This window comes from Triticum aestivum, chromosome 5B, assembly GCF_018294505.1.
Source record: "Triticum aestivum cultivar Chinese Spring chromosome 5B, IWGSC CS RefSeq v2.1, whole genome shotgun sequence".
In the NCBI taxonomy this organism is placed as follows: Eukaryota; Viridiplantae; Streptophyta; class Magnoliopsida; order Poales; family Poaceae; genus Triticum; species Triticum aestivum.
The window spans coordinates 656,869,877-656,941,444 of NC_057807.1; the positions used below are offsets into that span (position 1 = coordinate 656,869,877).

The 71,568-nt window shown below is 45.6% G+C and overlaps 3 protein-coding genes and 1 pseudogene across 4 annotated transcripts; 2 read left to right on the plus strand and 2 right to left on the minus strand.

Annotated features, from left to right (window-relative positions):
* Window positions 1–26,694: 26,694 nt before the first annotated feature.
* Window positions 26,695–31,336, plus strand: LOC543278 (glucose-1-phosphate adenylyltransferase large subunit-like). 2 transcript variants are annotated; one of them, XM_044535287.1, is made up of 15 exons: window positions 26,695–27,001; window positions 27,084–27,197; window positions 27,287–27,460; window positions 27,595–27,687; window positions 27,989–28,072; window positions 28,152–28,207; window positions 28,450–28,543; window positions 28,734–28,813; window positions 29,121–29,193; window positions 29,561–29,641; window positions 30,009–30,095; window positions 30,338–30,442; window positions 30,536–30,642; window positions 30,742–30,802; window positions 31,019–31,298. In XM_044535287.1, exons 1-15 carry the CDS (start codon window positions 26,837–26,839, stop codon window positions 31,118–31,120), a joined length of 1,476 nt encoding a protein of 491 aa, XP_044391222.1. In that variant the 5' UTR covers window positions 26,695–26,836; the 3' UTR covers window positions 31,121–31,298. The 2 variants fall into 2 exon arrangements, with proteins under 2 accessions (XP_044391222.1, NP_001414905.1); NM_001427976.1 differs by having other exon boundaries at window positions 26,765–27,001; window positions 28,701–28,813; window positions 31,019–31,336.
* Window positions 31,337–32,342: 1,006 nt separating this feature from the next.
* LOC123115194 (wall-associated receptor kinase 5-like) lies at window positions 32,343–40,047 on the minus strand (annotated as a pseudogene).
* A 9,230-nt stretch (window positions 40,048–49,277) lies between these two features.
* LOC123113948 (SCAR-like protein 1) lies at window positions 49,278–59,144 on the plus strand. Its single transcript, XM_044535288.1, has 11 exons — window positions 49,278–49,616; window positions 50,857–51,020; window positions 51,115–51,238; window positions 51,321–51,447; window positions 51,997–52,055; window positions 52,197–53,269; window positions 53,372–53,773; window positions 53,878–58,151; window positions 58,243–58,407; window positions 58,492–58,611; window positions 58,698–59,144. Exons 1-11 carry the CDS (start codon window positions 49,468–49,470, stop codon window positions 58,743–58,745), a joined length of 6,705 nt encoding a protein of 2,234 aa, XP_044391223.1. The 5' UTR covers window positions 49,278–49,467; the 3' UTR covers window positions 58,746–59,144.
* A 23-nt stretch (window positions 59,145–59,167) lies between these two features.
* LOC123113949 (CASP-like protein 4B3) lies at window positions 59,168–60,347 on the minus strand. The gene is made up of 3 exons (XM_044535289.1): window positions 59,815–60,347; window positions 59,594–59,732; window positions 59,168–59,486 (listed from the first exon to the last, which is right to left on the minus strand). The coding sequence occupies exons 1-3, from the start codon at window positions 60,045–60,047 to the stop codon at window positions 59,295–59,297; spliced, it is 564 nt and encodes a 187-aa protein (XP_044391224.1). The 5' UTR covers window positions 60,048–60,347; the 3' UTR covers window positions 59,168–59,294.
* Window positions 60,348–71,568: the final 11,221 nt, after the last annotated feature.

Consider the following 71,568-nt stretch of genomic DNA (forward strand, 5'->3'; position numbering starts at 1 on the left):
TGAAATTACCTGTTGACTATCCCAAACAAGATGTTATAGTCAGTTTTTTCTTTGAGTAGTGAGTCCAGTATTTCAACTGTTCTGGCATCAACTTTAATGATACACAAGACCCAGTGATATCTACATGCACACACGTTTGCATGTCTTAATTAAGCGGGCATATGTAAGCAAAAACATGTAGCTAGCTAGTAGGCAAAAACAGAGAATTTGTAGTACAAGACAGTGTGACTCACTGGAAGTTGTAAGGAAGTAGTATATCTTCATTGTATTTGAGGCGCTTCAAGAACTCTAGCATGCTGTCCTCTACGGCCTTTTGATGACGTTCATCTAATTTCCATGTGTATTCATTAACGGTGTTTGGGTCAATGAACCCAATGCCATAGCGTCCACCTTTTCTCATTTCATACATCTTCATCCTGCATATAATACCACAGAAAAGAATATAGTGAGGATAATTACAGGTAATGATTGATCAAAGGATCACTACAGCTAGCTTGAGACTTAAATTACAGAAAGAAATCACTTACAGACAATAGCAACTGACGATAGATTTGTCGAGTGCATCTTGATTGTATAACTGAAACAGTTCAGAATACTCAACGGACACAGCTTTCTCATGGTAGTAATGATCATCCTTGACATTCACCATGAGGGACAATCGATCGGAAATCTTGGTAATGCTCATGTACCATTGATGCAATTCATACATTCTCGTTGGGAGGTTCTTGACCTTGTCTGGCTCGACCAAAGGTTGGCCCCGGACATATTTCCGTTTTATTTCATCCTCTCTAAGCACAGGCATGGGCTCGATCTCGAGGAGTTGTCCAACAGTGATTTTGAGAACTTCAGCCTGCATTATATGCTCCTCCGTTATTACCACATTGCCCACCTCAGGAACGTAAACTGTTTGCCCACAATAATATTGGGCGCGCGTACTGTCACGTGTTGTTGGCACAACAAGCAAGGGGATCGATTGCGCCGCCTGTACTCCCAGCTGGGGAATGGTTTTCCCGCATTTTTTGACAGCTGCTTCTTGTTTGCTCGATCCCGAGCTCGCCTCCTTACGTACACGTGCTCGATTTAACTTCCTGATGTGGCGCTCATAGTCTGTGTCAACAGGCTTGGGAGCTGGTGGTTGAGCCATACGAATGAAGTGGTCAATCGTTTCCTCAGGCACTTTCTCCCTTGGCGGCGGTGGCGGTTTCGGTGCAAAATGGGCTTCCACCTCGGACTTCGATATGGCTGCGATTTCCTCCTCGGACCTGTCATAAGCCCTCTGCGGAAGAGGCGTGAGGCTTGGACCATATTTATATCGCTTGCCTCCGCCTGTACTTCCTGTACTACCTCGACTCGTACCGCTACGCACCATAGCTGCGGGGTGTCTCTTCTGTGATTGCTGAGGCGGCGGAGACGGCTGACGGGGCTGAGTTGGACGAGGAGGAGTGGCCGCCTGAAGCTGTGCCGGACTTGGAGGAGGAGTGGCCTGAGGTTGTGCCGGACTTGGAGGAGGAGTGGATGTCTGACGCTGTGGCGGACTTGGAGGAGGAGGAGTGGCCTGACACTTTGCCGGACTTGGAGGAGGAGTGGCCTGACACTTTGCCGGACTTGGTGGACTTGCAGGAGCGGGAGACTGCTGACTCGGTGGCGGACTTCGACGAGGAGTCGGCTGACGCGGTGTCGGTGGCCTTCGAATGATGATGCAATCCTTTTTCCATAGGATGATACGATGTTTGGCGTCTCCGAGAAAGCGCTCGTCGTCACCTCCAGGATAGTCAAGCTCTAGCTCCGAATATGGGTCCACCACCTCATCAACCAAGACACGAGCATAGCCCGCTGGAATCGGGTTGCAATGGAAGGTTGCCTCGGGGGGATTTGTAAAAGCAACGGCGTCCGCCACCTTCATGGATATGTTCTTCATTTTGACGTGTAGCTCGCAGCTAGTGTTCTCCGTGATGTCATCCACGGGGTATCTACCCAGCATTGCGTCGTCCGGGGCGGAACCCACGCTGCTTCTCGGCATGGATGGGGCGGTGCTATCCAATGCTGGATCATTCGCTAGCTGCTGCAGCTGCTGAGACCCCCTTTGCTGGGTAAGTGAGTCGATCTGCTCCTGCTGCCGCTGGAATTTGACTACCAATTCCGCTTGACTTGCTTCTAGGCCTTGAAGGCGTTCATAGTCCCGCTTCCTCTGCTCCTCCTCCATCTTCCTCTTCTTCTCCTCCGCAATCTTCTTTCTCGCACGGGTTCTGTAGTCGGTGTTCCAGTCTGAGAACCCCTCATACCACGGAATAGCGCCCTTGCCTCGTGTTCTTCCCGGGTGTTCAGGATTTCCCAGGGCACGCGTAAGCTCGTCGTTCTCTCTGTTGGGCTGGAACACCCCCGATCGTGCCTCTTCTATTGCAACAAGTATCGCATCGTCGGCTCCCTTCAGACTTGCCCTCGTCGAAACATTGCCTGTCTTCGGGTCCAACTCCCCCCCATGCGCATAGAACCAAGTCCTGACCCTGGGGGGCCAGCTCTTAGTAACCGGAGTGGCACCTGCATCCTCCATCTCTTTCTCAGACTTATCCCACTTAGGCATTGCCACCGCATAGCCACCTGGCCCCAGCTTATGGAACTTATCCTTTTTTTCGGCATTCTTCTTGTTTATTCTCGACCGTTCCTTAGCTAATTCCGAATCCTTGAATTTCACGAAATCGTCCCAATGAGCACGTTGGTTCTCTAGTGTTCCCTCGAATACTGGAGTCTTCCTTCCTCCCTTGACGTACTTGTCCCATTCACGATTCTTGTGGTTCTTGAATGCAACCGCCATCTTCCTAAGAGCAGCGTCCTTGACTTTCTGCACATCTGCTTCTGTGAAATGATCTGGTAGGGTGAAATGTTCCATGAGAGTATCCCAAAGCAGATCTTTTTGATTCTTGTCGACAAAAGTAACATCTGGACGTGGAGCAGCGTCCTCTTTGTCTTTTTGTCTTTTGTCTTTTGCTGGCTCTCTCCATTCTTGAAGGGAGATCGGGAGTTGGTCCTTCACAAGAACTCCGCACTGACGAACGAACTTGTCCGCAATCTTCTTAGGCGCTAATGGTTCGCCACTAGGTCTGATTGCCTCGATATTGTACTTTACGCCCTCCTTCAACTTTTTGTTCGGGCCTCGTTTCGTCCTTTTGCCTGAAGATTTGCTCGATCCGGATGGCTGAAAGAACAAAGATCGATTCGTTAATATATCTTCAAGTCATTTAAAACATGTGATGATCACCAGATACCTGCTTATATAAATATATATACCTCGCCGGTCTTTGTTGTTTCAGGATCAACATGTTCTTCGTCATCGTCATAATCGTAGTTCATGACTTCATCAATTCGGTCGTCGCGATCGAATATCATATCACCCTCTCCGGTGTTGTTTAGAAATTCGGAGCCGTCATAATCTTCTTCATTCTGATCATCATTTGGCCCGCGTATCATATCGAACATGGTCTGTTCTCCCTCTCTGTCGGTATTGTCTGCCATAGCTTTTATTTAACTAATTCAAAAGAAATATAAAACAATTTAGTATTCAAATTACATCGTCTCGAATAATAGATATAATCTCGAATACTTCGTCTAGAATAATAGATATAATCTCGAATACATCGTCTCGAATAATATATAATATTGAATAGTACATCACTGGCTAGCTAATTAAAGATCGAATACTACAGAAGAATCTAGGACACTCGCGGTTCCTGCGGCGCGGGCGGTGGACACCCAAAGAGAAGGAACCCTCACAGGATCATAGCTGAAGTGAGATCCCCGAAGATACTGCCAGGTATTGGAGAACCTGCCGCCCTCTAACGCAACCATGTAGCGATGGACGTGCTCGTCCTCCTCCCTGACACGGCGACGTACCACCTCCGGCGGGGCCGGGTCCCTCCGCACCGAAACTGGCCCACGCGAACGCCACCAAACGAGATCAGGGTCGACGACGGGACCCGGGGCCGGGTTCCTCATCAAGCGGCGCGCCCCTCCAGGCAGCACCTCCCAGTGCCAGCCCGGCGGAGCCCAGTCCCGGACATGGGTCGGCTGGACGTCGTCGCGGACGGGTCGACGGCGAGGATGCGGGCCGGGCATCGTCGAGAACAAATACTAGCTATATGCCCGCAAAAAGTAACATTTTTTTAATGATTGGATTTTGATAACTAAAATTTCTAACATTTCTATATAACACTAATTATGCTAATCTAAATAATCTAAATAACACTAAAATTTCTAACATTTCTAACATTTCTATATAACACTAATTTCTAACATTTCTATATAACACTAATTTCTAACTGATTAAACACTAATTATATCCATCTAACATGCATTCATACATATATAATAGTGAAAAAATAATAATCTAAATAATCTAAACTAATTAAACATACAAAATACGTGTGTGTGTGTACTAATTAAACACTAATTATATAAACTAATTAAACATACAAAATAATAATCTAAATAATCTAAACTAATTAAAGACTAATTATATAAATTAATTAAACATGCTTGTGTGTGTGTGTACGGGCTCGGGGAGGGCTCACAGCGGGCGACGGCGACGGCGAGGCGACGGGGACGGCGAGGCGACAGCGAGGCGACGGCGAGGCGACGGCAGGGACGGCGCGACGGGGACGGGGACGGCGTGACGGGGACGGGCCCGGGGCGGCGACGGGGACGGGGGCGGCGACGGGGACGTGGGCGGCGACGGAGACGAGCGGCGACGGAGACGATCGAGGGCGGCGGCGACGGCGACGGAGACGGAAACAGAGGAACGAACAGAGAGGGAAACTGAAATTTTCGTAGCCGTTGTATATATAGAAGGCACCTTTAGTACCGGTTGGAACCACCAACCGGTACTAAAGGCCTGTTTTGGCCAGGCCAAGCGGCGGGAAGCGACCCCCTTTAGTACCGGGTGGTGGCACAAACCGGTACTAAAGGCCCCCCCTTTAGTACCGGTTTGTGCCACGACCCGGTACTAAAGGGGGTGCGCTGACGCAGGTGCGGTGCGACAAGTTTAGTCCCACCTCGCTAGCCGAGGGGCGACCGCACTGGTTTATAAACCCCCGTGCGGTCGCTCTCTTGAGCTCCTCTACAAAGCAGGCTTACTGGGCCTACATGTTCTTTGCAGCCCTGTGGGCCCACTTGGCCTTTGCGGGCCTGCATCCTGGCCCAATGACAGGTTGGGTTTCTAGTCGTATGCAGGCCGCTCTGGCCTAGTAGGCGGGCTTATTTTTATTTTATTTTTTGCTTTATTTATTTTTGTGTTTTTTTTGTGTATTTAGAGTTTCTTTGTGAACATTTTTGTTTTAGGTACAAAAAATTACAAACTTTCTGTTAGTGCCCGTAGTTTTCAAATTTGAATAGTTTAAATTTTGAATTATTTGAAATTAGTGTGAATCACTAGTTTGTGAATAACTTAACTTTAAAAATCAGTAAAGGCATGAAAGAATTTGTTTGCACATAGAATTTCTTCGCGTTTCAAATGCCAAAACACATAACTACCCTAACTATTACAGAGATTCCCCTCTCGGTGCGAAACACAGAAGAAAGTGATGATAGCTAGTGAAGTCGATCACATCCCAGATCTTTGGGTGTGAAACTTTTTCTTCGCGTGTGTCCCTTTGCGCCGTAACCATGGAAAATCTTCATCATTTAACGGGATGCTCGGGTCAATATTCACTGTGAATGGAGCAATTTCATCAAACTTTTCATAATCTTCTGACTTGTCTGTCTTGTCATCCACTCCCATGATGTTTCTCTTCCCAGAAAGAACTATGTGCCGCTTTAGCTCATCGTACGATGCATTCGCTTCCTTATCTTTTCTTTTTCTTGGCTTGGTAGACATGTCCTTCACATAGAAAACCTGTGCCACATCATTGGCTAGGACAAATGGTTCGTCTGCATACGCAAGATTGTTGAGATCCATTGTTGTCATTCTGTACTGTGGGTCTTCTGTTACCCTGCCTCGTGTCATATTGACCCATTTGCACCGAAACAAAGGGACCTTTAAACCACGTCGATAGTCAAGTTCCCATATGTCCTGTATATAACCATAATATGTTTCCTTTCCCGTCTTGGTTTCTGCATCAAAGCGGACACCACTGTTTTGGTTGGTGCTCTTCTTATCTTGGGCGATCGTGTAAAATGTATTACCATTTATCTCGTACCCTTTGAAAGTCATTATATTCGAAGATGGTAACTGGGACAGCAAGTACAGGTCATCTTCAATAGAGGTGTCATGCATGGTACGTGTCTGCAACCAGCTGGCGAAACTCCTGGTTTGTTCATGTGTAATCCAGTCATCAGACCGCTCTGGGTGTTTGGAGCGTAGCAAATTCTTGTGTTCTTGTGTAGTGTGCTTCAGTGAGAGAATGTCCGTCCATACATATTATTTGTTCCCCTCCTAGCGTGCCTTTTCCATCCAGTCTGCCCTTATGCCGCGATTCAGGAACACCAATCGGCTTAAGGTCAGGAATAAAGTCAATACAAAACTCAATGACCTCCTCATTTTGATGGCCCTTGGAGATGCTTCCTTCTGGCCTAGCACGGTTATGAACATATTTCTTTAAGACTCCCATGAACCTCTCAAAGGGGAACATATTGTGTAGAAATACAGGACCCAAAACGTTAATCTCTTGGCACAGGTGAACTAGGACGTGTGTCATGATGTTGAAGAAGGATGGTGGGAACACCAACTCGAAACTGACAAGACATTGCACCAAATCATTCTGTAACCTTGGTATGATTTCTGGATCGATTACCTTCTGAGAGATTGCATTGAGAAATGCACATAGCTTCACAATGGCTAATCGAACGTTTTCCGGTAGAAGCCCCCTCAATGCAACCGGAAGCAGTTGCATCATAATCACGTGGCAGTCATGAGACTTTAGGTTATGAAACTTTTTCTCTGCCATGTTTATTATTCCCTTTATATTCGACGAGAAGCCAGACGGTACCTTAATACTGAGCAGGCATTCAAAGAAGATTTCCTTCTCTTCTTTGGTAAGAGCGTAGCTTGCATGACCCTGATGTATGCCGTCTTCTCCGTGCATACGTTGCTGGTCCTCCCGTGCCTCAGGTGTATCTTTTGTCTTCCCATACACGCCCAAGAAGCCAAGCAGGGTCACGCAAAGATTCTTCGTCACGTGCATCACATCGATTGCGGAGCGGACCTCTAGGTCTTTCCAATATGGCAGGTCCCAAAATATAGATTTCTTCTTCCACATGGGTGCGCGTCCGTCAGCGTCCTTTGGAACAGGTTGTCCGCCAGGACCCTTTCCAAATATCACCTTCAAATCCTTGACCATATCATGTACATCAGCACCAGTACGGTGGCGAGGCTTCGTCCGGTGATCCGCCTCACCTTTGAAATGCTTGCCTTTCTTTCTTACGGGATGCCTGCTCGGAAGAAATCGACGATGTCCCAGGTACACATTCTTCTTACAACTATTCAAATATATACTGTCGGTATCATCCAAACAGTGCGTGCATCCGTGGTATCCCTTGTTTGTCTGTCCTGAAAGGTTACTGAGAGCAGGCCAATCATTGATGGTCACGAACAGCAATGCCTTTAGGTCAAATTCTTCCATGTTTGTGCTCATCCCACGCACGTACACCTGTTCCATTCCACAGTTGTAAGAGTTCTTCAACTAATGGCCTTAGGTACACATCAATGTCGTTGCCGGGTTGTTTAGGGCCTTGGATGAGCACTGGCATCATAATGAACTTCCGCTTCATGCACAACCAAGGAGGAAGGTTATACAAACATAGAGTCACAGGCCAGGTGCTATGGTTGCTGCTCTGCTCCCCAAAAGGATTAATGCCATCTGCGCTTAGACCAAACCATACGCTCCTTGCGTCATCTGCAAACTCCTTCCCGTACTTTCTTTTGATTTTTCTCCACTGCGACCCGTCAGCGGGTACTCTCAACTTTCCGTCTTTCTTACGGTCTTCTCTGTGCCATCGCATCGCCTTGGCATGCTCTTTGTTTTGGAACAAACGTTTCAACCGTGGTATTATAGGAGAATACCACATCACCTTGGCAGGAATCTTCTTCCTGGGGCGCTCGCCCTCGACATCACCATGCTCATCGCGGCTGATCTTATAGCGCAATGCACCACATACCGGGCAAGCGTTCAAATCCTCGTACTCACCGCGGTAGAGGATGCAATCATTAGGGCATGCATGTATCTTCTGCACCTCTAACCCTAGAGGGCAGACAACCTTCTTTGCTTCGTACGTACTCTCGGGCAATTCGTTGTCCTTTGGAAGCATATCCTTTATCATTACCAGCAACTTTCCAAATCCCTTGTCAGATACACCATTCTCTGCCTTCCATTGCAGCAATTCCAGTGTGGTGCCCAGCTTTTTCTTGTCACCTACGCAATTCGGGTACAACAATTTTTTGTGATCCTCTAACATGCGCTGCAACTTCTTCTTCTCCAAATCACTTGCGCAGTTTCTCTTTGCATCGGCAATGGCCCGACCTAGATCATCAACGGGCTCATCTGATGCCTCTTCTTCAGCTTCTTCCCGCATTGCCGGCTCAGCTTCTTCCCGCATTACCGGCTCAGCTTCTTCCCCCATTGTTGTATCATCGTATTCAGGGAACCCATGGCCAGGATAGCTGTCGTCGTCCTCTTCTTCTTCATTGTCTTCCATCATAACCCCTCTTTCTCCGTGCTTGGTCCAAACATTATAGTGGGGCATGAAACCGGACTCAAACAGGTGGACGTGAATGGTTCTTGACGTAGAGTAATTGCGACCATTCTTACAGCCAGCACATGGACAAGGCATAAAACCATCCGCCCGCTTGTTTGCCTCAGCCGCAAGCAGAAAAGTATGCACGCCCTCAATGAACTGGGGAGAGCATCGGTCATCGTACATCCATTGCCGGCTCATCTTCATTACACAACACCGAATAGACCAAATTAATACAAGTTCATACATAAAGTTCATACAACACTTAAATGCAACAAACAAATAACTCTCTAGCTAAAGCATTTAAATGCAACAACAAATGCGATCAAGATCGCAACTAAGGTAACAATTGATCCAACAGCATAATGATACCAAGCCTCACTATCGATGGCATATTTTCTAATCTTTCTAATCTTCAAGCGCATTTTCTCCTTCTTGATCTTGTGATCATCGACGACATCGGCAACATGCAACTCCAATTCCATCTTCTCCCCCTCAATTCTTTTCAATTTTTCTTTCAAGTACTCGTTTTCTCTTTCAACTAAATTTAACCTCTCGACAATAGGGTCGGTTGGAATTTCCGGTTCACATACCTCCTAGATAAAAATATCTATGTCAACTTGATGGGCATAATTTGTCATAAACACGAAATGCAACAAATAGTTTTAAAAGAGAATATACCACATCCGAATCATAACAAGGACGAGGGCCGATGGGGACGGATATCAAAACCATGGCACTATGTATAACAAAGAACGTACGGGTAAGATAATTATTATACGAGTAACTATATATCCAAATCACACAAACATCAATTTTTTATATAAAATTTCATGAACAAGAGGCTCAACACAAGGTGGTGCCGGCGACGGGACGATGCGGGTGATCGACGGTGGTTACGACGGAGATTTAGAAGGCACTAAGTAAACCACACCTACATATGCAAACTAAGTGTTATTTTGACCTCAAATTGCATATAAATCAAATACTAGCACATATATATATTTCCTCCCAAATTACTAAACTCACAAATTAATAACTATATAAAGCATTGCAAGAGCTAATCTAGCAATGAGAGATGAAAGGACAAAGTTGCTAACCTTTGTGATCACTTGAATGGATGGGGGCCTTCAAATATTGACAAATTTTGGGCAAAATGTGTGATGAGCTCGAGGGAGAAGAGGAAGAACAGAGAGGAGAGGAGAGGGGAAAGGGGGAAGAACAGAGCGAGCTGGACGAAGGGTTTATATGCAGGAGGACCTATAGTACCGGTTCGTGGCACGAACCGGTACTAAAGGTGCTGGAGGGGGCCCAGACTGGCAACATCCTGCCACCACCCTCATTAGTACCGGTTCGTGGCACGAACCGGTGCTAAAGGTTAGCCACGAACCGGTACTAATGGGAGCGGCCCGGCTAGCCGTTGGAACCGGCACTAATGTATACATTTGTGCCGGCTGTAATACAAACCAGCACTAATGTGCTTCACGTTTGACCCTTTTTCTACTAGTGACTATAAAGGTGCACTACATGTATCTCCGAAAGTGTCTGTTGGGTTGACACGGATCGAGACTGGGATTTGTCACTCCGTATGACGGAGAGGTATCTCTGGGCCCACTCGGTAATGCATCATCATAATGAGCTCAAAGTGACCTAGTGTCTGGTCACGGGATCATGCATTACGGTACGAGTAAAGTGACTTGTCGGTAACGAGATTGAACGAGGTATTGGGATACCACTACTAGAAAAAGGGCTATAGATGGGATTGACACTAATGACGCACCAGAGAGTAGGTGTGCCATTAGTATATACTAATGGCGCACCATCTTATGATACGCCATTAGAGTTGAAACTACTAATGGCGCACCAGGCAAAGAGTGCGCCATTAGTATCAAAAAAAAATTTTGAACTAGCGCGCCTGTCCAAACATACTAATGGCGCATCCAGATAAAGTGCGCCATTAGTACTTGTAACTACTAATGGCGCACCGGGAAAAGGGTGCGCCATTAGTACCAATTTTTTTGAACTAGTGCGCCTGTCCAAACATACTAATGGCGCATCCGGACGTAGTGCGCCATTAGTAGTTGTAACTACTAATGGCGAACGGTGCAAAGGGTGCGCCATTCGTATTAAAAAAACTTAACTAGTGCGCCTGTCCAAACATACTAATGGCGCATCAGGATAAAGTGCGCCATTAGTAGTTTAATCTAGTAATGGCGCACTGCGGATCAGTGCGCCATTAGTATTTTTTTTTGCAAAACTACTAATGGCGCACCGCCAGAAGGTGCGCCATTAGTTACCTGGATTACTAATGGTGCATTTAGTGCTGGTGCGCCATTAGTAAGTGGGCAGCAACAAGATATTTTGGACAGCCCTCTCCTACCCACACTCACTTTCTCCCCACTTCATTCTCTCCACCTCCTCCTTGTCTCGGGTGCCTCCTCTTTTTCACCTCATTTCCACCATAGATTCATTCAAATTAAGTGGTTAAATTACCTTGTTTTAACAGGTAAGTAAGGGGGGAAGCTATATTTATGTTGTTCTCCCTACAACAATGTGCACATGCACTTTTTACGGCCTAGCTAGATCTATGTATGTTCGTGGTGTTGCATATGTTTGTGGTGTTGCAAATGTGTTTGTGTTTGGAGGTGTACCGGTATTTGAAATGCGATAGTTGCCAATATTTTGCCGGAATGTTGATTCATTTCCGTTTCGGCGAGAATTTTGGCATTAAGCATTCTTTTTGGTCCTATTTTTAGGGAAAGTCATGCCAAATTTTTGTTTGGTTCTAAAATATCGTTTTGCTCTACCCCGCAGGCGACCATGGTCCGCACGATGACCGAAGGCATCGTGAATAGGTTTTTGAGGTCCGCGAAGGCCGAGATGCTTCAAAAGAACGAGACGGAGATAAGATGTCCGTGTCGAAGATGCAAGCTGAAGAGCCTTATTGCGGACCCGGATTCCGGGCAGGTGCGGGACCACCTGCTCTTGCGTGGTTTCATGGATGGCTATCGGTGGCAAGGTGATGAAGATGACTACGAAGTCGTCCATGGGGGCCGGGCAAGAAATGAGGAAGGGCAGCAAGACAACCACCGCGGCTCGGGCGGGCGAGAAGACGAAGAATCCCCAGGAGATGATCACGACGGTGATGCTGTACACAGTCATCATGTAGAAGATGCAGGACATGATGATGAGGAAGATGCCGGAGCAGGCGACGGGCATGATCATGAAGATGATGATGCCGGCGGAGTAGACGACGCTGGACCATCGATGGGCTGGGTGCAGGACCCTCATATTCAAGAGCTGCTTCTCAAGCAGACGGATAACGCCAGAGCTGCCGCCCGAGAGAAAGCCAAGATGGATCAACTTGAGTTAGACGCGGTTACTCCATTGTATGAAGGATGCAGGCCCGAGGATACCCGCCTGAAAGTAACGCTCATGGCTCTGGAGATGAAGGTAAAACACAAAATGACCGACGCATGCTTCGACGAGAACATGTCATTCTGGCACGAACGTCTTCCCAAGGGGAACAAGTGCCCGACCAGTTTGGAGGAGGCGAAGAAAATCGTGTGTCCTCTCGATTTACCGCACGTGAAATACCATGTGTGCATGAACAATTGCATCATTTATCGGGACGAGCACGCGGAGTCTACCATATGTCCGGTGTGCGGCGTCACTCGATACAAGAAGAGGAAGAAAGCTCCTCGAAAAGTGGTGTGGTACTTTCCGATCACTCCTCGTCTGCAGCGCTATTTCGCGGACCCTAAGGTAGCAAAGCTCCTGCGTTGGCACGCGGATAGGGAGGAGAAGAAGCGAGAAGATGACGCAAATGATCTGGAGATAGATAAAAAGACAAGATGCTGAGTCACCCTAAGGATGCGAGCCAGTGGCAAGCGTTGAACTTCGAAGACTCGGAATTTGGGAACGATCCAAGGAACATCGTGCTGGGCGCGAGCACCGATGGAGTCAATCCGTTTGGCAGCCAGAGAAGCACACATAGCACCTGGCATGTGTTTGTGTGGATGTACAACCTTCCCCCCTGGTTGTGCATGAAGAGGAAGTACATTCACATGAGTATGCTAATTGAAGGGCCGAAACAACCAGGGAACGACATCAATCTGTATCTGGGGCTGCTGAAAGAGGAGCTTGACACGCTGTGGAAAACGCCAGCCAATACGTGGGACGCCGCAGAGAAAGAATATTTCCCTATGAGAGCCGCACTGCTCACGACGGTGCACGACTATCTCGGTTACGGATATCTCGCGGGGCAGGTAGTCCACGGATTTTCTGGATGCGTAAGGTGCATGGATGACACAATGTATCGCCAGCTAGATAGAGATCCCGGGTCTTCGAAAACCGTGTTCATGGGACATCGAAGGTGGCTTCGCGACGATGACCCGTGGAGGAAACGCAAGGATCTGTTCGATGGTGAAACCAAACCCCGAAAACGCCCGTGTACGAGGAGCGGCGAGGAAATAGATAAGCTGTTGAAAAATTGGAAAGACTGCCCACTGCCGGGAAAGAAGCGAAAGGCGCCAGAGCCGCTGCTGAAGGTATGGAAAACGAGGTCTGTTTTCTGGGACTTGCCGTACTGGAAGATCCACCGTGTGCCTCACAGCCTTGATGTCATGCATATCACGAAGAACGTGTGCGAGAATCTGCTTGGTACCCTGCTCAACATGCCAGAGAGGACCAAAGATGGGCCGAAAGCAAGGGCAGACTTGAAATCAATGGGCATCAGGCAGGAGCTTCACGCTAATGATGATGATGATGATGATGATGATGATGATGATGATGATGATGATGATGATGATGATGAGGCGAAGCAGGACACAGAAAGTCGTCGCAAAGGCAAAAAGGCCAAGAAGACCGGAAATGACTACCCTCCCGCGTGCTTCACTCTAAGTCAGGAGGAGATCGAGCAGTTTTTCACCTGCCTCCTAGGAGTAAAACTTCCTTACGGTTACGCGGGGAAGATAAGCAGATACCTAGACCCAGCGAAGCAGAAGTTCAGCGGGATGAAGTCTCACGACTGTCACGTGCTGATGACACAGATACTTCCAGTTGCAATCCGTGGGATCATGGACACGCACGTCCGTGAAACGCTATTTGGCCTATGCAACTTCTTCGACGTCATCTCTCGGAAGTCGATTGGCGTGAGGCAACTCAGAAGGCTACAGGAAGAGATCGTGGTGATACTATGCGAGCTTGAGATGTACTTCCCGCCCGCATTCTTCGACGTTATGGTGCATCTGCTGGTCCATATAGTGGAGGATATCATCCAACTCGGGCCGACGTTCCTGCACAGCATGATGCCGTTCGAAAGGATGAATGGTGTCATCAAAGGATACGTTCGCAACATGTCACGTCCAGAAGGAAGCATAGCCAGGGGCTTTCTGACCGAAGAGTGCATCTCCTACTGCACGAATTATCTAGGCATCGAGAACCCCGTTGGTCTGCCCGTCAACAGGCACCTCGGCAGGCTCGCTGGATGGGGTTACCGTGAGGGTCGCCGCGAAATGCATGTCGACTTCGATGGTCGACTCGCCGACTTTGAAAGAGCAAACCTAGTCGCGCTACAACACATAGACGTGGTCGATCCTTGGGTGGTACAGCACAAAACCTTTATTAAGAAGACGTACAATGACCGAGGCCAACAGAGGACGGACGGAGATATACTCAAAGAGCACAACTCATGTTTCACGCGTTGGTTCAAGCAGAAGCTTCTGTCGTACCCTTTACATGAGGATTCTTCCGCGGAAGAACAACTCATATTCGCCTTGTCACAGGGCGCCGAGCACAACCTGATGACCTATGAGGCGTACGATATCAACGGCTACACATTCTACACCGAGGCCAAGGACATGAAGAGCGATGGTTATCAGAACTCCGGGGTAACGATGGAATCCTACACCGGTAACGACAAGGACAGATACTACGGAAGGATCGAGGAGATCTGGGAGCTGAGCTACGCTGGAGAGAAGGTCCCGATGTTCCGTGTCAGATGGGCCAAGAACGTCATAAAAGAAGACCGGTATTTCACCACCATGGTTATACCCGAAGCCAAATCCAAGACCGCGGGCGCAAACGTCACCGCGAAAAATGAGCCATGGGTACTGGCTTCCCAAGTGGACCAATGCTTCTTCATTACCGACCCGCCAAAGCCCAGTCGTGTTGTCGTGAGGAGAGGCAAAAGGAAGATCATCGGAATGGATGGAGTAGCCAATGAGCAAGACTTCGACAAGTACGGCGACCCGAGGATCGAACATGACGACGATGATGAAGTAGCAGCATACACCACAAGAAGAAGCAGGACCACCCTACCTAAAGGACGTCCGTTCCATAGAAGAACTCCATTTGCGAAAAAGAAGGGCAAGAAGATTGTGAAGAGATAGCTAGCTAAGATCGATTGTATTTAAATCGTAGACTTCATTTCTCGATTGTATTTCATGGGCACTTTTTGAACTATCATGAATATTTTTTAATTTCATGGACACTATCCCACCTCGCCAGATCCGGTCCCACTCCATCTCGATCGCTATCCCACCTCGATCTCGATCGCCCTCCATCTCGATCGTTATCCCACCTCAATCCCCCTCCATCTCGATCGCTATCCCACCTCGCCAGATCCGGTCCACCGGCCGCCGCCGCCGACCGCCCGCACCCTCGATTCCCCTACTCAACCGCCGCCGCCGACCCCCCGCACCCCTCCCCTACTCAACCGCCGCCGCCGACCCCCCGCACCCCTCCCCTACTCAACCGCCGCCGCCGACCCCCCGCACCCCCCGCACCCTCCCCCGCTCCACCGGCATGCATTACTGTTTGATGATATTTTTTAAAAAATTATTACTGTCTTATAAAAAAATATTACTGTTATGATTTAAACAAGTTTGAACATATTTAAACACAAATAAGTATCAAACAACATTTTAAATGCATAAAAAAAATCATGGAGCCTGGGAATCGAACCCAGGACCTCCTGGTGTGAGAACTAGCTGCTGACCAGTCGAGCTAGTAGAGAAGACTTGATGTGTATCAGGTCAGGTGGTAGATAACCTGTTGGCTCGAGCAGAAGTAAAAAAAATACTAATGGCGCACCTGGGTGAGGTGCGCCATTAGCATGTATGTACTTATGGCGCACCGAGGGGTGGTGCGCCATTAGTATTGTGCCGCCCCTACTTCGTATCGATCCCCTCTCTCTCCCTCACCCTCGCCCGCGATCCCCTTTCCCTCTCCTCTCCCAACGCTGCCGCCCCGCCGCCCTCGATGCCGCCCCGACACCAGCGCCGCCCCGTCCACACCATCGTCGCCAGCGCCGCCCCGACACCACCGTCGCCCCGCCGCCCTCGACGCCGCCCCGACACCAGCGCCGCCCCATCCACACCACCGTCGCCAGCGCCGCCCCGACACCACCGTCGCCCCGCCGCCCTCGACGCCGCCCCGACACCAGCGCCGCCCCGTCCACACCACCGTCACCAGCGCCGCCCCGACACCACCGTCGCCCCGCCGCCCTCGACGCCGCCCCGACACCAGCGCCGCCCCGTCCACACCACCGTCGCCAGCGCCGCCCCGACACCACCGTCGCCCCGCCGCCCTCGACGCCGCCCTGACACCAGCGCCGCCCCGTCCACACCACCATCGCCAGCGCCGCCCCGACACCATTGTTGAGCGCACACAGGAGCCCAAATATCCACGGAGCGCACGGAGGAGATCGTCATCATCCATCCAGATCGGCTTCTTCTTCTTCAACTTCGCAGAATCGTCGGTGGTCGTCTCTTCCTCTAGGTATGCGCCTCCTTATTATCCATTCCATGCTCCTACAGTCCTGCGAATTCGCGGCCCCAAGTAGTAGATCGTGGTAAAATTCACTGGAGGGGATTTTTGTGCTCTGCTCTGTTCGACGAACTGGGTGGGGATTTTTTCTCCTTTTCTACGATCATGCGGTTAATTAGTCAGGGCTGTTGTGGAATTCGTAGTGGTGATGATGCGAAAGGCTAAAATCTAGCGCTACTTGCACTTGGTTTGGTTCAGAAAACCCGCAAAGTCTCTCGGATTGGTTAATAATCATATATGTATGCCCTTCCTTCATGTTTGATTAGCACATGCATGTTTCACCCGACTTGTATGAATAGGTTGCTGCTTGTTAGGCACGATGGACATGGTTTGGTCAAGTGCAAATTGAAATGGGAATTGGGTAGGCAGTTAGGCATGATGGCTGGTTGTTGCTGCCCTGTTTATTTTAGTTGTGAGGACGACTAGTTCTGTTGCTGTTGCCCTGTCAAATGTTCTGTTGTGAGGACGACTAGTTCTGCTCTAGCTGGCATAAACACATCAATGTGGTGCTACCAGCTCTCGAACCGACAAGAAAATTGGTTAACTGTACAAGAAAATGTGGTGCTACCAACCCTCCTCCTGCCCCCGTGAGCTCCCCCTCCTCCTCTCCTCCTCTCCCCCTCTCCCCCTCTCACAATTTTTCACATTTTTCTTCCTGGTTCATTAGTTTTAGATATTGTACATCTAGAAAAACCAAATGCAACCAAAACAGTCAGTTATAGCGTTGTTTGTCTTGGCTAGTCTTTGCTGATAATAATCATCAACTTGTTGTCTTTTCCTCTCAAGGTTCTTGAACAGAAACAAGAAAGGAACGCCCTGTGACTCTATATGTTTCCAAGAGTAGGTAGAATTTGCACGCAACCACCTGTTGTACGTGGAGGTCGGAACATAGGGAGTTGAGCAAGCTAGCGGTAGTTTGACTCCAAGTCTCCTCCCGGCTGTCATGAGACGTCCATGTTGTTCTTTCTGTAGTGTACTAGAAAGGTTACATCTTACAAGTTTAGAAGTGCATAGAGGAATGTATGGCATCGTGCAGCCCAACATAACAGAACAGTAGAAGTCCAGAATTCAAAAAATAAAAACAGTAGAAGTCGCTGAGACGTTAGTTGATGATGACAAATTTTTTTCTGAACTCTACTTCAGAATGCTTTTTCTTTCTGAATGGCATGTGCAATTTCTGCAAGGGAAGATCCTTGGTTAATATCTGAAACTTGGTTAATCTACTAGATAAAACTTGGTTCTATCTGAAACAAAGAAACTATACACTAGATAAAATGGTTAGTATCTGAAGGGTTAAGCTTATTTTTGGTTAATCTACTGCTTCAAGTTTGCTTCATCAAATGATGCCTTTTTTGGCCATTTTAATATTTATTGAAATGGTTAGTATCTGGTACTTTAATCTTCCACAGTTCACCAAGAATCACTAGGAGTACTGTGCTGCTGTATTATGCCTATAAAAACACTTGTTTGGTCAATTAAACAGGGCATTGAAAATTGACAGGGCATTTTTGTTTTCTGTTGAACCTAAGCAATTTCATACGCTTGACAAAGTTGATGCTTTGTTCTTTTGCTCTGCTCTGCTCTTGCTCTGCATGTGCTTCTCAGTTTGCTAGCTATATCTCTAGGTTCTTGATTGGCTTCACTAGTTGATTGGTTGTTTGCATTGTCTGTTTGTGCTACTTTCCCCCGAGCACCCATGATCTATAGTTCTTGTTACAGACAGAGAGTTGGTCCACTAGTTATGTAGTTTTTAGGAAAATGCTAGTAACTTGTGCTTTCATATCCTAGTTATGTAGTTTTTAGGCAAATGCTAGTAACTTGTGCTTTCATATCTCTGTATTGGTTCAGTAGGTGTTTCCTTTATTTTGTCAGTGTTAGATCATCTAACTGAATTTGTGTGTACAAGCCCTGCAGTGCAGATGTATTTTAGTGTAAGCTCAGCAATTTTCAGTGTAGCCCTGATGCTTCTTATATGTAATTACAGTATAAAACTTCCCCTAATAACAGTGTAAATTTTCCCATAATTTTTGTTACACTGAAAATAAGGCAATTAACTAGCTACTTACTTTTTTTGCCCATTGGCATTTGACTTTGTATGGAACCTGAAGCTGTATACCAACTTATCAGATTTATTGTGCTTCTTTGCCACATTTACAGCTACCATGTTGTTTTGATACAGAAACAGTTTGGTAGCTGTCCGTGAACAATGTGGTAGCTGGTACAGTTACCAGGTCTTTTTTTTAATTGAACCAAACTGGTACAGTTACCAGGTCAGATGATGCTTAGACTAGGAAGATTGCTGCTAGATGTTAATTTGCTGGTACTAGCTACAATTTGGCACTGAAAAGCAAAAGCAAAAGCCCTTGAGTTTGCTGATATATATTTTTCCATGTTGTGATGGAGGCCTTTTTTGCCTTGTCCACCCGAGAGGCCCTTGAGTTTGCTGGAATGTCGATTAACTTCCGTTCCGGCAAATTCGGGTACTCCATATGTCCTATTTTCAGCAAAGGTCATGCTGAAATTTTCCGTGAATTTTAGCATGACTTTGCTAAAAATAGGACATATGGGGTACTTGTGACTAATGCATGGGCCGGGGTATCTTAGTAGTTAATTAAGTAGGATCAAGTGCCCCTTTATTCTAGCTGCATTAAACCATAGGCGTGCCTCGGTGTCGAAAAACCCTCAATGATAAAAGCTTAGATTTTAGGATGCCTCGGTGTCGACAAACCCTAAATGATGAGACCATGATCTTGTTCGTTGACAATAACCAACTTTTTGACCAAACTTTGTTTCTATTTAGAGAGAAACATGGCCCAGAACGATGAGGCCGGGGGTTCGGGCGGCAAGGCATTCTGGGAGCTGTCCCGAGAGATGGAGGAACAACCTCACTTGTATGAGGACGCCGCCTTCCCCACCGATCCTGAGACCACTGATGGTACCGCCGAGGATGACCCCACTGATGCCACCACTGATGGTGCCGCCGAGGATGCCACCACTGATGATGGCGGCGCACGCACAGATGGCAGCCAACAGAAGAGGCAACGGAAGGACCGGCGCCCGACCGTGCTCCGCACCCTCAAGGAGGAAGTTACTGAAGTGGACTCCGACGGGAATCCAACGGCGCCCGAACGAATAGTCAAGGGGTACTCGCTTCAGCTCGGGTGCATTCTCCGGAGCACCGTCTCGATCAACACCGAGAACCTGAGGCATCCTGACCGAGGGAATTTGCGCAACCTCCTCTTCACGAAGCTGCACGAACGATACAAGTTCCCCGCTGCTTTTGAAAACACAAGCCTCAAAGGGAATAAAGTGAACAATGCTGCCCTCACGAAGATGAGCAAGGCCCTGTCTACTTGGAAAAGCAATGTGAAGAGAATGATCGAGAAAGGTGAGAGTTATGAGAAGATCAAGGAGAAAAATCCTTCGATCACCGAAGATGACTACAACGACTTCAAGATCAATTGCTCGAGCACCGCAAACTCCCAATCAAGTCAGTGGGGGAAAGAAATGCGGGAGCTGAACTTAGGGGAACACAAACTCGGTCCCGGCGGTTACAGAGTGGCGGAGCCTATATGGGACAAGGAGGACGCGGAGCGTGCCGAGCAAGGCCTACCGCCCCGCTTCGAGAAATACAGCGGTAACAAGCAGACTAGGAACTATGTCAGGGCCCGGTACAAGGAGGACCCGATAACAAAGGAGCTTACCACGGATCCGAAGACCAGGGCGCTTGAGCTTGTTCTGGTAAGGAATACACCCCCGCGTAATTAGCTCCATATGGTTGCATTCTAATTAATGAAGCCAAATTTCTAAATGGTTCACATTCCTTCCGCAGGCGACTGAAAGCAGTAGCGCGGGGTCGACTACGAGCAACCCTTGGGACACCACTCTAAATAGGGCGTTGAATGTAATGAAGAACAAGGATAAGCTCAGTAAGCCGACGTCAGCTGGTCGTGTGGCCGGCAAAGGCTTGTCCACAAAATGGGGGTCATACTATACCGCTGGTGTGCGGAAGGAGAAAAAGACCAGCTCGGAAAGCCAGGCGCGCGAGGTTCAAGAACTCAAGGCACAGGTGGCGCGGATTCCGGAGATTGTCCAAGAGCAAGTGGAACAACGACTCGGAGCGACGATCACCGCCATTGTGCCTACCTTGATCCAGGGGTTGAGTGCGTGGATTGCGGGCGGCCAACAGGGGCCGCCCCCGATTCCTAGCTTCACGGCCAGCAACTCGCAGAATGCGATGGCGGGGCCATTGGTGTCTCCGGTGGAGGCGGCATTGGTGTCTCCGACGCCGGCACGGGAGCTTAATGCACCCGGGTGTACGCCGGCCGGCACCTCTGCAGCAAGCGGCCCCTCCGTCAACTGCACGCCCGCCGTTGGCGGTGCCTCGACATTAGCCGAGCTCGACGCCATCATCACGGTAACTAATTAAGCCTCTCTCGGCCGAGGACTTCATCTCCTTGCCTTTGACTGGGCATCCCTGACGCCCTACATGTTTTCGCAGGGCGCCGCCGACGTTCCGTGCACTCTCCTGCACTTCGTGAACAACGAGTTGGTCGATGTCGCCAAGGGCAAAATCGTTCAACCGGGCAACCCCTTGTTCCACGGTACCCAGATGCCACCCAACTTGTTTAGGGTTCAACTGGTTCGGGTGCTGCCAGGCTGCGACGAGTTGTTACCTCCGATTCGACCCGTCGGGGCCGACGATGATGATGTGATGACCCTCAGCGCCTGCCTGAGCTGGCCCCTGCTTTGGCCGAAGAGCCAGATTCGTTTGGGGGCGGGGGACACCACCCCAAAGACAACACCGCCAGTCGTGCCGGCGCCAAGTCGGCCCCATGGCAAGACCGCCGCAACGGTGCCGGACATCCCTATGCCACTGGATCCAAACATGCATATGGCACAGGATCAGAACGACTACGACGACGATACATTTGGCAACGTCGATCAGTACTTTGCCGAACATGGGTACGATGGCGACTTCATGGGGGCTCCTTCTCAAGAACCCAACCCAACAAAAGACGTGCGCGATCTAGCTGGTACCGCGGAGAAGCCAAGTTGCAACAGGCGTCGTCTGCCGTTCAGCTCTCAGGAGACGCCTCCAGCTGCCGACTCCACCGAGCCTCAGATAGGCGAGGTGCGAAATATTATCAGCCCAAATACACTCAAGAAGGCGGTCTGTGAGCAGAACTCGGTCCCATTACAGGAGAAGAAGAAGGCACGCAAAAGAAAGACTAACAAGGGTGCGAGCCAGCCGGCACCGAGTACGATCCGTGCTCAGGACGGGCCACCTTCACCTGAGGATATCTCGAGGAGGGTGCATGTGGCGGGTAGGGCGATGCTACCGACAAATATGCTCAATGCTGCAACCGGTGCTATGCGGAGTCTGCATGACAGTGTTCTTTCTTTGGAGAAGCGGCGTCTCAGAGAGAAGGATGTGGCATACCCGGTTTTCGCGGCCAAGGTGCCAGAGGGCAAGGGCTTTGTGGATAACTCCATCGGGGGTACGATCGTCCTGCGGTTTGATGACATCCACGCTATGTTGAACCTTCATCCGCTGCACTACACCTTTGTTCGGCTATTTTCGCTGAGTATGGAGATGCGGATCATTCGCGACAAGACCCCGGACATCGTGATAGTCGACCCCTTCTACATGCGTGCCAAGATCTTGGGCAGCGCTGGGGACCGGCAAGTCGCGAGTTCTTACCTCGAAGGCGTCATTCTGGCAAACCAAGATAAGGATAACTTCCTCGTGCCTTACTTTCCCGAGTAAGTCCTCCCCTCAACCGCCCCGTAACATATGAATTCTTAGATTTCGATCGTTTTTCTTTTAACATTCCGTGTTTTCTGCAGTGACACACATTGCACGCTCATCCTCCTAAGCCCCAAATATTCCATGGCCACGTATTTCGACCCGGACCGTCAGTCGAACGTAGACTACACAAATGTCAAGAAGGTTCTTGATGATGTTCTCCCCGGCTACGTCAAATCTGGAGGCACCTTCACCAGGCCTATTCGTAAGTACGGCAAGCACGTGTTCTCCCACAATACGACGTTCTGCTGCGTCAAGCAGCCGCCTGGCGGTCAGAAGGGTGCCTACTACGCCATCCATCACATGCGGGCGATCGTACGGGACCATCATCAACTTCTGCTACCGAGTAGACTCAAAGATTGGGCCGCGAGCGTGTCGGCAATCCAGGACGCGGACATCAGACAAGAATTCTTTCGCATCCAGTCGGAGTTTGCGGAAATCATCCATCAAGATGTCCTTCGTACCTCGGGGCAGTTCTACCTCAGAAATCAACCGTCCAACAGTGACATCGACACAATGCTACAAATGCAGGCTGACAACGCCCGTTCTTTCATGACTCCCACGATAGACGGCGGCTTCATCCACGCTTCGGTCCCTTGAGTCGAGTCGAAAGCAGTGATGCTGTGTCTAGTTCTGAAACATCGATTGGCTCATGTTGTAATTAAACTTTAATGAACTTGTAGTATGTCTCTTTGGTTTCGAGAGTCGTTCAACTTAGATGTAATCGATGCTATTAATGTCTTGCTTTTCTCTTCCGATCGTTCTGTTGCATACTTATATATTGCTTATGTATTGTCTGTGAATTGGTACTAACGTTTCGTTTGGCTAGTGCATAGCGATGCCGACGTATGTCGTGTACAAGGGTAAGGTTCCCGGAGTCTACGACGACTGGGAGGAGTGTCGGAGACAGGTTCACCGATTCAGCGGTAACAGTTACAAAGGGTACACCACTAGGGCCGAGGCCGAATCTAGATACGCCCGCTATCTAGCGGGAGAGGGGAGGGAGCGTTGGAGGAACCGGATGAAGACGAGTTTCATCGTGATGATGCTCATCGTGATGACCGCAACTCTCTTTTATGTGATGGTAGTTTAGATGATCGATATCGACTTGTAATGTGAAGACAAACTCGCTACTCGCGGTCTCGAGACTTGTAATATAATGTTCTATCTTTGTTCGATCTTTTCAATTCGGAGACTAATATGATGAATTGTATTCGGAGACTAATATGATGAATTGTATTCAAAGACTAATCTTCTATTGTATTCGATGAATCTGTTGTTGATGTGTGCTGTCTATATTTTGTCAAATTATACATTTTGTAACCTGTGCAAAAAACAGAAAATAAAAAATAAAAAAAACCTAATATTCATACGAATGGCGCATCACATGATAGTGCGCCATTAGTATGACAAAGCATACTAATGGCGCATCACTGAAGAGTGCGCCATTAGTATGCCGAGGTTACTAATGGCGCATCTTGCTGCCGTGCGCCATTAGTATGCCAGAGCACCTGGGTATACATGGCCCCTGGGAGGCATACTAATGGCGCACTTCTGTATACACTAGTGGCGCATCAGTGGTGCGCCATTAGTATATCAGATACTAATGGCGCACCAGGGGGTGCGCCATTAGTAAAATATACTAATGGTGTGGTACTAATGGCGCACCGCTAATGCGCCATTAATGGCCAAATTAGGTGTGCCATTAGTAGGCCTTTTCCTAGTAGTGTACCGACGATCGAATCTCGGGCAAGTAACGTACCGATTGACAAAGGGAATTGTATGCGGGGTTGCTTCAATCCTCGACATCGTGGTTCATCCGATGAGATCATCATGGAACATGTGGGAGCCAACATGGGTATCCAGATCCCGCTGTTGGTTATTGACCGGAGAGCAGTCTCGGTCATGTCTGCATGTCTCCCGAACCCGTAGGGTCTACACACTTAAGGTTCGGTGACGCTAGGGTTGTAAAGATATTAGTATGCAGCAAACCGAAAGTTATTCGGAGTCCCGGATAAGATCCCGAACGTCACGAGGAGTTCCGGAATGGTCCGGAGATAAAGAATTATATATGGGAAGTCGAGTTTCGGCCATCGGGAAAGTTTCGGGGTTCACCGGTATTGTACCGGGACCACCGGAAGGGTCCCGAGGGTCCACCGGGTGGGGCCACCCATCCCGAAGGGCCCCATGGGCTGAAGTGGGAGGGGAACCAGCCCCTGGTGGGCTGGTGTGCCCCCCTGGCCCCCCCTCTGCGCCTAGGGTTGGGAACCCTAGGGGAGGGGGCGCCTCCACTTGCCTTGGGGGGCACTCCACCCCCCTGGCCGCCGTCCCCCTTGGGAGATCCCATCTCCAGGGCCGGCGCCCCCCTGGGGTCCCTATATAAAGAGGAGGGTGGGAGGGCAGCCGCACCCTGACACCTGGCGCCTCCCTCCCCCCCCTTGCTACACCTCTTCCTCCCGTAGTCGCTTGGCGAAGCCCTGCCGGAATCCTGCTGCATCCACCACCACGCCGTCGTGCTGCTGGATCTTCATCAACCTCTCCTTCCCCCTTGCTGGATCAAGAAGGAGGAGACGTCACGCTGACCGTACGTGTGTTGAATGCGGAGGTGCCGTCCGTTCGGCGCTAGGATCTCCAGTGATTTGGATCACGACGAGTACGACTCCCTCAACCCCGTTCTCTTGAACGCTTCCGCTCGCAATCTACAAGGGCATGTAGATGCACTCCCCTCTCTCGTTGCTAGATGAACTCATAGATTGATCTTGGTGAACGTAGGAATTTTTTTATTTTATGCAACGTTCCCCTTCAGAAATTGTAGAGAACTTAAATGATGTCCTTTTCTTAGTGGTGTGAGAGTCTTATGTGTAGCCAAATCAGCATGGTGTATGTTGTAACGGTATTTGATTGGTTTCTCATGAATTAACCGAAGAAGTCTCTTCTACTCTTTTAGTGATTTGATAAATTGGAACCCAGGCCACGACTTCAGAAAAAACATTTTCTCACTGCGCATGTTTGTCTACCCCCACTCTTATCAACAGAATGGCAAGGCCAAGTGTCAGAGCTAAATCCGGAAAATTCCTTGGCAGGTTATCCTAGCTAGGTGACCTAACATGATGGTGACAAAGACAAGGTTTCTACCTAGGTTCGATCTCTCATGAAGGAGATAATACCCTACTTCCCGCTCTTTGCTTTATTGCGTTGGGGTGTGTACAAAGTACAAAGTACCAAGTGATTCTCAATGTCTCTATCAACGAGTCTGGTCCCTGGTTTATATAGCACACCAGGGGCCCTAGGATACATCTTAGTCGGCTATGTACGGGGAGACATAGTTCTCCATGATCCTAGCTTCTTGTGTTGCACGCCAAGCCTTCTAGAGTCTTTCTGTTATTCATCGTGAGCCGCTCAAAGTGGCTGAACTGACAGAGGGCTACTAAACCCGGCCCACCAGGCCAAGAGTCGACATGATAAGAGGTCCCTTAGTCAGGACACCATCAATAGCACCTGAACCGATTTCAAGCTTGGCTACACGTCAGGCCATCCGAGTTGCTCATCGTCTCCGGAGCAGGTTCAACGAATCTTCCCGCAGTGTCTTCACGCAGCCGACCTCCATCCGCCGAGTTGCTTCCCGAGGTTTTGTAAACCACCTCAGTCTCGAAAGCGTTGAAGGAATTAGCTGGCATGCACATCAGAAATGTTTCTGCACTGCCAGCTAATTGATGGGAGGACTCCCGCACTACACCACGAAGGTTTATCTGGTCTCATTCGACAAGTTAGTCCGGTCTTATCCACGGGCCCACTTGCACACGTGTCATCCTTGACATGACAATCAACATGGTGAGCGAGAGTGGGTCAGGGCCCCACACAGGCCACATGCCCACATCTCATCAAATGGACGATGTGTGCCTCTATCCCGCATGAGTGTTAACGGCAACCCCTTGATCCCCGTGCGTCATTAACTCCTTAATATGGGAAAGTGAAGAGATTTTCTTGGTTTAAGGGAGTTGTTGGAGAGTTTTTCCCTCAACTTTTCGTAAATGGTAGTTATTTGAGGTCTACGAAAGTGCTAGAGTTGCTCTTAGTAGCTTCGTAAACATTGTGGTTTCTAGTAATGGAAATACGAGGGGCAACTCGAACTATGCTACTTGTTTTTTTAGAGTTAGTGAAGGGAGAAGAGTTGGTTCGTTAGTTCGTGTAGAAAAAAAAAGTAAGTCTAGCATCTTCGGAGACAACTCTATTTATTAAAATTAAAACGGCCCCTCCCTCATAAAAAGTTAAAAAATAAAAATGACCCCACGTGATTCTCCACATACGCCAAAAGTGGACACGTGGAACGCAAGGAAGCAGCAAAGTCTATCGTGAGGCCGAGCTGAGGATTGGACGCGGCCACCGCACACTCTCGTGACACTCGCGAGCACGCCGCCGGCGCAAGAAGCACAACCAAAGCCAAGCTCCCGGCCGGGCGGATTCATTGGTTGCGCCATGGACCTGCGCGTCGCTGCCCCCGCCTCCGTGGCCGCCGCCGCGCGCCGGGGCGTGCTCGGATGCGCGCGCGTCCGGCCGCTCCAAGGCCGCCGCCAGTGCCGCCCCTCCGTGCGCGTGTCCGTCGCGACCACGGAGTCGGCCGCCGCAGCCGCCGTAGCCGCCGTAAGTAACACATCCCCCGTCCCTCTCAGTCCCAGTCACTAGCTAGCTCTGGTCATGCAGTTCACGACTCTTTGCCGTGCAGTCGGCGGCCGAGGACGACGAAACGACGAACCCGAGGACGGTGGTGGCGGTCATCCTCGGCGGCGGCGCCGGGACGAGGCTCTTCCCTCTCACCAAGCGCAGGGCCAAGCCCGCCGTGAGTTGTCGCTCCTCTTTTTCCACGACCCGCCAAATGCAAGTAGATTATTTGACAGACATTGGTTGTACTGGTGCTACCGGCCGCAGGTGCCGATAGGCGGCGCGTACAGGCTCATCGACGTGCCCATGAGCAACTGCATCAACAGCGGGATCAACAAGGTGTACGTCCTCACCCAGTTCAACTCCGCCTCCCTCAACCGCCACCTCTCCAGGGCCTACAACTTCAGCAATGGCGTCGGCTTCGGAGACGGCTTCGTCGAGGTACCACGTCCTGCAATTCAATTCAGACCGCTCATACTATAGGATGGAGGATGCACTGCTTCAAGGAATCTTCGGGTCTTGCTTTGATTATCTGAAACAGGGATGACAGAGTGGAAACTGTTCTGTTTATTCAGGTTCTAGCAGCAACTCAGAGGCCTGGATCGGAGGGAAAGACGTGGTTTCAGGGTACCGCCGACGCGGTTCGGCAATTCGCTTGGCTTTTCGATGTACGTTTTCTCTTAGCGTGTGCGAGTGAGATGCATTTTTCTTTCATCACTACAGACGATGAATCGCGATGCAGGGAGTGTGCACGTGCTAGGTACATAGAAAAATGTTCATGTGGTGTGGTTTCCCCATTGTAGTTTTGCACAAAGCCATTTTCCACTCTAAAAAAACACAGAGCCTCTTGCCCCTGTTATACTGATATAATTCCAGAATCAAGAACCTGGGTTCAGATGTGCATTCGGTCCCGCTACTGGAAACCTCATGCTTGTAACACTGCAATTTTATTTATTTTTTGCTTTTCAGGATGCCAAATCTAAAGACATAGAGGATGTGCTGATTCTTTCTGGCGATCACCTCTACCGTATGGACTACATGGACTTTGTTCAGGTAATTTACCGCATAAAGATTGTTTTTCACACTTGTCTGTTCAAATGTGGTTAAATTGTTGTGACCATTCCATATGCAGAGTCATCGGCAGAGAGACGCGGGCATCAGCATCTGTTGCTTGCCTATTGATGGCAGGTGATTTCCTTTCTATTTCAGTGGCTAATGTACATAAAGTCACAAGTGGCCTTCCACTATGCATCATCTACATGCAGAGGAAATTCTTCTTCAATTTTTTTAATGTTTTTGAAAAAAATGAATTGCCATTGCTGTGTTAAGGCAAATGTTTATTTTTTAGCATATAATAAACTCTTCGATTTAACGCTCTGTTAGTTTGTGTCTTGTGGATTAGAGATGAATAATTCTGTTTTCAATGTTAGCCGGGCGTCTGATTTTGGTCTAATGAAGATAGACGACACAGGAAGAGTTATTTCATTTAGTGAAAAACCGAGAGGAGCTGATTTGAAAGCAATGGTAAGTTGTATTGATTTCTTCGTGCCACTCACCTCTCCAGTCCACACATGAGAGTAACATTCTAGATGGCCAAGTGTACGCGTTTCAGTTAGTACAACACTGAGAATGCCTTTCAAAGAAAATAAAACACAAGTTCATGGACATTTGTTTGTGGCAGCAAGTTGACACCACTCTCCTCGGCTTACTGAAGGAGGAAGCAGAAAAGAAACCATACATAGCTTCAATGGGGGTATACATATTCAAGAAAGAGATACTTCTAAATCTTTTGAGGTACGCCAATTCAACTTACTGGATCTCAAAATAATGCCAGTTAAATATTCTATTCGATTCTTCCCTGAAGAAAAGTGTATTCAGTTCTCCAAATATAAGGCAAACTGCCAAAGTTCCAATAAACATGGAAAGTACTAAAAACAAGCTGTTTCATCTTTAAATATTTAATGTTGTAATATTTTTTGGGATACTACCTTATGTTGTACGTAGTAAGGTGCATTTTCATAGAACAACTTGATCACAAGTAGATCTTAAGACGAGCCAAAACAAGTAGATCTTAATATGCAGTGCATTGTTGTTAGGTCAGATGGCGTTTTCCCACTGCAAATGATTTTGGCTCTGAAATAATTCCTGCTGCAGCAAGAGAGATTAATGTAAAGGTATGTGAATGTCATAAATGCAATCATTAGTAGGCACGCTGTGTAAGCTTTTCTGGGCAGTTCAAGAAACAGAATGACTATCATTACTTGATATTTCCGTACTACCTGTGAAAATTGTTATGCCACATACCTAGCATGTGATGTTATCAGCATCACTTACTGGTGCATTCTTCAATTGCAGTCAGGCATCTAAAACTGCACAACTGAAAGACAGAAAAGTAGGATGATGGCATTGCACATTGCCATTTTAGTTCCCTATTAGTATTTTTTGTTTCAAAATGTTAAAACTGTATCTTTATGTTGTATTTTTTCCCGTAAACCTTAACTTCCATATGATGTTACCGGTATCTTATATTTAACACTTCAGGCATATCTTTTCAATGATTACTGGGAAGATATTGGAACTATTAAATCCTTCTTCGAAGCAAATCTTGCCCTTGCTGAACAGGTATGGGTAGTATGTGCAAACTAATGGCAAGCTGCCTCTTTATTTTGTCTTTTACAGTCTTTGCCCTTCTTTTCCTACACCACTATGTTATTGGTTCTGGTGTTAGTTTTATTCAATGTATGGTGTTAATAGTTACTCGTATGCAATATCACTCTTTATTGATATGGCCCAGTGAGGCAGTAGATATATACACTGACACTTTACAAGGTGCAAGAACTTCATAGAGCACTCTACAAAAGAGATAAATGCAATGTACTAATAGTGATAACATAATACGTATCAAGCAATAAACTTTTATTTTGCAAGAAATAAAGTAAAAACCTGAACCTTTTGTAACATGTGATCGTCTTTTCATTCAACTATGCAGCCTTCAAAGTTCAGCTTCTATGATGCTAGCAAACCGATGTACACATCACGGAGAAACCTACCACCATCTATGATCAGCGGTAGTAAGGTATGTGTTGCCTCTGGGCTAGTATGACTCCCATTTTGCAGTATTATTTTATTGAAAATTCTGTGTGTACCATTTTCACTACCCAAAGTTCTTTCGTTACATTGTGTCATCATTATCGCGGTGCTTTGCCTTTGCACCCTTAGTTACTAATATCTTACTATAAGTGTTCAGTTACTCTTCAGAGTTACTCTACAGAATCGATTTGGTTGCCGTGCCACCTAACATGTGTATACCATTTGCAGATCACTGATTCAATCATTTCCCATGGATGTTTCTTGGATAAATGCAGGGTAGAGCACAGTGTCGTTGGAATCCGTTCTCGAATAGGCTCCAACGTACACCTCAAGGTCAGGCCTCTTGCTTGCAAAAAGCATAAACACCAATAGGGATCCATTATAGCCTTCCACAATAACAGCAAATGTGGTTCTCCATTTCTTCAGGATACGGTAATGCTCGGTGCTGATTTCTATGAAACTGACATGGAAAGAGGCGACCAGCTGGCCGAAGGAAAGGTTCCGATTGGGATCGGGGAGAACACTTCAATTCAGTACGCACGCATATACACTTCCTAGCACACCGCTCGCCAATTTAGACATCGCGTTGTATTACTCTTGTCTGACAAATGTCTCCCTCTTGTTCTGCCCAGAAACTGCATCATTGACAAGAATGCGAGGATAGGGAAGAATGTGACCATTGCTAACGCTGAGGTATGCATGATGTTCTCTGCCACCTTGTTTCTTCAAGAACAGTCGCATAATGAATATGAATCAACAAGCTATGATCCCCCAATGTTGCTCTCATCTGATAAGATTTTTCTAGCGTTCGCCTGAAATGCTACTATTCATTTCCAGTGAACCGCCCTTCGGAGTTGGTGTCTGTCCGAATATTACTGAACATGTGGTTTGCTGTTGGGTTCTCTACAGGGTGTGCAGGAAGCAGACAGGGCGTCAGAAGGCTTCCACATCCGGTCCGGCATCACGGTTGTGCTGAAGAACTCGGTGATCGCGGATGGATTAGTCATATGAGCTGAAAAAAGGCGGTTCTCCAGTCCAGCAAGAGAAATAAAGAATTCGTTTGTACTCTTCCAATAAGATGCGTGGCAACCCTGAAAATGCTCCTTGTGTATACGAGATGGCTTTGGTTCTCAAACATGCAATGTCGTGTCACCGAATTGCTTTAAAATTTCAAATAGCATTGTCAAGATGACCGAGGTTTTAAATTTTGAAAACAGAAAACTTCCGTATGTCACCGAAGTATGTGAAATTTGACAAATTTCGGATATTTTCTTTTGGAATTCGATCTATCAAAATTCACCTAATTCTATTGATCTTTTTACTAAATTTAAATTTGTTTTGAAATTAGTTTGAACCTAGCTTGAAATTTGGAGGTTACGAATATTTCAGTACCCTACCCTAAAAAAAACCGGTATCCACTGAAAGTGCCGAAATTTCAGAAATTTCATTTCAGCTTTTAGTTTTTTTTTTTCGCTTGTGTGCACATCCACCGTAAAGCCTTTGGCCGTGGCATCCTCCTGTGGTGCTGGTGGGGTGGAGGGAGGAAGTTCGAAGAGGAAAGCCAATCAGTTCACTTGAAAAGAGTTGTGCTGTCACTAGGCAGGCATTGCATTTATCCAAAGTAGCATCATGGGTTTCATACTTGGGCACTGCGACCTGTGATGCTGGGCATGGGCAGCAAACACTCACGCTTCTGGATTTCAGTTCTGGCTAAAGCAGCGTGCAGCGAGAGAACGAGGTAAAATCACGGCCGGAGGAATTCTGGTGGAATCGACGGTCACGTACGAATCGCTGATGATGGTTTGTCGCGCGCAGGCGTTTGGCCCTGCACGTGGCCGTCTGGGTCGCCCCTCTCTGTTCTTTTTTAAACAAGGTAAAAGATTTGCAATTTTTATTGATTGAGAGAGAAGGTTTAATGACCGCAAAGCGGGAAACAAAGAACTACTCTCGCGGCAAGTTGGAATGAGCACGCGGGGGCAAATGATGTACTCTTAAACATAACACACACAAGTAAAATAATAATGACATAAAAGTATAGTAAGGGGCTAACGGCTATCCATTATGCTCAACTTATATTATTGAAGGTATCTGAATTTATAGGATTACAGTTTTGAGAAACAACTAGAATCAAAACTGACACACGATCAAGAAAAGGGACCAACAATGTCATTTTCAATAGAAATCTTCAGAAAACCGGACATGATAGATTAACTATGTCCAAAACATGTGCAAACTACCGAGGATACCTTGATGATATCATGAACTCTTCTTCCATACTATATTGTCTTGTTGAATCCTCATCGCCGCCTCTTTCATGCTCATTCATTGGGCAATTTGTTGGAATAACGTCATTCTCAAATTCCTCATTCACCACATTATCTGAAACAATATGCATTGATGATTGTAAGCTTTCCAATGTCAACTCCACTTGTCGCATGGTTGGGCGATCCTCTCCTTTTAACTGTGTACATGCTATTGCAAGTGTAGCGACTTCATGGACTTCTTTGCTCCACTCATTTATAACTTGTGGATCTAGTATCTGCGACAAGTTATCTTCTGCAAACAACATAGCAAAATGTGCAACAATGCCATCACCACTAGGGGATAAATATGAAAATGGCTTCTTTCTGGTCAACAGTTCTACAACCATGACACCAAAACTGTAGACATCACTTTTCTCCGTGAGTCGCCCTGTATAGAAGTACATAGGGTCTAAATATCCGACGGTACCTTGCACCATGGTTGTTAAACCTGATTTCTCCACTGAAATATACCTTGAAGCTCCAAAATCTGCTATCTTTGTTGTTAGAGTATCGTCCAAAAGTATGTTTACTGACTTTATGTCTCTGTGGATGATAGGTATTGAAGCTGTCGAGTGAAGATATGCTAGGGATTTAGCTGTTTCAATTGCTATTCGTAGCCTGTCACCCCATGACAACGATCTTGGTCCTTCAACATGAAGATGATCATAAAGGGTTCCATTTGATATGAACTCATAGACCAACAATGGGACTTCTGTTTCAAGACAACAACCATAGAGTTTTACCACATTCCGATGGTTGATTTGTGACAATATAGCAACTTCATTGATAAACTCATCAATCTCTTTCTGAACCACCTTCTTTGGTTTCTTGATAGCCACAACATGTAGGTCTGATAAAATTCCTTTGTAGACGGTACCATGCCCTCCACCACCAAGCTCACGAGCTTTATCAAAGTTGTTTGTTGCCTTCTCTAGCTCTTCTAAAGGTATGATCATCCTTTCTGCAATATCAGCTCTCTGAGATACCAATTGTTGCAGCAATTGACCACGATTCTGCTCAAAGAACTTGCGCTTCAACATTTGTGTCCTTTTGTGCTTTAATTTCTTGGAAATGAAGAGCCCAATAAAAACCAAAAGTACAAGGCCTGCCCCGCTAGCAACTCCTACGATGACACCTTTATCTGCAAAATACAGAGATCATTACCCGTTTTCTCCAACAGATATATAGGCACAAAAACTAGTACTTATTCATATCCATCTATACTTGCTAAGAATCAACAAAGCATACCCAAGTAAGTTACGACTTCTGTTTAGTACTATAGGGAAGGAACGAAACATTTCAACAAACTGCTAGGATGCTTTTTAATGACAGCAAGCTAATTAGGTCGATTATAATTAGAATATCAAAGGGTTTACTATATGGTAGCATTGGTAACTTTGAATAGTCATCTGCATCAGAACAAAGGAACCAAAAGGTCAACAATCCTCCCAGAGTTATTGTAGTGCTCCTCACCTTTAAATAATCGGTGGCCACCTGATACAAAACATTAAATTAACTTAGTTAGTTACGTTAGTAGAGTACATGCTAGAGAAACAATTGAGCCAAACTAACCTTGGCATCCATCGATGAGGTAGGGGTTGCCTTGGTAGCCTTCTCTGCATTGGCATGAATAGCCACGGCTTTCTGGTATGCAGTGGCTATGCTTGCTCTTGCAGATGCTATCTACTACCTTCTTGGGACAATTCGGTTGCTGCGAGCTGACTTTAGCCGGAGGAAAGCCAGGCAACAAGACCTCCCACCGTAGAATCATGGGAATCTCCTCGTGCTGAATCGTCTGCGCCAGCTCGACAGAAAACCTACCCAAATCAAACCACCCTTCCTCTGCGATTAACACATAGGGGGGCATCGATTTTAGGTTTCGCATGTTGCTCCGTTCGAGCCCTTGGAAGCTCAAATACCCTGGCATGCCGTAGTTGGACATAGTGATACGTGACTGGCAGCACCCCATGCCGTAGCAGTATTTGCCGTGGTTGCGTCTTGCCACCGTCGTAGCATAGGTGCCATTCACATTGGAGGAGCAGAAGGAGGCGCATCCGCTAAGGATGGCTTTCTGGTCGGACGCGAGCAGTGTTGCCTTGATGTTGCACCCCATGAGAATGAGCTCATTACGAGTTGAGAGGGAGTATGGTTTCTTCATTGGTTGCGTGAAGACACTGTCAAAACTGAAGAAATCTTCTGAGGGGGTGAGACCTAAGAAGGCACCAGTGCGAGCGACACGCACTGTGGTGTTGGCGAGGGAGATATCGAGGACCCGAAAGTCTCCATAGTCGTCGAGCAGTAGGCGTGTGGTGTTGCCGCCTGTTGTGTCACATGTGAGGTTGAACCCTGGTCTGTAGCAGTGGCGGGGACCCATGCCAAACGGGTACGGTACTTTCACGTTACCGCAAGACGTGTTGCAGTCAGTACCTAATACGAGGACAATATTAGTAGGAAAAATTCTATTTTAAACCTTGAACTTGTAGAGGTTCGGCGAATCAAACCCTCAAGTCGAAATCCCTGTTGTTTGCACCCTGAACTATGTAATCCCGGTCTAAATCAAACCCTGGCAAAAAGTCAACCGGGATTTGTCTGATGGGCCAGCCCATTTGTTTTTTTTTCTCAAAAAAATGTTGGCTTTATTCTTCTGTCGCACAGGCCGAACTCTGACTGGGCCGGCCCATGAAAACCGGCGACCGTCAGCGGACCTTACTGTAGCGCGAGCCTGTAAGGCTAAAAAAATGCGCGCTAGCCAAGTATCAAACCCAGGATCTGCAGCTCAACATACACTGGTACTTCCATTTGAGCTACCGACTTAATATATTCAAATAGCAACACTAAAGAATATACACCTAAAATAAAGCAACACAAAACTATATGAATCAACACCAGATTCGAATATTTTCTTAAATTTCGAACGCAAAAAATGTTTCGATTCTTTTTGAGTGTTTATGAAAAGCAACTACTTCTCAAATTTGTGAACAAATTTACGAAACTTAATTTGGAGAATTTCAACAAACTTTTGGAACATGCATATTTTTTAAAACACCCGAACAAAATTAGGAAAACGGAAAAGATTTAAAACTCGCAAACAATTTTAAACGGGAACATTGTTGAACTCCTGATTTTTATTGAAAACACGGACATCTTTAGAATTTTGTGAAATATAGGAATATTTTTTGAAACTCCAGGAAAAAATTAGAAAACACGACCATTTTTTAATTTTGTGAGTTTTTTAAAACGGAACCAATTTTCTTTAAAAAGTTGTGCATCTGCGTTTTAATAAAAAAAATCGACCATTGAACATTTTTTAATATACAATGAACAATTTCTTAAATACACATTGAACATTTGTGTGATGTATGCTAATCAATTTGTAAATACACAGTGAACATTACTGTGATATACGCTGAACAATTTGAAAATACACAATGAGCATTACTGTGATGTGCGCTGAAAAATTTGAAAGTACATATTAAACATTTTTTCCCTATACGCTGAACATTTTTAAGTACATAATAAACATTTTCTTAAATATATGATGACCATTTTCATAATACATGATAAAATCTTGTATAATACACAAAAAATAAGAAAGTAAAAATAAACAGAAGAAACACAGATTGTTCGTCATATTAAAGTATTATTAATGAAAAAATACACAATGAAATGTTTCCTTATAATGTATTAATGGAAGAAAAAGGAAAACAAAAAACAAAAGAAAGAAAACCCGAAAGAAAAAGGCAGAAAGAAAGAAAGAACCAGAAAGAATAAACCTAAAAGATAAAATAAAACAAAAGGTCAACAAAAGAAATGAACAGAAAAACAAAGCAATGAACGGACAGCGCGTGCTGCCACGAAATGGGCCGGCCCACCCGCGGGCGTAGCCACTGCTGTGGGCGGCAAATAGGTTCCACCACCAATCTCGGCCTTCCTTTGCAATCCCTGTTTGGCAAACGACTCCAGGGTTTGATTTAGACTGGGATTGTATAGTTTAGGGTGCAAACGACAGGGATTTGGACTTGAGGGTTTGATTCGCCGAACCTCTACGATTTCAAGGTTTAAAATGGACTTTTTCCATATTAGTATGGACATTTTGCTATAAATAAGAAACTTGTCCGCGTTTTACATAGGAAAAATGGAGAAAAGATTGTGGTGCTAACCTGTGACTATGACTGAAGGGACGCAACCGTCAGGCAGGTTGTGGTTGCCATGGGATCCTGACGGACACCCACACTCAAAAGAGCCTTGCGTATTTGTGCATTTACCAAGGCACCGACTTCCTCCTGGTTGCTCGCACTCGTTTATATCTAGCACCAATATAGCCAACCAGCAAAATAAGTTATTGATTGGTGTCAACCTTAGTAGTCCCTCCGTTGCAGTTTATAGGACTTGCCCGTATTCCTATATCATCAATTTTACATGTGTAATTCAAATTATATATAGCACAAGTTATGAATTTTTTTAAGATGATCCCGAGGAAGAATCAAATCATATAGTATGTTAATTGATTGAGAGTGAATTCCTGCTGTGCAATGTTTTTGACAGGTTTAAATGCCCCCTCTCTTTCATTTTCAATGTCCAGACTTCCATACCATGATCATGTCACTTAAAGTGAAATGTACCATACGTGCACCTTTATCTTATGGACCCTTCCCTGGGAAGCATGGCATTTACACATGTTTTTTTATGGCAAGTTCATCGAAAGCGCATGGCAATTTCTTCATGAATACATGTCAACTTCTGCAAAAGAACGATATTGCTGCGAACAATGTCATGTCCGCCTGAGAGAATTGACATGTTCCCACAACATAAAATGCCATGAAAAACGTTTGCAAATGCCATGCTTCTGAAGGAACGTTTGCTGGATAGCATTTATGTATCTTATTTATGTGTTACAATATGTTGAAATTGACCCCTTTTCATCTTACAATGTGGCATGGTTTGTAGAAGATTTTTTTTGCATGCATTGTCCCACAAAATTCAAACTAAATATCTAACAAAGATTCACACGTATATTATATTTTTGTACCTAAATATATGTATGTGATACCTTTAGTGTGTGTGACAATGGCAAAAACTATTTTTGTCTAAATTACATAAGTAATTAATAACCAGTATATTTTGCTTAAAACATGCATGTGTGTGGTATCTTATACGGTATTTCTAGTATATGCCTTTTTTGTTTTAAAATAATTACTAATATACTATCGAATATCCATTTCTGAGCCCAAACTCATTTGCACCTGGTCAAGAAAAAATCACAAAAAAAATCCAAAAAAATTAATGGTAGATAATTTAGTGCGTGAGGTGCACTCGAAATTTCAGATCATTTGCACTATGAGTAGATCTCAGCAAAAAAGATAAATTGGGTCAGAACAATATATGAATAGTAAACTTTTTTACGGACCCCAAATTTTTCTTTTTTTTTGGTGAGAGCTACTCATATGTCCAAATGATCTGAAATTTCGAGTGCACCTCACCCACCAAATTATCTACCATGCAAAAATAAATAGTGGAATTTTTTGAATTTTTTTTTCATCGTGGGTGCAGATGAGCCTGGGTACCGGGTCGTTGCTCTCATATACTATACACTACTAACAGTGGGGGAGCCAGAAATTAAATATAGAGGGGGCCAAAACATGTCATATAATGTTAGAGGGGGCCAAATCACCTAAACCTAGCTAATTTTGTCTGACAAATGAAGGATTAGAAGTACATAGGTGTATTTGTGAGAGCATGGGGGGGGGGGGGCCTTCGCCCCTGCCTCCGCCACTGACTACTAATGACTGTTGTACTGCTTCCCCTTGTATAAAGTTCAGCCTACAACCCTTTGAATCTAGAAGGTAGGGATAAGAATAATTAAATTGCTAGAGGTTTCCTTGTTTATATATGTGATTTATGATTTACTAACTCAATTATTTACCTCCTTTATTTGCATCAAGTGCATGGTATTAGCCCTAGAGAATCGTTAATAGGATCTTAGCTCATCAGAGGTACTCCCTCTGTAAAGTATTACTAACGTAGTGATCTAAACACTCTTATAATACTTTATAGAGGGAGTAATGGTTATATTAACCATTAGACCAAAACAAATTAACTGTCCATATTAATTTGGGGCCATTTTAAAAGAGTTTGTTATACCATTAAACAAACAAAACATTTGAAGTTCTTAATGATACTCCCTTCGTCCCGAAAAGCTATACTTAGATATATGTAGATACTGATCAATCTAAGAAAAACCTTTGGGATCAAGGTAATATATAGTTTGTATTAGGCTGGTCAAATCGTCAACCTACCGATACACATGGACCGTACAAATGGAAAAGGAGGCACAAATAGCATCGATGACCTTTTTTTTTAAAACAGATAGCTCGATGCTGGTCTAATTATTCTGCTGATCGCATCATTAACTAGCACTTCCTCCATTCAAAAATATAAGATGTACTGGATACTTCAATACAAACTACATACGGACTAACCCGTAAAAAAGACTATATACAGACTAAAATGAGTAAACATACACAGTAAAATGTATCTATATACATCTAAATCAAGGGAAAAGGTTCTTTGTCCGATTCATATTGATTGTCATTTATTTAGTATCTTGTACTAAATCAGCGACGATTAATATGAGTCGGGGCAAGTACAACATCTTTTATTTGTGAACGGAGGGAGTGCTAACTAACCTTGGCAGCCGTCGGGGATGTAGGGATTGCCTTCGTATCCCTCTTTGCAGTAGCAGTAATAGCCTTTAGTCCGACCGCACACGCTATTGTTGCTCTTGCATATGTTGGTGGTCACTTTGGTTGGGCAATCACCGGATCCCGCGAACCATCTGGTGTAATCTGTTGACGGAGGCGGGTCTACATCAACGATCTGCCAGTACAGAAGAATGGGAACTGCCATTGCATCTTTGGACAAAGGAACTTTCATTGCGCCATGGTGATAGTTATCGAACCACCCCTCCTCGGCGACGAACACGCGGGCAGGCGGCCCCGCCTCGTTATCCGAGCTTCTGTTCTGGCCGAACCATTTGAACGCTACGTAGCCCGCTGCCTCGTCTCGGATGACGGCGATGGCCGCCTGGCAGCATCCCTGGCCATTGCAGTACTTGCCGGGGCCACTGTGGTCTATACCTTCCGAGAAGGCGCCATTGGGGTCTGGACAGAAGGAGGCACATGCGCTCATGATGATGTGGCTGCTCTCCTCCTGCAGTGTCGCCATCACGTTGCAACCCGTTACGATGAGCTCGTTGTTGAAGGTCAGCATGTAGGGTCCATGGACCCTGAGTCCGCCGCCGAACGTTCCGTTGCCGTCGGCGTCTATCTTTATGTCGCCGGCGTGTACGGCGCGCACGGTGCCGTTCTCGATGGAGATCTCGACGACCTGAAGGGTGCCGTCGCCGAGCAGCAGCCGAGGTGGATCGTTGCGGCTCGTCTCGCAGGTGAGATTCAAGCCCGGCAAGTAGCAGTCTGCCCCACCCGGATCGCCGACGACGCCGAACGGGTATGGCACGGCCACGTCGCCGCACTTCCGGGTGCAGCCGCGCGCATCAACCGCCGCGGCCGCCGCCGCAGACAGCTGCAGCACCACCAGCACTGCTGCCAGCGCGATCACCGAGCTGACCGGCGCCATGGATCGCGATCGATCCTAGCTAGCTTCGACCTGCGACTGCGAGCAGTGTACGATGAGAGTTGACATGCGCCGTTCATCATACTTATATGTGCTTAAGCGCGCTTGCCGTGTCCAGATCGACACAAGATGTTGCTAGGATTAAATAACGACGAGTTGATGGCTTCCACGATCGTTCGGAAGATGGTCATGGTGGTCTTCACGTCGCGTCCCCCTCTGGGGTTCAAAGGGCAGGATTAGCGCACTAACTACGACATGCCTGGCAAAGGGATCTCGAGTCGAGTCTTCCATCGCAAACACTAATTTCACGTCGAAGATGATGGTCTGCATGTTTTCGCCAGTAAGAGTGTACTTTAAAGCTGCAAATTAAGCGTAATCGAGAAGACTTCACATTGTTATTAGAATTGAAACAGTCTAAATTAGATAGCCAACTCCCACTTGCAATGTAGGTCCGTGATCTTTTAAACAAGTTTTCTCTTGTATGTACGGATTAATGCATGTACATTGCTTCCCTTTAGGGCCTCTTCAGTTCAAAGGATTTCTAGAATATTTTCAATCCAATAGAATATTTTTGCATTGTTATCAATTTTTTTTTCTGTGTGGCTTGTTTAACCCGGTAAGATTCATGGAAAATTTCTTTAAAGCTCATTTCACTAGGTTTGATACGAAAATCATCTACTCCAAGTCCAACCTCGAAGAATTACTACGCCACATGACCGCTCCACCGACAGGCCAAAAGGTAGCACCACTAACGGGTTAGGCTATGATCAGTAGAAGAAAAAAAAGTGACCAACATCGTGCCAGTTAACGCCCATACGCCAAAAAACACATAAAAAATAACACAAGCGCCGTTAAAGCTCACGGCGTCACACCATGATCTCATCATGGCAGTTCACTCTCGGGCCACCATTGTCGTCCATTGATGCCTCCTTTGTCTTGCCCTCACCATTGCCACTATCGCCGCTTCCTGCTAGTCCTCACGGACACTGCCTCCCAATGGTCCTTGTGTAGCACAAACAGTCACGGACGTGACAGCCGCCTCGCGCACGGGGAATAGGCAGCAGCTTGTGGCACCACCATCAAATGAAGCAATGTTGGATTGAAGTCGAGTGAAACCGGATCGGCTGGCTGCGTGGTTGCAGATAACCAAAGTTGTGTCGTAGACAACCGAATCTGATGGCGGCGAGGCCGGGTTGGCCGAATCGAAACCATGATGATGAGGCGGTTGTGGCAGTTGTAGAGCAAAGCTGTGGAGTCCTAAGAGGTTCTAGTTGTTGTGTCTGGTGTTGGCTCGGCCCATCGACACTCAAAATACGTCACCCCATCATAAATACTTTGGGCGCAACCAGTGGGAGACAATCTCATGAGTTAAACTAAACAGGTTTGGATGACGACCATGTAATCTTATTACCGGTCGGTTCTACAGTTCAATTTTGATTTTTGTGTAACATATCAGATGGTTTTTTGGTTTACCATTCGGCATAAATGGTGGGCTAATAAGATGCTTTTTACGTTCCTTAGATGACTATGTCCATTGACCCACTGGGAAAAAAATTATGTATGGGGATCGGTAGCATGTGCTGATCCAATAACGCATGGAGCTCATTGGGAAAGAAATTATGTGCTCCCTAAGAAAATAACTAAATGAAAAAAAGCAACGAGCTTGTGAAATATTCATGAATTTTTAAATTACTCATAGATTTAAATAAGTTTCATGAAAATTTGAAAATATTTGCATATTTTAAAAATATGCATAAAAATTAAAATATTGAAGAATTACAAAAACATTTTGAAATATAAATATAAATATTTTTTATAAGTTCAGAATGTAAATATTGTTAAATTTTATAACTGTTCACAAATCAAAACAAATGCCTTTATTTTTCAAAATATAACTGGAAAATAAGAAAGGAAAAAAATCATAAAGCAGAAAAACAAAACGAGAAAAATCGGTAGAAGGAACAAAGGAAGAAAACCAGACATGAAATAGAAGAAAACAGACGCATCTTTATCTCGCCACTAGCGAGATGGATAAACGGCTCGCCTCGAAGAGCTCATAGTGGACTGGCCGAGTGGAGAGCAGTTAGTTTGCTTCACTCTTTTCTTTTCGTTCTTTTTTCTTTAAATATTAAATATTCTAAATGTATATTTTTATAAAAAAATACTTTACCTAGTTTTTAAAAATTTCATTGCAAATTAATAATGTTCATGTGATTTAATCAATTTGTTCACGTAATTTATAAGAAAGTTCATATCATTCAAAATATTTGCTTTATCAAAATAAAAACTTGTTCACACATCTCACAATATGTTTGTGGCATTTAAAAATGATACAATATATAATTTTGTTTGTGTAATTTTGTAAATGTTCCGTACCATTACAAAAAAGATTCTGACATTTCACAAATGCTGGTAACACTTAGAAAATGTTTCACAACTTAAAACAAATCATGGCATTTATGCAAAATGTTCAATATATGTTGGAAAAATATTCATCGTGTATTTAAAAATGTTCAATGAGCATTTAACAAATGTTCAACATGTATTTGAAAAAATGTTCATTGTGTATTTTAAAAATGTTCAATGGTCATTTATCAAATGTTCAACATGTATTCTAAGAAATATTTAATGTGTATTTTGAGAATATTCAACTCATATCTGAAAAACATTCAATATGTACAGAAAAAATGTTCAACGTGTATAGAAAAGATGTTCAGTGTGCATTTGATAGATGTTCAACATGTATTTGAAAAATTTTCAACTTGTATCTAAAAAATATTCAACGTGTATTAAAAAATGTCCATTTTGAATTAAAAAGCCAACATGTAACAATAAAAAGGAAGAAAAACAGAAAACTAACAAAAAAACCAAAATGCAAAGAAAACCGAAACAAAACACACAGAGAAAAACAAAAAGGAAAACAGAACTGGTTGGAAGTTTCAAAAACCGGTCTGAACCGGTCTATAGAAGCTTCACATAACAGTTTCCAGGAAGCTACAATATGCGGGAGTGTCAGAGGCAAGTGGGTGATATCTAGCATTTGCTGAAAAAAACACCCAAGCACTGGTGCCATTTGGTCAAGTTGGGCCGGCCCGTCGTGTAGCTTTCATGCATGATTCGTACATCGATTAAGTACTACTCCCTCCGTTCCTAAATACTTGTCTTTCTAGGCATTTCAACAAGTGACTACATACGGAGCAAAATGAGTGAATCTACACTCTAAAATATGTCTACATACATCCGTATGTAGTAGTCATTTGAAATGTCTAGAAAGACAAGTATTTAGGAACGGAGGGAGTAATTTACAATCATTGGCATGCCATGAAGCTCAAGTCGTGGCCCATGATCTCTATTTGAAGAAGATTTCAATCGCATGTGACTGCAAGCCGATCATTGATGACATTGAGAATGGGACAAAAGGTCGACGTAGCACAATACAATTATTAAGGAGATTATAGCTAGGAACAATAACTTTGCTTGCTATGTTTTTAATTTCGAGGGGCATGCATCAACTCATAAAAGCACACAACCTTTGATAAGTATGTTCTTTCTATTAACTAGTCAATGTGTACGTGCAATGCACGTTAATTTAGAAGTATATTAAGTGCATGCGGATATTAAGTAGGATATTATTTGCGTGTTATTATGTGATTAGCACTATATTTGGCATGAAATTAACTGCATGCTAAACGTGTTGAGCGTTCGACATTGAAGCAGTCTAGGTCGTTGGATTGACATGATTTGATGGCCGAGATTAATTGGATCGGCCCCTTTGGGTCTTTTTATATTGGTATAGATCAAGGTTGCCACTTGTGGCTAGAAGTTTCTCATGACCTAGTTTGTATCCCAATGAACATTTCTTTTGATCAATAAAGCTTAGCAAGTTTCTAGAAAAGGTATTCCCTCCGATCCAAAATAAGGGTTGCGGTTTTGAATTGGGGTTAGTTCAAAACTGCTAGATCTGAACATTTCTTGTTATGGATTGGAGGTAGTACTGATTTACAACCCCAAAAAAAAATTACTACTCCACACAATGATCCTAGAGTAGAAATTTCCGGTGCAATCCTCCTTTTCAAACAAGAAAATAGTATATTGATCACTGTGCAGGCAACAACGAGCCCAAGCAAAACATCGAGGCCCAGTTAAAGCCGCCTCATTTGGCCCGGCATTCGAATACAAAGGACAGCGTCAATTGCCTGCTCAGGGCCTTGTTCAGTGATCATCATACGGGATCTCGCATCCACATATTTGACGCAGCTCAAATTTCCCACAGCCTGATGACAAAACAGGCAACACAGGGAAAAGGAAGAAGATGAGAAACCATCCGTAACGCAATCAGTCACTGCATAGTACAGTTGGTTATACGGTCTTGTCAATTAAATTCGAGACATAAATAAACCTCTCACAACGTTGCCGCAAGCGCGAAACTGTAGCTGCGACACTGCCATGCCATGCCATGCCATGCGGGACCCAAAGAGTACACAAACCGTATCCCCGGAGCACCCACGTGACCGTGGGTGCGATGGTCGGAGCGCTCCCGTTTTCCAGTTCCGGCCGGGGCCAGCAGCAACCAACCAACGAACGAACGGACGGACTGTGGTAAAACCGCGGAGGAACGAACGAACTCCGTCCGGTGAAATGAAACCTCTCCGCAGGTGCGATGGCCGGCGGAGGAGGGCGACAAGGCAGTAAAGCCCAACCGCCGGACTGGCGCCGAGTGTGGCCCGGCAGGCGCGCCATTATTGGCGGCAGCGCGATCTCGCTCGATGCCAAGGCTAGACGACGGCGACGATGGGGCCCATTCATCCACCCACCCGCCCATGCATTGCATTGCATAGGGAAACTACTGTGCGGACGACGGTAGGTCGGTAGGGTACACCAAACGTCCGTCCTCGCCGACGCCGTCGCTTTCCGGCCGTGAGGCGTCGGGACGAACCGGCGGTGGCGAGCTGGCTGTAGCGACCGGCCGGCCGACAGCGCGCGCCTCTCGCGGTCTTGCTCACATCACAGATTGGAAACTGTCCGTTGCTCTTGCTCATCTGAATCTATGGTGATGGTTTATCGCGGCAGAAATCACATATTTAACCTGAGACCTAAATCAAATCATAAACTGACCTGGTTATGAAAAAAAATCATTCTGCTGACCCTTTGGTGTGGCTCTCGACAGCTGGGCGCCGCACCCTACTGTGCAACGCCCTTCCCTTGGGCGTCGCACCTCCTGCCAGCGTGGCAGCCCTGCTCCAGTTGCGGCCCCACACGCACCTGTGCAGCGCCTAAGGCCTGGGCGCCACACTTTGACGTGCAGCGCCTAGACCTTAGACGCTGCACGGTGACTTAAGCGCGGCCGCCCCAGCCCGACCAGGCAGTTCTTTATCTCTCCGCTCTCTGGACAGAGAGCAGCGGCGACGCCCCCATCTAATCCCCCCCCCCCACATCCCTCTCAGATCTGAAGATTTGATCCGTGGATTCGATCCCTAATCCATCCTACTAGGTAAACTCTTCCATTTTCTTTCTTTTGCTCCGTAAATTTGTTGCCATTTTAGAGATTTGTCCAAGATTTGATGGAACCCTTGATTTGTTTGGTTTGCTCGATTTAGGATGTGTATTCATATTGGTAGTACCGTAGTGTTATTTATTAGTTCACAATATATGATTCTTGTTAGTGAAACCCTAGATTGTTTAGTTTTATAGATATATATGAGATGCCTATTTTTATAGATAACTATGAGATGTTGATTTTTGTAGACATATATGAGATGTTTGTTTAGATATATATTAGATGTTGAGTTTATTTCAAATATTAGATGTTGAGTTTATTTGAAATATTAGATGTTTAGTTTATTTGAAAACATATGACATATTCATTGTGTGAGAAGGAGATGCTGAGATTTTTGTAGTTGAACACATGTTATATGTTTAGTGTATACCGATATTTGAGATGTAGATGAACTCATATATGATTATTGTTTGAAATTGTAAGGATGGTTTGGCTTCTGGACGATGTCTACGGTGTGCAACACCGGTCCTACATGATGCGCGAGAAGGATAAGGTAATAATGAGTAATCTAAATCTTTTGCAAATTTTCCTTTAGTTGAAATTTACATGCCCTAAGATTTGTCATTACTTGTTTTTTTGCAGAAGCTTGAACCTCTGAAGATTCGGTATCACGGGGTCTCTGGTCCTGCCATGCCTTACGACGAGCGGTACACACCGTACATCAAGCAGGCAGGACTACTCCCGTGGATTCTGTTGGTCAGCCGGTCCACGCCGAATCTGAACGCTCCACTGGTGCCCGCTCTTGTTGATCGATGGAGGCCGGAGACACACAGTTTCCATCTTTGGACTGGGGAGATGACCGTGACGCTCGAGGATGTCTCGTTGATCACTGGTCTTGCTATCGACGGGAGGCCTCTCTGTATGAGCACCGATTCTGATGGGTGGCGCGAGCAGATGATTGCTCTTATCGGTATGGCTCCTACCGAGGCGAGGCTGCTGTAGAGGAGGGAGAAGAGAAAAAGAAGAGGGAAAGGAAAGCAGCCGGAGCTACTTTCACGTGGATTCAAAATAACTTTGCGTCGTGCCCTCCGGATGCCACTGATGATGTGATCCAGACACATGCTCGTGTGTATATGTGGTACATTGTGTCGAGGACTTTGTTTCCTGACTCCACTGGCAAGAACGCTCCATGGATGTGGCTGAAGGCGTTGATCCAGACACATGCTCGTGTGTATATGTGGTACGTTGTGTCGAGGACTTTGTTTCCCGACTTCATGCAGCTACAATCACACCGTGTTAGGGAGACCTTGAAAGCCCGGCCTCCGTGTTGGCGGCCATCGTTTGTGGTTCCTCCGGGCTCTTTCACCTCATACTTCCACTCGTTGTCGTCATATAGTACAGCTTTTTCGGAGTCTGCCTTTCGTGATTGAAATTCCAACCATTCTTCAACCTTTGGTGGGAAATTGTACTTGTGCTTATCCTTGTTCTCACCATCAATCTGCTTATCAGTCTCCATTGAGTGCTTTAAAAATTATTCATTCATCTTGTCAAATGTGTATTGAACTATTGCCGTCACGGGTAATGCACGTACACCCTTGAGCACCTTATTGAAGCATTCTGCCATATTGCTTGTCATTTGACCGTACCTCCGGCCATCTTCATCGAAAGCACGTGCCCACATATTTCTTTCGGCAATGTTCCTATTGAGAAACTCCTGACCGCCGGGGTCAAGTTTCTTGTGTCTGAGCAATGCATTGAACAATATGAAAAACCGCTTGTTGATGAAAGCGAGATAACAATCCTGAAGATCATCGCAAGTCTAAGGGTTTGGGTGGGGTGGGGGTGTGTGGGGTGGGGGTGGGAGGGGAGAGAGGGTGGGGCCAGCCCAAGTGAAACACAGACTGTGCAGCGCCCAAGAGCTAGGCGCCGCACATTACAGGTGTGGCGCCTAAGTCTTAGGCGCTGCAGTGCTGCCTGTGGGGCCACAACTGAACCAGGACTGCCACGCTGGCAGGATGTGCGACGCCCAAAGGAAGTGCGCTGCACAGTAGGGTGCGGCGCCCAGCTGTCGGGCGCCACACTAAAGGGTCACCAGAATGAAATTTTTTCATGACCAGGTCAGTTTATGATTTGATTTCTGCCTCAGGTCAAATATGTCATTTCTGCCGTTTATCGCGAGCACGTGAATGCCATCGCTGGTGGGATTCAGCAAAAGGCAGAAGTGGACTGGGCTGGATTTCCTCTTGGCTTATCGGAGCGACAAGGAGAAGGTGACAAGCCAGCGGCAACACGTACGTACGTACACCTTTTTGTTTGGCGTCAAGCTGGGACGGGCACGCGAGGCGATCCAAAGGACTGTACCGTATGCGTACGACGGGCATGCCAAACACTCAACGCCGGTGAAAGGTATTTTCCGTTCAACAACACTCAAGACTCAACAGTCTTTGTTGCTTGCTTGATGATTAGGGAGGGAATCAGCCGGGTCAGGCGATTAATAAGCTGGGTGGAGCCCCGTACGCACGCACTGGCACTGCTCGTGTCTGTTTCGATTTTAAATGCAGGGGTTGATTATTGCAGGCAGCCAAGAAAATTGTTTTTCAAGGCGCAGTCCACATCCAGTTAGGTACAAGCGTACTACACCTTTAACAGATTGAGCTGAATAAATTACGATCGGTCGCAAGGGGAATTTAAGAAGCGTTTGACTCCGCACATGGCGAAAAGGGAAAAGGTGAAGCACAGTTTAAGCCAGACATATCAACAGGAAGGGTGGAGGCCCCGAAACAGCTCGAAGCGATCGACCGATCGATCAAATTGACCTCGGAGTTGTCCCGGTTACATGGCCCGACCCACACGCACCGTGCCTGTACGTATCATCAGCTCCACTACACGCGTCTGAACACGGAGCGCTATCGGTTAGCAGCACATGTACGAAGCCAACTTTGACATTTTAGAAGCGCAGATTGATGTTAACTCCACGATTAAGCGACACCTGACATAAACCTGCGTGGATGATAAGTTTAGGCCGGTACGGCACGGCAGCACCCCTGGCATGTGCCTCTGCTGATGACCACACACATGTACTCCCTCCGTTCAGAATTACTTGTCTCAAAAATGGATGTATCTAGAACTAAAATATGTCTAGATACATCCATCTCTGCGACAAGTAATTCCGAACGGAGGGAGTAATGCACTCGCGGAGAGGAGAACAAATCTCATCTGCATTTGTGGCTCGCGAATAAATGTTTGGTTGGGTTGGGTTGGGTTGGAGCCTCGCCCAACCCACTCGCTGTTGCTAGCCCAGTCGCTGCCTGCCTGCTGCCTGCCTTATCGAATCAAATCATGAGATGATGAGCTTCCAACTTCCAAGCGCTCCCTGTCACTGGCCCGAAGGAATAAATAGCCACTCCCCCTCCCCCCAGCTGAGCACGATCCGGCCTCGGGCCCCACCACCGTCACTAGTAATCTACTCCGTGTAACCACTAATCCCTGCGCTAATCAGACAACGCGGCCAGAACGACTTCGGTCGAAACCCATCCTACCCAGAGACTCACTGGCCTGCTGGCCCCACCGTACGCCAGGCCCGCCCGGCAGCGAGGAGGGTAGACGGCCCCTGCGTGGGCGCAAACCGGGGAGGGGTCACGGGCCGCCGCGGGGGAGCACGAGGGCCCACGTGTCAGGGAGCCCGCCCCGTGATAAGAATGTGTTCTCACTTTCTCTGACGCCCCACCTCGTCTTCCTCCCGTCCCGTCTACACTGAATCGAGTAGTGGCGGAATATTTTTCTTTTCCACGCGCTACGGCCACCCGAGCTCACGCGCTGCTGCTGCGAGTGGAGTTGTCCTGAAGGAAGGCGGAGGAGGAGGAGGAGGAGGGCGGGCGCTCCTCCAATGGTGGCGGAGTCCTGAAGGCTCGGGGGCGGACGCGGAGATGATACGGTACCAGGTGCGGAACGAGTACGGGCTGGCGGATCCGGCGCTGTACGCGCCGGAGGAGGAGGATGACCCCGAGGCGCTGCTCGAGGGCGTCGCCATGGCCGGCCTCGTCGGCCTGCTCCGCCAGCTCGGGGATCTCGCCGAGTAAGTGCCGCTACTGTACCCCCTGCCTCCGCCTCCTTCTGCGCCTGCTGCGAGGGGTTCGTGCGCGAGCCTGTTGCGTGGCTGGCCTCGCCGCGGCGTGCGATTCTGCAAAGGAATTAAAATAATTGGGCGGATACTGTTTTTGGGAGTATCTATGTGTAGATAGATAACTTTATGAGTTTAGTCTAGTTTAATGCCTTTTAGGATTGAGGGAGGTTTCCGCGCATTCTGGGCGGGTGGTTGGTCTCGTTTGCGCAGTTCCAGGTAATCAATTGGCTGGGGAATTCGCTTCACGGGCAGCATTTTGCTCCGAATTCTGAACTATTGAGGGATACGCCTCGGAATTTTTCAGTCCGATTTGGGCGGCCTTTAGCGCATTCGACTTTGAGGGTGTGGAATTGTTTCCCCATTCATACAAGGAGGAGGAGGAGGCGTTTTCAGTTCTGACGGAGTGGAATTGTTTCCCTGCGTTGTGAGCTGGGCTAATGCCCACGTCGCGTCAGGTTTTGGTTCTCTACCGCACGCTTTGCGGTTTTTGCGGAGATTCATCTTCCGCGTGCTGCAGTTGGTTGTTGCTTTTGACAAGAATTCTAGTTATCAGATACAGCATTGGGTTTGCACTTCAGAACACAAGTCAGAATTTGGTAGGTTTGGTAACGCTCTTGAGTTGCAGTAGAAAGATGCTGGCCTTCATTTTCCAGATGTCAGAAATGGGATTTATCTGGAGAACCGCCAAAGTATAGCATTGTTGTGAATCTCATTACAGAACATAAAATAAATTCTTATGATTAAGATGAGAGTGCCCTCGATATTTATGGATGGAGTTAATTTATAATAGGATTTCTGGTATCCTTGTTCCCATGCTTCCTAGATGATGGTATAGTGTTTTCATCGTAGCCTCCAGATTTCCTAGTGTTCTCTATGTAAATTTTGGTCAAGTAAACAAAGTCATTCTTTGGAAAAAATAAATTCTATCCTAACCCATCATGTTCCCAATTAGAAGTACACAAATGTGAATTGTTATGTTAACACTTCTACTGGCTTTCAGCAGGTTTGTTGTTAGTTTTACTTTCCTCTTGAACTTTTGTTGGAATAGTTTGCAGTGTAGATGTGTATCTTGTTGACTGCCAATGCTTCCATCCATGTTCTAATATGTCTGCCAAAACATTGTTCTAGAAGTGGACATGTCATTCTTTCCATTCGTACTGAAGAACTTTCGTGTTTTCCTTGTGCAAAAAAGGTTCGCCGCAGAAATATTTCATGACCTGCATGAAGATGTGATGGCCACTGCTTCTAGAGGGCATGGTTTGATGCTTAGATTGCAGCAGCTAGAGGCAGAATTTCCTGCAGTGGAGAAGGCAATCATAGCACAGACCGACCATTCAACTTACCTACATGATGATGGTTAGTTGAAAGTGGAAAACGACCACATTTTATGGTTACTATTTTGTACTGCTATGGTTCTTACATCTGAAGTTCTTGGCGCATTCTCTTGTAGGTATTGAGTGGCATTCAAATCTGCAGCTTAATCAGAATTTGATCACAATAGGAGATATGCCTCGTTTCATTTTGGATTCATATGAAGAATGTCGTGGTCCACCACATTTATTCACGTTGGATAAGTATGTGGATGCTTCCGTATTTTTATGTGGGTATATACCATGGATGTGTTATCAGCAATTTAATACCAGAATTGTTCTTCAGGTTCGATGTTGCTGGTGCTGGGGCCTCCTTAAAACGATATTCAGACCCATCTTTCTTTAAGATGGGACAGACCTCCAACATGATTGAGCTGGATTACTTAAGAGAGAAGAAGCCCCGTAGGATAAAGGCAAGTAATACATTCTCAATTATTGCCAACATTTCTCTGGTAGTTTCACTTTGTGCTAGACACTTTACCGGGAGAGCCCCCTCCAAGTAAAATGCGATGGTAGTTGCTACATCCTTCATGAACTTAAATAACTTATCTATTTAGAAAATGCTCGTGTAGTATTTTACCAAATTGACCATGAGCACATGAAGTTTAGAATCGTCTTTACAAGTTACAACACATGAGCTTAGCTTTAGCTTGAGATCCGGGTTCATCCAAATTGGACAACACAAAAAATATTGATGCAAGAAAAGCTGCCACACAGTAGTATTTATTGATTTTGAAGCGCTGTCAAGTGAAATTGCATTTTTCGTCTATCAATAGCTGATAATAAGTTATCATCTCAACTTGCCTTGGACTTTTGAGAGTAGAACCGGTTCTTTACCCGTGGTATGTTCGTCATATCATTTACTCTGTTTAAATATATGCGGATCTTCACGGTCCCTAATGTTTGTCAAAACAGAACAATTTCCTTGAAGTTAGAAACTTACCGAAGTCTTTCTCTTTCAGAAAAAGGCTATGCGAAGGAAAGGGGAAACACTCGAATCATTGCTTATTGCGAACTCTGAGTAAGTTTAGGGCCACTGGATTGGTCATGTGCATAAGATTCACCCAAAGGAGCCTATATTCTAGGGGAAATTTAGTTCGAAATGATTTTAGACTGTATTTACCATGACACAATGTAATACTATTTGTTGCAAAACCTGCAGGTCTCAAATTACGTCATCAAAGGATCGATCTTCTAGAAAAGTTCCACCAAGGACAACAAAACTGAAATCCAGGCATTTACGGGATTCTTACAATAAAACTATAAGCAGAATCTGCAGGGAACAATTGCAAGAAGTAATTTCATCACAACAGAAGATCTTGTCAAATTATTCTGCAAGGAACTTCCATGCAAAATTTAGGTCAACTGACTCAAGTGAAATTATATCTTCATTTGGAGAATTAGACAATTTCAGTGCCCCTGCTCAGTCTTTTACTAAACATGAACTGACGAAGGTTGTCCCAGTAGACGAATCTGATACTTTGGTGACTGCATCTGCACCCATTAATGGGCCGATTCATCTTGAGGTAGATGATGGTCAATTTCTGGCAACACAACAGGAACATTTCGAAATGGAACAGATCTGCAAGGGATGTCCATTGCAGTTAGTGCAGGAAGAGAAACTTCAATTGGCTGTAGTTCCTGTTTACCATGACAATGATCCCTGCAGGCCTGATGATATTGGTAGTGATCAAGACAAGTTTATTGACACCCTTAATACAGAATCAGAAGGTGAAGCCGATCATAGCATGAAAAGTCAAAAGAATCTCAGTGCCGAAATGGAAGTGGATAATTTGAACTGTGATGGCAAGGAAGCTGAAAGTGTGCTGGATGTACAGTTTTCAGAACTAGGTCCTGCGGAAGACCAGTCATCAGGGTTGAGCAATCCATGCAATGACACAGAACCAACCCGTGCAGACTCATTTCTGCTAAGTGACTCTTCTCCTTCTGCAGTGTCAGACACAAAAGATACAGACTCTGATTCAGATTCTTGCAAACAATTGAGTGGTGATAATTGGATCAACGACAAAGAATCTTGTAACGATGTTGATCTAATGGATGTCAGCTCATCATCCAGTGTGACCTCTGATGACAATGGTAACTTTGAAACTGACACTAATCTCAATGGCTGTGTACAAAACCAGGAGGTGTCTTTTCTCCCTTCCAACGATTATCATGCTGGTGCTATCCCTAGTTCTGAAAAACAGTTATCCCAGACATCTAGTGGCTTGGATGGTAATTCTTTCTATCTTCTTGTATATGTTTGGATAGACCCAAATTGCCTCAATGAGTTTTCTTTTTCTTCTCTTTGACCTTACATAGTTATTGTGTTGCCAGGTTTGGCTAGCATTAGCAGTGATTACCACGAAATAGCATATCGCTCAGCGGAGGATGGCCAAAATAATGTGGTATATGGTACTTCTACGATATCTGGACAACCCAATGATGTTTCACATGCTGGTGGAGAAGTTGAAGTTCCACATGCTGATGATTTGTTACTTCAGAGTAGCACACACAATCAAGAACAAATACAGTCGTCCAAGGAACCGTTTGAAGAATGCACATCTCTAGCTACAGTTGTCCAAGAAACAGATACCAAAGTTGCATCACTGCCAGACATGGATCCTGTTGTGCACATGAATGACTTGGAGTTCAACAATGTTGCGCTTCCTGCAGAAATTGATACGAGTACAACACAAACTAGTTTGGATCCTGATGTTACCCACAAGCATTCTGACAGTAAGTCAACCGTTTGCTTTTCTTTCACCTCCGCATTGTTTAAATTATTTGTTTAGCTTGGTGGTTTACTGTATTACATCGGTTTATTGGAACATTTTTTGTAGGGCTTGATTCAGGAGTTATACCTATTCATTCAATCACATCGGATAATCCATCATATGAATCAGATCACGGTGAACTGGTTGAAGAATTACACTGTTTACCAGATGAAGATCTATATAAGCATATCACAGAGGATCAAGAAATAGCTGCACTGGAAAAAGGGCCCTGTTCAGTTAGGCTTGACACACACAAAGAAGATTCTATGCAGGCGTCTGTTGTGCCCATGCACTTCTCTAGTATTCAGGCGATCCCAGGACTTGCTGAATCTGTACCTACTTTTCAAGATGACACAGAAGCTCATACAAGCAAGATGCTGGAACAATCTCCACGAGTATTGAATGATGATACAAAATCATCGTTGATTGATGTCCCATCAGCTTCTAGTACTGCCCCTATACTTGATACAATCAAGTCCTGCATGGAATACCATGAATCCATTGAAACGGTAAAAAATGTGGAGCACAGTGAAGTTCTGGTTGATGCTGAGGTTGTAGAAGAATCGACTACCAGCAGGTTGGATGATGACATGATACCTTCTGAAGAGGAGCATACTGATGGGGCCAAACATACCGAGAAAGCAGAGGTTGATGCCGAGGTTGTAGAAGAATCGACTACCGGCAGGTTTAATGATGACATGACACCTTCTGAAGAGGAGCATACTGATGGTGCCAAACATACCGAGAAAGCAGAGGTTCTGCCTACAAATTCTAGTCATGATATACCATTGCAATCCAGTCCTTTCAGGGAAGACATTGAAGCAGTTGAAGCTACCTGTGAAAACCTTGGATCACTAGAAGATTCAAGAGGACATATCTTTAGAGAAAGTATGCTGCAGACAGCCAATCTTCCACAGCCTATTGAAATAGAAACGTCAGGCGGAACACTGGGTGGCAGTGATGATATTCTATATGTTCCACGATCGCATTTTCCAGAAGATTCTTGTCAAGAGGAATTACCAGAAGAAACCACTCTAGTTGCTGAAGAAGTTCCATGTCAGAGTGATTTGGACAAGGATGTTACAGTAAGCCCTAACAGTAACATGGTGTGGGAGCAACTATCAGATGTCGATCAAGACTTGGTGAGGGAGTTATCTGGTCAAGATTCTTTTGGCACAAACCCATTCGTCGATCCTGGGTACATGGTGAGCTCTACTGATCCTTTGCCCAGTATGAGCTATCAACCATGTTGCTCTGAAGAGGAAGATGATTTTCTCTCAGAACTTCTAATCCAGCAGTGTAACATTCAAGCAAAAGAGAACCTGTATCCACTTGATGATTCTCTTTGGGAACCTGCAACTCCACCTGATGAAGCACCATTACCGTCAGAAGTCATGATTGAACAGGACTTCAGATCCTTGTGCCATGAATACCATGAGATTGATTTTACTGCTGACACAAAAGGCTTTGATTATAAACCATCCTCAGATTCTAACGATATTGCAAATGATTGTGTGGTCAGTGTATCGGATTCCCCTAGTTCTGTCTCTGTGCTGTCAGCGGAATTAGACCAGGAAGTGGTTTGTTCTAAGCCGGATTCTCAACTTGCTGAATGTTCATCTGCCAGGGATATAACAGGCGAGACAACCGTGCCCTTATCCGCCATGAAAGTTCCTGATGGTGAGAAACAGGCAGTGGATTCTGACTTGAGATCTCACGAGTCTTTCGGCGATGAGAAAAATCTTGAACTGGATATCTTTTCCATTCCAGTGAAATCAGAGCAGGAACAACGTCCCTTGCCTGAGGTTGTTCCACTGAAAGAAGAGCAGGACCCCTGTGCTAACCTTCCTCCACATGCTTTTATAAATGAAAAGGTAGGTGAATTGGATGCTCACTCGAGTAACTTGCCAGTGGAACCGTTGGTAGGAGCACGTGGCTTGGATGAACTGGATGTCCTTCCTTTAAGGAAACCTATTCCAACCCAGGAATCAGACTCACGTGTCTTAGATGGACCTAACTCTCAAAGTGTTCCATCTTCCTCAACGGATAAGGCGGTTGACGATCTAGATGTCCCTCCTCTGAGGATTGCTCTTGAAGCTGAGGAGTCAGAAGACCAGTTTACAGGTGAAAATGATTCTCAGATTGCTACATCTTACGTTTGTGAGAAGACTGAAGAACCTGCTGGCCCTCCAAGCAATGCTGTTGTTGAAAAGGAGGCAGAAGTTTGTGCTCCAAGTGAACTTGATTCTCAAATTGCTTCATGTTCTCTGCCTAACAAGAAAATAGACGAACTAGATTGTCCTCCTTTGAGTGGTTCTGCATTGATAGAAAATGAGTCGGAAGATCATATCTCTGGTGTTCCTGATTCTCAAATTGCTCCATATTCTTCAGTAAATGATAAGATTGTTGGACCAGGTGCTTCTACATCAGTAAATGATACAGAGGCAGGGTGGGAAACTTGTCCGTCTCCTGAATTGGATCCTCAGTTTGCTCCATGTCCCTTAAGTGATTACAATGTTGGTAGACTAGACGGGACTCCATCACGCAATGTCCAAGTGGAAGCACATAATGGACCCTATTACTCACCTGAATTTGATACCCGAATTGCTCCATATTCTTCAGTAAATGATAAGATTGATGTACCAGGTGCTGCTACATCAGTACATGATATGGAGGTAGAGCAAGGGTGGGAAGCATGCGCATCCCCAGAATTGGATTCTCAAATTGCTACGTGCCCGGTGAGTGAGGACAGGGTTGGTCAACTAGATGGATCTTCGTCATGCAATGTCCAAGTGGAAGCAGCCCAAATTGCTCCATATTCTTCAGTAAATGATAGGATCGATGTACCAGGTGCTTCCACATCAATACATGATATGGAGGTAGAGCAAGGGTGGGAAGTATGTGCATCCCCTGAATTGGATTTTCAAACTGCTCCGTGCCCCATGAGTGAGGACAGGGTTGGTCAACTAGATGGATCTTCGTCATGCAATGTCCAAGTGGAAGCAGAGAATGCATCCTATTGCTCACCTGAATCTGATTCCCGAATTGCACCGGGTTCTTTGAATTCTAGCGCGCTAGCTGAGAGATCAACAGTGGCTTTTACTTCTGGCATGCATAGTACCAAGGAAATCGATCGGGTTTTACCTGTTCCACCACATCCTGAACCGTTTCAAAGTGTGTGCAGTGAAGATCCTCAGAAGCTACCCCCTCTTCCCCCTCTTCAGTGGAGGCTTGGAAGGCCTCGTTTGGGACTTCTGAGTAAAAAAGACCGTGTGCCTGAGTCTGCAAGCAGTACAACTTCTATTTTGCCTGTATCGAGTCAAGATATGGATAATGGCCTGGTTTCACTTGACAGAATGGCAGAACCAATAGCGTCAGTTTCCTCTCAAGATATCAAAGAGAGGTATCAGAATTCTGTGGTGGACAATAGTGATCAAAGGGTAGAATCTGGATTGCCAGGGGAACATGACAGGCCATTTTCAGAGGCTTGTGGGAACATCAAGCATCAGGGGCATATCACTTCATCACCATCGGAGGCTGAAGAACATCTGAATGACAGTGGGGCCACTGCACATGTAATTAACCAGCAAGATCGTCAACAGCACCTCTTGTGTTCAGATATTTCAGACATCCCTGAGCATCTCAGTTCTACAGATCCAGCTGCATCTGAGGATGACAAAACGGTGGATGATCACAATGCTGCACGTAACGTGCATTTCCACAAAGTGAGCTCTTCAACACCAGGGCATGTTTCCAAAAATGGTAGTTGCCAGCAATCTCAGCACGGTGAATCATTATCAGGGACTCCAGACAATGAGGAGCATAGTTCAAATGCATCAGATGAGGAGAAGAATCTGAAAGACCAGTCAATCACAAGAGGATTACCTTTAGACACAACAAAACATACTGCATCAGGCTCAGTGTTAGAAGAAGGCACCCAGGAGAGTCAGTTACCGGAACAAGATGCGGATAACCTCAAGGGTGGTCTGTCTGAAGGCCAGTCACATACTGCAGAATCAATGGTATCTGAAGATTATCCCCATGGTGATCATAATTTGGACACAGAGAGTATACTTCAGCCGAACCCGTCGTGGCCTAGCAATATAAGTAAATATCTTGGTGACTTTGATGAAGGCGGCTATGCACACGCTGAGCAGCCACCAGTGATGGGATGGACTGTTGGACCTCAGATGCTTCATCCTAATTATGGAATATCAACGGAAGGGAGCAGATTTGAACCCGAGGTCACAGATTATCGGTTAACCAGAAAGCCAGTTTCAGTGAGAAATATCCCAAGAAATCCACTTGTTGATGCTGTTGCTGCTCATGATCGAAGCACGGTACTCGTCTGCCTTCCTCTTGAACATTCTCGTGTGTGCGCTCTGCTTATCTTTCCTGTGTTTACCCTAACCCCATTTATATTTTTCGCAGATGCGCAAGGTTTCAGAACTTGCTCCCGCCACAGATAAGCCAAACACCAATGATAAAAACTTGTGGCTAGAGCAGATAAGGAACAAGGTTGGAGAACTTGCCCCCACCGCAGATAAGCCAAATGCCAATGATAAAAACTTGTGGCTTGAGCAAATAAGGAACAAGGTTAGTAAATCGAAGTATCTTTCTTTTTGCCATATATATCCTCTCACTGTCTCCCTGACTCGTTTGTTGTTTGCACTTGATCAGACCTTTGACCTGAAACCAGTGGGTTCTGCTATACCAACATCTATTAGAGCCCCTGCTAGAGCCTCTAGTGGAAACCTGAGAGTTGCTGCAATAATAGAGAAAGCGAATGCCATACGCCAGGTTGCCCATCTAAAGTTCACCTCCAATGTTGCTGTCAGCATCTTTTCAGTTATTTGTCTCTTACGTATGTTTCTGTTATGGATCAGGCGGTGGGAAGTGACGACGAAGACGACGATAATTGGAGCGACACATAGAGCACCCATTATTTTGCCCTCCTGCTGTTTTTTCCTTGGCAGAAAGGTGCCAAACCAGCAAGATCTTGGACAGGGTGCACAGCCATGCCATCTTATGGTCCTAACATTCTTAGCCTTGTCTCTCTCTTGTATATATAGTATAGGGAAATGCCCATATGTTCATGTTTTTTTGCCATTCTTCTCTGCATTCTTTTTGGCCTCACTGTGTGTATACTTGCCTCCCCGGGCAGCAAAAGGCTGTTGAAGGTAGGCATGTTCTTAGGAGACCAATTTGTTCAGGTCTGTTGTAAATCGTTAACCTCTCTTAACCCTTGTTTGCATTATAGATTTGTACTCCCAAGTATTTTGGAATGTGGGGAGTGGTAGGTTTATCTTGAAATGCGAAATGGGTTACCGTGCTGTCACTGTGATCATTCCCTCGCTTGGATTGATGCCATGTGGAAATTGATTTACAATTTTACAAAATTCTGAGTATTCATTTGATCCAATTATACAGGTACTTAGCCTAGGTGACATACACAGGGGATGGGAGAATCGTGTGCGCTTCTGCTAAACAAGGGCTTCTAGGGAAAGATTGTACCCAGAGATGAGGGCAGAGAGGCCGATGGCCAAGAAGGCGAAGAAGGCGAGGCTAATGGCGGCCGCGGCCGAGTCGTTGAACAGGTTGTCGGCGGCCTGGCGCATGTAGTCCGTCACCGGCGCCGCCGCGGACAAGCCAGAAATCAACGAGTACGCCACCACCTGCCACCATTAAGTTTCAGACCAGGAAGCACGTTCAGGTTGTTGGGTCAAAGCCGGTTGGCGATATAGGTGGTTAGACTGACAGACATCTGGCTGGGGGTTGGTACCTGATCTCCGGCGAAGTCGAGGACGGCGGCCGCCTTCCGCCCGGCGACGAGGTCCCGGCCAGAGCTGAGCCTGTGCGCGTCGCGCAGCAGCTGCGCCGTGGCGTACAGGAGCGCGATGATCGACATGCCCAGGCAGTAGCTGCGCGACAGGTGAAAGAAAGGGGTCAGATCAGGCGACGGGTGATGAGACGGGGGTCGATGGATGGATCTGGACGACGTGCTTGTATTCCGGGTAGGTGCTGAAGTCCTGGGCGCCGCCGCGGCCGTGCACGTCGGTGGCCATGACGACGAGGGCCAGCAGGGAGAAGAGCCACGCGAAGGCCCGGAGCAGCAGCCGCGCCCGCACCGGCGCCGCCTCCATCTTCCACCGCTCCGCGATCGACCTCGACGCCGGCACGCTGCTGTCGGCGGCCGGCGCGTCATGGGGCTCGCTGCTGGCTGGGGTGGACGACATCGTGGACCCGGCTGTCGGAATGGACGGTGATGATGCACACTTGGCGCCGAGCTGATGACCTGGTATATAAAACTCGAGCGTGCCGGCCGCGCGCCGGCGGGCCGAGACTGCGGTTACAAACCGGCGGGGTTTCGACGTTGTTTAATCTAACCGGCTGAGTCACTTCGACGTTGGGTGCTGAGAGTACCATAATTTCATCTTATCGGTTTATAAAATGATACTAGAACAATGCCGTGCATTGCAACGGTATATAAATATTTTAGTATGTTAGCTTGTGATTTATCTGCCTGTAATATGCAATTGTATAAATAAATGTTCATCAAATAATGTACGTGATTTACCATATATTATGATCAGAAGTGATTTACCTGCCCATAGTATACAATTGTGTAAATAAATGTTCATTAGATTATGTCTGTGATTTAACTTATATTGAATTCAGATGTTTGGTACTAAGTAAACTAAAGTAAAATTGGTTAAGGTACGTAAATTATTGTGATTGATTAGTATATGAGGAAGGTTGGACGAAGGATGGTGAGAAGAAAGATAAATCGGGAACCTTACATTCTTTTTAAGTAATAGAGAAAAATGATTTTTTTTTCAAAAATCAGCTCCCACCCCCACCCCCGCGCTCCAAATTTCATTGAAGAAAGAGAAGCCATGTGAGTACCACAACAACAGTGGAAACCAAAACAGGGGTTGAAACAGTTCCCTGCATGCCTTATTATAGTCCCCCTAAGCAAAAGCCAGCCTCCTCCTTCAGAAGATTTGAATCTACACCCTCACCAGTAGGGCTGCAAGAAAAGCTCGAGGCTCGTGAGCCGCTTGAGATCAACTCGTATTTTGACTCGACTCGAGATCGACTCGAAAAGAAATGAGCTGAGTATGAACACTTTATTTGGCTCGATAGAGAAACGAGTTAATCTTGAGCCAACACTAGCTCGCTCAATTTTAGCGCGATAGCTCGATGTCATATAGTCATATTAAATAATCTTGATGTATATTTAAAGGAAATAGGATAATTTATTGCCATATATTTTGTGCCAAATTTTTCTCAATTCTACCTAGTAGGAAACACGGAGGCCTATTAAGCATGACAAATTTAGCCTCAATATGATGCGTGGTCAGTCATGTGAAATATCCTATTATTCACAGCCGAAGTTTAAGAGCAGACGCACCTTCATTTTTCTATCTTTCTAGCTCATTGATCCCTATTTATCAAGTGCTAGTCTTTAGTTGAGAGAGAATAAGTCAAATTTTATAGTGGTTTTCAATATTGTGTTGTTGGCTATAATGTTTGAAAATTGCCTATTCGTAAAATCATCTTATTATTTAGATCGAAACTAGCTCGAGATCGGCTCGAGATTGATACAAGTTGAGCACGAGCCAGTTTCTATGGCTTGACCTTGAGCTTCACTCAGTTTGAGCTCGCTCGAATTTTAGTATAATCTAAGCTGAGCCTAATCCAGCTCGCTCGAACTCGACTCGTTTGCAGCCCTACTCACCGGCCCAAGAAGACCACATGAATGAAATCAACTTCTTGATGGTTCTTGTCCTGGTACTCCAGTGTGCCTCCCTCGTGCGCCGCCCCTGTAGGATCGAAAGTAAGTCTAGAGGGGGGGGGGGGGGTGATTAGACTACTTGACCAAATAAAAATCTAGCATTTTCTCAATTTCAAATGTTGGCAGAGTTTAGCAAACTTAGCATAAGTCAAGCAATCAACCTACACATGCAATTCTAAGAGTGTAGCAATGGAAAGTAAAACATTGCATATGAAGGTAAAGGGAAGGGTTTGGAGAAGGCAAATGCAATGTAGACACGAAGATTTTTGGCATGGTTCCGATAGGTTGTGCTATCATACATCCACGTTGATGGAGACTTCAACCCACGAAGGGTAACGGTTGCGTGAGTCCACGGAGGGCTCCACCCACGAAAGGTCCACGAAGAAGCAACCTTGTCTATCCCACCATGGCCATCGCCCACGAAGGACTTGCCTCACTCGGGTAGATCTTCATGAAGTAGGCGATCTCCTTGCCCTTACAAACTCCTTGGTTCAACTTCACAATCTTGTTGGAGGCTCCCAAGTGACACCTAACCAATCTAGGAGACACCACTCTCCAAAAGGTAATAGGTGGTGTGATGATGATGAACTCCTTGCTCTTGTGCTTTCAAATGATAGTCTCCCGAACACTCAACTCTCTATCACAGATTTGGCTATGGTGGAAAGATTATTTGAGTGGAAAGCAACTTGGGGAAGGCTATAGATCAAGATTCTTATGGTTGGATTGGAATGTCTTGGTCTCAACACATGAGTAGGTGGTTCTCTCTCAGAAAATGAATAGTGGAAGTGTAGGCACATTCTGATGGCTATCTCACAAATGGAGAAGGGGGTGGAGGGGTATATATAGCCTCCACAAAAATCCAACAGTTACACACATTTAACCCAACTCGGTGAGACCGAATAGAAGAACTCGGTGAGACCGATTTAGTTCAAAATGTGAACGTTAGGAATCTCGGTGGGACCGACTGGATCAACTCGGTGGAACTGATGTGCTAGGGCTAGGGAAAAACCTCATCTTGGTGAGACCGATTGCCTAAACTTGGTGAGACCGATTTCAGCAAGGAGCAAACAGAGAGTTGGTCAAGCAAACTCGGTGGGACTGAGTGCTCATTCCAGTGAGACCGAAATGTTACAAAGGGAAACAAAGAGTTTGCAAGGCCATCTCGGTGAGACCGAGATCCGTATCGGTGTGACCGAATTGTCTAGGGTTTCTGGCAGTGGCTATGTCAACTGAATTCGGTGGCGCCGGATAGATCAAATCGATGGGGCCAAGTTTGACTTTGGGTTTTGGACATATGTGGAAATGAGAAAGTGGATGAGGGTTTTGGAGCAATATCACTAAGCACTTTGAGCAAGTAGACCATTAAGCAACACCTCATCCCCTTTTAATAGTATTGGCTGTCCTATAGACTCAATATGATCTTGGATCACTAAAATGAAAATGAAGAAGCTTGATCTTTTGCTAATCTTTGTCCTTAGCATTTTGAGGGGTCCACATCTCTAATCCATGCCATGCCAATCATCTGAAATACTCAACTTGAATGAATATTAGTTCAATGAGATATATGTTGTTATGAATTACTAAAACTACCTGGGGATTAGTTGCACTTTTTGATAATTGATGACAACATATAGATCAAAGCTTTGACAAATGATAATATGAATGAAATACATCATTGCTTTGAGAAGTATGTGATAAGCAAGAGCTCCCCCTAAATTTTTGCGTTATTTAAAATTTTCTTTTGAATGCAAATGCACAACCGATTAGGATCGTGGGTCACTCTTCCATGTCACATACATCTTGGTGGAGCGCTAAAAAATGATAATAGTTAAATAACATGCACTCATCACCAAGGGTAAACATGATTGATCATACACAAATATCATAGATATCATCATGCAAGCACACATTAAGGCATAGTATGAACAAACACATGATCACAGGAGTATCTTATGAGCATAACACAAGTAGTAGCATATGAATCAAACAAACAAATGATCAAAGTAGCAAGAGAGGCAAATAAAACCAACAAAAGGCAAAACACACACACACACACACACACACACACACACACTCTCTCTCTCTCTCTTTCTCTCTCTCTCTCTCTCTCTAAGCCTAATGATCTATACACTTTCTCCCCCTTTGGCAACAAGTTACCAAAAAACTTGAAAATGCATAGTGCTATACGACACTCTAGGCACGATCTCTGTGAGGTCCTGAAGGGGTCTTCGGGCTGGTTGCTCCGGTGTGCATAGATGGCGTGGAGAGGAGTCCATCTGCAAAAGCTTCGGCAGAGGTCTGTGGAGCTGGAGGAGTTGAAACTAGAGGTGCAATCGTGGCAGTTGCTGCAGGTGCTGGTGTCACTGACAACTGGCACTGCTGAAGACATTTGTGCCCTTGGCACTCTCTAGAAAGTATCTGTGGTAGGTCTGCCATTCTTGTCCTCAACTTCTTCCTGGAGCTTATTGGTGTGGAAACAATAGTCTACATCAGTTCTCCTCCTAGTGGCATAGGGATCAGTCTATCTCCAGAGTCTCAGACCTGAATCATTCCTTAGCTTCATATTTTCTGCCACAAGATGATCATCACTACGATCTGGAATCTTGGGCTTCAGTTTTCTGAGCGCTTGTTGCCCTTCTTCTTCTTGAACTTCAGGCACCGGGGCCTTGTTCTTCTCAGCAGCAGGGATGTTCCTGGTGGATCTCTTTGGTGCAGATGGTTTTGGAGCTTGAGCTTGAGCTTGAGGTGAAGGCTTAGGGGCAGACTTGGGCTTAGATGGAGCAGCCCCAGTCCTTATGGCATCCCCCATAATCTTTTGAGTCTTTGGTGGAGGGGCAACTGGCTCTTCCTCCTCCTGTTCTTCATCAGAATCTCTCATCATAGACGGTTTTCCAATGACTCTGGCAATGGTCTTTCTGACTCTCTCCTTCCTCTTCTTTCCTCCATCAGCCTCTTCCTCTCTAGGTTCAAGAGTGGACTCCATGGTTCCTTGAGTGGAGGCTCTGGATTTTTACATAGGCTTCCTCCTAGCATGAGCTTTCACCTACATTCCAGGCTTTATGGCAGAAGCAGCAACATACTCCTTCTTGAGTACATTCTTCTCGGAGGTCACCTCCTCCTCAACAACAAAATCCTCATCCTCAGATTCTGAAGTTCTCTTCTTCCTTTTCCTGGTTGCTGCCTTGGGCAAGTTGCTAGGGGTTCTTCTGCTCCCCTAATCATAATTGCTGTTGGAGGGACTAGTGCCCTCACTAAGGTTGACATTCTCCTCAGACTTGTTCTGACTATCACTGCCCTCTGACATAGCTGAATTTGACCCTATGAATAGTTGGGTATAGATAGAGTGGATGAGCATCACAAAGTACAACTATTTTGCAAAAATATTGATACAAAAACTTAATTTTAGTTTTCTGCAGAGAGCATTTCGGAGCTACCGATTTGACAAACTCGGTGTCATCGAAGCATAAACAGAGTCTAAACACACAGTTTCGGTCAGACTAAAATGTAGTTCGGTGACCCCGAGGTGCTAGGGTTTCATAGAGAAAGTGATTTCGGTTGCACCGACTAGTACACTTCGGTCAGACTGAGTTGTACTTGTGCAATGGCCAAGGCCAAATCGGTGTGACCGAGATCCTCAGATCGGTCTGTCCGAGATGAGTTCGCCAAAAACCAAACCCTAAGTTTTTGCATCAAATCTATTCTAATGGATTCTTTTGGTGGATAGATTGATCTCATACATGGGAGGAACAATGGCAATGATCTTTGTGCAAGTATCAGAATAATAGAATGCATAAAGAGGTCAAGTCCGTATCCTAACTTGGTGACGAACTTGCTATGGTGGCAACGACGGTGAGAATCTTGTTGACGGCGGCGGAGACCAGCGGCAAGAGGTCACTAGCGACGACAGCGACGATCCGAAGACCAAGGGGGCGGCAGAGCTGGGAGGCGCGGTTGAGTGTTTGGAGGAATTTCCAAATTTTCAACCTGCGGTATATACCCAGTCATTATCAGTGTGACAGAGTGGAACGATTCGATGGCACCGAGATGCAAAACTGCTAGCAGTTGCTGCAACTTGGTGTGATCGAATTGTTCAAATCGGTTGCACCGAGGTGAAAACCTAGATCAACTTAATGAATTCGGTGAGATCGAGTAGGAGTGAGTTGGTCTGACCGAGATGCATCAAGAGGTTTTGGAAGTTAAGCCCTTGACGGATCAGTGGCTCCGAGTGCTCCTCACCCGGAGGGTCCAAATTCGACTTTTTAAAACTTTGTGATGCAGCAAGAATAGAGTTTGAGACGAGAAAAGAACAGATAGCTAGAGGGAGTACTTAGGCATTCTTGTCCATCCATTTGGCAAAAAGAAAAACCAAACAATCAAATCAGCAAATGGATGCCCTCGAATGGAGAAAATTATGCAACCAACATGCTCACACAATAAGATGGCAAATAAAACATGTGGCAAAGCATGCACAAATACTCCAACATCTATCAAGCAATTGGCGATGACTAGGTCATCTATATATGAGTATATTGACTTAGGAGTCAAATGAGAACATTTGATCATAGGCCATAATCATCATTTAAGCACAAGCGGGGTTACCACTTTTACATAAAGCATTGTTTTGCTCACACCTTTAGAGTTTCTTTAGCTCAATTCTTACAGCAAAGATCCCCCTAGATGTGATATCCCCCCTTAGAAGGATGAACTAACCTTGGGTTTTGTCGATGATGACTTCATGTAGGTGTTGAAGATGTGGATGCTCAATGTTGATGTAGATCATTTGGAGCAATCCATTGGAGTGAGTTGCACTTTAAATACCTACATGGGTTAGTCCCACAAGGAACACACAGGGATATCCATAGAAATAGAGTGAAATACACATATGATGATGTCCATGAAAGCATTAGGTTACCTTGTCCCTTGTCTTACCAACAAGAGGGTTTGTGACTCCTTGAAGTAGTGCAAGATATGGAAGTTGATTGCACTTGTCCTTGACAAAGTGAATATGAGTGAAGTATGTTGGCGGAGTCACCATCAAGAACTCTCTAGTTCTTCTTCTTTGGGATCCACATCAACTTGATGGGAATCCTTGGAGTTGTAGTCGTACTTGATGAAGAAGAACTTGATGTAGTCTTGGGAACCCACTTGACCATGGCCTTAGGAGCTTGTTCAAATGAATCAATCTCTTCTTGAAGCTTGTCCTTGCCTTTTAGTTTGTAGTCTTGTGGTGGAATATCATCTTGAGCTTGTGTTCCCTTGAAAGAAGTGGGTTCATACTTCTCTTGTTGAGGAAAAAACTTCGTCTTGGGATATTGATCTTATTCCCACTCAACTCCATTGGTATTGAAATTTCATTCAAAACCAACACCTTTATTCTTCCGGTGCCTTCCTTGATTGCGTACAATTTCCTCAAATGGCTTACTTCCGGCAAGGATACTTGAAACACCTTTCTCTATAATTCCCTTCAATAAGCTATTTTCTTGCTCAAGTGTAACTTGGCTAAGAGAATCATTAGTGGAATCAAGAGGACTACTAGAAGCAACAATATTGGATTTAACATGATTATTGTTACTACTAGAAGAAGAATATTTCTTGCTGTTATTGCTAGATTTTACTTGTGGCATATAAGAGCAAATGCTTGGCAATGTAAGAAGAACTTTTATTTATAAGATCACCATTGATTGCTTTCAAGAACCCATGCTCTTGCTCTAAATTGAGCTTCTCAAAGTGTAGCTTCTCATGAGTCTTTAAAAGCTTTCGATGATCCTCTAGAGTAGTTTCATGAGCTAACTTAAGAGTGTTTAGTTCTTTAGTTAGATGCTCAATCTCCTTCTTATCATTGTCATTCGTTTCATCTTGATTAGCATGATTAATATCAGTTTCATCATAGTTTTCATCACTAGTGTTGTCAACAAGTAAATCATCATCACTATTGAAATCAACATACTTGGTGTGTGATACCTTAGGGACTTTAGCCATGAAGCATCTTCCAATTCCCTCATTTGGTGAGTCAAATATGTCGTAGGAGTTGGATGACACAAGTGCAAGATCGGCAACACCTTCATCTTGAGTATATTCGGAGTTAGAGTGATAACTTCTCCCGAAGTAGTTGTCGGAGTCGGGACCGGATACCCATTCATCAACGTGAGCTTGATGTCTTCGTATTGTGTATCTCTTTGATGACTTGTCCTTCCTTTCCAAATCTTTGCTTCTACAAGAGGGTCTTCGTTCATAACGATCACCTATACTCCTTCTCTCTCTTGGTGGTGATTCATCTCTTTTACTTCTCCTTTTAGGCGAATCTTCTCTTCTCTTGTAGGGAGCCGTACACTCATTGGAGTAGTGTCCGGGTCTCCCACAATTGTAGCAATTGCGATCACGACTAGAAAATCTTTTGTCATTGTAGGACCTTGACTTGGAACTTCTCTCTTTGTTTCTACTCTTGTAGAATTTGTTGAAGTTCTTCACCATTAAGCTCAATTCTTCATTGAAGACTTGTTTCTCACTTGAAGTGGTAGGAGCATCACATGAAGCTTTGTAAGCACCACTTGACTTGTTGTGGAGCTTTTCCTTATCCTTGAGTGACATCTCATGAGCAACAATTCTACCAATAACTTCCGTTGGCTTGAGATCTTTGTAGTTGGGCATCATTTGGATTAAGGTGCACACAGTATTATATTTTCCATCCAAGGCTCTTAGGATCTTTTTGATGATGAATCTATCGGTCATCTCTTCGCTTCCTAAGCTGGCAATCTCATTTGTGATGAGATCAAGCCTAGAGTACATCTCAGCGACTCCTTCACCATCCTTCATTTTGAACTTGTCAAGTTGACTTTAAAGCATATCCAATTTGGATTCCTTGAAGGACTCAGTACCTTCGTGCATATCAACCAAAGTATCCCAAATTTCCTTTGCATTCTCAAGGCGGCTGGTTTTGTTGAATTCTCCGGGGCACAATCCGTTGAAGAGAATATCGCAAGCTTGAGCATTGTATTGCAACATCTTCAATTCTTCCGCGAACGCTTCACGATCCGGTTATCTTCCATCCTCAAAGTATTCACCTTGCAAGACAATACACACAATAGACCAAACGGCAGTGTTATGACCAAGAATATGCATTTTCATCGTATGCTTCAAACTAGCAAAATTTATACCATCAAAGTAAGGACCTCTATGGTGGTAATTTCCCTCGCTAGACGCCATACTCTCCTAGGTTGTGAAACCAAGGCTATGATCACCAAAGCTATGTGGAAATCAAGGCAAATGGAGATCGAAGCTCCGATACCACTTGTAGGATCGAAAGTAGGTCTAGAGGGGGGGAGGGGTGATTAGACTACTTGACCAAATAAAAATCTAGCCTTTTCCCAATTTTAAATGTTGGCAAATTTTAGCAACTTAGCACAAGTAAAGCAATCAACCTACACATGCAATTCTAAGAGTGTAGCAATGGAAAGTAAAACATTGCATATGAAGGTAAAGGGAAGGGTTTGGAGAAGGCAAATGCAATGTAGACACGAAGATTTTTGGCATGGTTCCGATAGGTTGTGCTATCATACATCCACGTTGATGGAGACTTCAACCCACGAAGGGTAACGGTTGCGTGAGTCCACGGAGGGCTCCACCCACGAAAGGTCCACGAAGAAGCAACCTTGTCTATCCCACCATGGCCATCGCCCACGAAGGACTTGCCTCACTCGGGTAGATCTTCATGAAGTAGGCGATCTCCTTGCCCTTACAAACTCCTTGGTTCAACTTCACAATCTTGTTGGAGGCTCCCAAGTGACACCTAACCAATCTAGGAGACACCACTCTTCAAAAGGTAATAGATGATGTGATGATGATGAACTCCTTGATTTTGTGCTTCAAATGATAGTCTCTCCAACACTCAACTCTATCTCATAGATTTTGCTATGGTGGAAAGATTATTTGAGTGGAAAGCAACTTGGGGAAGGCTAGAGATCAAGATTCTTGTGGTTGGATTGGAATGTCTTGGTCTCAACACATGAGTAGGTGGTTCTCTCTCAGAAAATAAGAAGTGGAAGTGTAGGCCCGTTCTAATGGCTCTCTCTCAAATGGAGAAGGGGGTGGAGGGGTATATATAGCCTCCACACAAAATCCAACGGTTACACACATTTGACCCAACTCGGTCCGACCGAATAGAAGAACCCGGTGAGACCGATTTAGTTCAAAATGTGAATGTTAGGAATCTCGGTGGGACCGATTGGATCAACTCGGTGGGACCGATGTGCTAGGGCTAGGGCAAAACCTCATCTCAGTGAGACTGATTGCCTGAACTCGGTGAGACCGATTTCAGCGAGGAGCAAACAGAGAGTTGGTCAAGCAAACTCGGTGGGACCGATTGCTCATTTCGGTGAGACTGAAATGTTACAAAGGGAAACAGAGAGTTTGCAAGGCCATCTCGGTGAGACCGAGATCCGTATCAACGTGACCGAATTGTCTAGGGTTTCTGGCAGTGGCTATGTCAATTGAACTCGGTGGCGCCGGATAGATCAAATCGGTGGGGCCGAGTTTGACTTTGGGTTTTGGACATATGTGGAAATGGGAAAGTGGCTGAGGGTTTTGGAGCAATATCACTAAGCACTTTGAGCAAGTAGACCATTAAGCAACACCTCATCCCCTTTTAATAGTATTGGCTTTCCTATAGACTCAATGTGATCTTGGATCACTAAAATGAAAATGAAGAGTCTTGAGCTTTTGCCAATCTTTGTCCTTCGCATTTTGAGGGGTCCACATCTCTAGTCCATGCCATGCCAATCACTAAACTTTCTGAAATATTCAACTTGAATGGATACTAGTTCAATTAGCTATATGTTGTTATGGAACCACCCGGGGATTAGTTGGACTTTCAGCCCCTTGGACTGCCTTAGCCCATGGCAGAGAACCAAAGCCTTGTTTGCAGGTCGTCAGTCTGGTTCCATCTCTATAGGATTTTTCCGTTTTCTTCAGATCATATTGTGGAACTCCAACAACCTGCCTCCTCTAGATCCTTGAAGGCTTTTGTACAGTCCTTCAGGTAATGCATGACTAATCCAAACACCTGCTTCATAGAGATCCAAGAGCATTCACTACTGCAGGATGCTGCTAACGTGACACTACGATCAAAGACCCTTCGACAAAACTGTGTGCGATGCAATATTCGCAAACGGTGGTGTAAAAAACCCGTCAAAAAGGTGTAAAATGTTTGCGATGGCAGAGACATCAAACACGGTTCAAATTTTACTTGTATGTGGGATTCTGGGCATACGGTTGATCCAGCAGAACTGTTTGCGATGAGGAAGAACAACAGAAACTGGCAGCCATATCAATGTGTGTGCGATATACGTCATACATGTTGCTTTGATGAACTGTGTGCTATTAGGGAATGCAACAGAAAAGGTCAGCCAGATAAAGGTGTGTGTGATATACAACATACGGTTCACTCAGATAAACTGTTTTCTATTAGGCAAGAGAACGGAAACGGTTCATCTTAACAAGATGTGTGTGATATGCGGCATTTGCGATCAGCCAAAAGAACACAAATGATTCGTGTAAACCAGATGTGTGTGATACGCAGCAAACAACCCACTCGGATGAACTGTTTGCTATGAGAAATTAGAACACAGACGGTTACTATAGTAAGTTCGTGTGCGATTCTGTTCGTACAAAAAACTTTGAAAAATGCGAACTAGTTGCTTGCGAATAAACAATTATCAAAAAGTAATGAGATACACCTTCTTCAAGCCAATCAACATGTGTTCAAAAAACAAAAAATGTCAAAAATTACAATACAAAGACCTCAATAGACCTTGCTGCTGTAGATCCCTGTTTGCAGCCTTTATTGCGCAACACAATGGAAATGGTTCAACTGAACAAGATGTGTGTGATACGCAGCAAACAGGTCCGTGATCAGAAATGTGTGCGAAGACCAATAATAACACAGACGATTGCTGCTAATAAGT

What these genes read in the sequence shown, in the direction of transcription:
- LOC543278 (NM_001427976.1), top strand. Translation starts at nt 26,837, where the DNA reads ATGGACCTGCGCGTCGCTGCCCCCGCCTCCGTGGCCGCCGCCGCGCGC. An exon ending in ATCTTGCCCTTGCTGAACAG is followed by an intron (nt 29,642 to 30,008) that starts GTATGGGTAGTA and finishes TCAACTATGCAG; the next exon opens with CCTTCAAAGTTCAGCTTCTA. An exon ending in GGGGAGAACACTTCAATTCA is followed by an intron (nt 30,643 to 30,741) that starts GTACGCACGCAT and finishes TGTTCTGCCCAG; the next exon opens with AAACTGCATCATTGACAAGA.
- LOC123113948 (XM_044535288.1), top strand. Translation starts at nt 49,468, where the DNA reads ATGATACGGTACCAGGTGCGGAACGAGTACGGGCTGGCGGATCCGGCG. An exon ending in CTGCTCATGATCGAAGCACG is followed by an intron (nt 58,152 to 58,242) that starts GTACTCGTCTGC and finishes TATTTTTCGCAG; the next exon opens with ATGCGCAAGGTTTCAGAACT. An exon ending in AAGCGAATGCCATACGCCAG is followed by an intron (nt 58,612 to 58,697) that starts GTTGCCCATCTA and finishes GTTATGGATCAG; the next exon opens with GCGGTGGGAAGTGACGACGA.
- LOC123113949 (XM_044535289.1), bottom strand. Translation starts at nt 60,047, where the DNA reads ATGTCGTCCACCCCAGCCAGCAGCGAGCCCCATGACGCGCCGGCCGCC. An exon ending in AGCACCTACCCGGAATACAA is followed by an intron (nt 59,733 to 59,814) that starts GCACGTCGTCCA and finishes CCTGTCGCGCAG; the next exon opens with CTACTGCCTGGGCATGTCGA. An exon ending in TCGACTTCGCCGGAGATCAG is followed by an intron (nt 59,487 to 59,593) that starts GTACCAACCCCC and finishes TAATGGTGGCAG; the next exon opens with GTGGTGGCGTACTCGTTGAT.